We start from the raw sequence: 72,089 nt of genomic DNA, 5'->3' as shown, positions 1-72,089 counted from the left end.
TTCTTGACATTTTGTTCTCCAGATGAATTTTATTATTTTTCCACTCTAAAATAATATTTGGTAGTTTGAGTGATATGGTACTGAATAAGTAAATTAATTTAGGTAGAATTATTATTTTTATTATATTAGCTCAGTCTTACTATGAGCAATTGATATTTTTTCTAATTGTTTAGATTTGATTTGCTTTGTGTGAACACTGTTTTGTAATTGTGTACATACAGTTCCTTGGCAAGTAGTGTCTCAAATATTTTATATTGTCTACAAGTTATTTTAAGTGGGCTTTTTCTTCCTATCTCTTGCTGCTGGGCTATATTAGCAAATTATAGAAATGCTAATGATTTATGTGATTTTATTTTATGTCCTGCAGTTTTTCTTAAGTTGTTGACTCTTTCAAGTTGTTTTATAGTGAATTCTCCATTAATTAATTGACTCTTATGTTCCCCAGAACAACAAGGATAGCCCCATAGATAGTTGGAGCCCAATTCATTTGTATTAACCAATAAATTAGCAGATAGTGGGAAGGACAGTATGTGTTTTCTTCATGCTCTTGAATTTTTTGACACCAAATTTAAAATACTTTTTTTAAAAAACACTTTTAAATTTTGTTCCTTTTGTTAATTTGATTAATCTGTTAGACTTGTCCCTGCATGTTCTCTAGTTTCCTATAATGTTAATAGCTAGCTAAGAACTTTTTGCTCCATATCATTTCATTCAGAGTTTCAAACCTGAACTCCTTTCAAGCTTCTTGTGGGATTTAAAAGACAAAGAAAAACAGATGAAGAAAAAGTAAGAAGAATTCAACGAAGGTTTTTGATTCTGAAAAGTGTCAAGAGACACTTTTCTATGTGTCTATGAGACCAAGAGACAGAAAAGTACTGGAATTAAATGAATGTCAAATGAATATGAGTACTTATACTCATTCCAAACTAAACATGCCCTCTAAGTGTCAATTGGTCTTCAGGCTTAGTGATAAGTGGGTTCTTATCTAAAATCCTTTCTTATTTAAGTATCATGGCAATTATATGATAGTTATGGTTGAATGAGCCACTCTATTTTCCTGTAATGTAGATATCCATGTTTGGATGAACTTCTCTCCTAGATGTTAGCTTGAAGGTGAAATCAGTCTTGCCCTATTTTTCAAGATTAAACAGATGTGGTTTTTTTCCTGTTAAATATTTACTGCCATATATATCTTATACCTTGAATAAAACAAAACCCTTTAAAAACAAGCTTCAGACTTGATATGGATTTTGATCTCCTATTTAAGAAAGTATCCTTTGGACTAATTTACCTGTCAGATCTATGGAAAGGGGAGTCAGTTTATGACTGAGGAATAGATGGAGAACATCACTAAAAAATAAACTAGATGATTTCGATTACATTAAATTAAAAAGCTTTTGCACAGATAAAACTACAGTAACCAATATCAAAAGAAATGTAAACTGGGAAAATTTATTTACAACTAATGTTTCTGACAGAGGACTCATTTCTAAAATATACAGAGAACTGAGTCATAATTTAAAAAAATAGCCAATCTCCAATTGAAAAATGGTCAAAGGATATGCAAAAGCAATTTATAGATGAGGAGATTAAAGCAATCCATAGTCATATGAAAAATTGCTCTAAATCATTACTTATTAGAGAAATGCAAATTAAAGCTTCTCTGAGGTACCACCTCACACCTCTCAGACTGGCCAATATGATCAGAAAGGATAATGGTCATTGTTGGAAGGGTTGTGGGAAATCTGGGACGCTATTACACTGTTGGTGGAGCTGCGAACTCATCCAACCCTTCTGAAGAGAAATTTGGAGCTACGCCCAAAGAGCAACAAAAATGTGCATACCCTTTGACCCAGCAATACCACTACTGGGTCTATACCCTGAAGAGATGATGAAAAAGGGTAAAAACATCACTTGTACAAAAATATTCATAGCAGCCCTGTTTGTGGTGGCAAAGAATTAGAAATCAAGTAAATGTCCTTTAGTTGGGGAATGACTTAGCAAACTGTGGTATATGTATGTCATGGAAAACTATTGTTCTATTAGAAACCAGGAGGGATGGGAATTCAGGGAAGCCTGGAGGGATTTGCATGAACTGATGCTGAGCAAGATGAGTAGAACCAGAAAAACACTGTATACCCTAACAGCAACATGGGGGTGATGTTCAAGCTTGATGGACTTGCTCATTCCATCAGTGCAACAATCAAGGAAAATTTGGGGCTGTCTGCAATTAAGAATACCATCCATATCCAGAGAAAGAAGTGTGGAGTTTGAACAAAGACCAAGGACTATTACCTTTAAATTAGGGAAAAAAACTGATATCTTATTGTCTGATCTTGTTATCTCTTATACTTTATGTTTCTTCCTGAAGGATATGATTTCTTTCTCATCACACTCAATTTGGATCAATGTACAACATGGAAACAACGTAAAGACTGACAAATTGCTTTCTGTGGGGTGTGGTAGGAGCGAAGTAAGATTAGAGGAAACATTGTAAAACTCAAAATAAACAAAATCTTTATTAAAAAAATGAAAGTATCCTTTGCCTTACTTGGGGAAATAAAATAACAAAGTTTGTCAACTAAAGAGCAGATGGCCTAAAAAAATAACAATATGACATATTTAGAAAATGTGGAAAGAGTTGGATGAACTGATGAAAAGTGAAATGAGCAGAACTATGGAATAAGTTCTAGAGTTATCACGTAATGAAAAAATATTTGAAAGACTTCAGAACATTTAGCAGAGAAGTGAGAAATTGTAACACAAGACTAAAGTTGCTCTTAGACTAGAAATGTAGATTGAAATGAGCAGTTTCAGTCATACTAATGTATTGATTTGATTCACTTGGTTATCCTTATTTATTATAAGGGAGGGCTTCTATTGGAAGGTAGTGTGAATTAGTGAGCAGAGATTGAAAATGCAAAAAAAAAAGAGCATCAATAAAAAAATTAAAAATACATAAGAGAAAGCAAAAAGAAGTACAGAGGGGAACCCAAACTAATAAAGCAAATTTTCTTAGTGTCTTGGTAAATTTAATACAGACTTTTAAAATCATGGATCATAGTTCATAGTGTCTCATTTAAAGCTAGCTCTTGTTATTCATTGATTATTCAAATATCTGCATTTGTTGATGATTGATTTCAAATTTAGGAAGAAAAATTTGAAAAGTAATTGAGTTCTAAAATAGAAAAGTGAGTGGTAATAAGATATTTCATAAGATATGACTGAAATTCCTGGATTATGAATTTTCAGCTGTACTGTCTCGAATTGCTAGAGGTTGATTATAAAATGATATCAGCAAAAATGATTTTGATCAGTGAAAACAAAATGTTCTATGCTTTTCCATTTGTATAAAAGCTAGAAGACTAATGTCCTGTTTCCAGGCTGATCTATATCTTGTCATAAATGTTCAGACAGCCTCTCTTGGTTTAAGAATATGGATGAGGCAATGGGTTGAGGCAAGCTTTAAATGACCAAATCAAATTAAGAATTAAACAGTTGAAGGTCTGAAGGTAATAAGCACCCACAATATATTTGAAACAATTCCAAGGAGAGTGAACAAGACCCTACTTTCTTCCAAATGAAATACAATCTGGAGAAGGCAGTAGACAGTCCAGAATCTAACCATGTGGACTAAATGACCATTATTCGTAAGTCACTTAATCTCTCAATTGTACCCAATACAATATTTTCTTTATAAGTTCTCCGTTGTTGTTGTGTCATTTCTGTTGTGTCTGATTTCATGACCAGTGGGCTTTTCTTGGCAATACCACTGGAGTGGTTTGCCATTTACTTCTCCAGCTCATTTTTTTTTTTAGCAGTTGAAGGAACTTAGATAGATAGGGATAAGTGACTTGCCTGAGATCACACAGCTAGTAATTATCTGAGGTCAAATTTGAACTCAGGATGAGTACTGATTCCTGTCCAAGAGTTCTTATTCACTTCCCCACCAAGTTATTCTGTTATCTCTTCTACATATGTTAGAAATGTAAAAGAGTTTTTGAAAGCAGGCCATTCCTAAGCAGTTTTCTATTTAAAGGGGAAAAAAAATAGAATATAATCAACTTCTAAGAAGCTGTTCTTAGTTCCCAAGTTTTAAGTATTACTTGTTGCCATAAAGTCATTTGACTCCTAGGCAAGAAAGAGGGCAATGGCTAGTCCTTGGAGTAGGACAATGAGCACTTTAGCAAGAATCGAGACTATCACATAGTGATAGCAGATCAAACAAGAAACCAGTTTCCCTCTGAGATGAAAATGAAAACTGAAATTTCTCCATCGATGACCAAATTTTAGATTTGTGCATGCCATTTAACTGACATGACTCCTGGTGAATGTGACATGTATTGCCATTTTGAAAACTGCTCTGAGAAAATATATAATATAATTAAGTAGTTGCAATGTTGATGGGACAGACATACTTTGAATTAAAGTGATTTAGATGGAGAAATTGTCATGTTTTGTCACAGTTAAGTGCTCAAGAAATATTTATTGAATGAATGAATGAAAATTTTAATTGGTGAGATTTCCTCCCCCCTTTGTTATGACATTTTTGGCCACCTGATGAATTTTGAACTGGTTTGGGTAACTTAATACTATTCTTTGTACTGATATTTGTTGATGTTTACATAAAAACAAATTTTCTGTGACAATACTAATTTTTAAAGTCATCAAGATATTGGACTTCTTTGTGTGCCCTTCCTTTGACTTAGTCTTGTCCTGAAGATAAGAAAGGACTGCTATGGCAAACATCCTTCTGCTAAGGATTCAAATGCTTTGGTACCACCAGTACCAGCAACATCACCACCAACACCACCACCACCATCATTCATACAGAGAGAAGGAAGTATAAAAACACACCACATTTGTAGAATTAATGAGTGAAGCAAGTTGAAAAAATTCATTAAGCTTGATACTTCTTTGTTTGCATCAGAATGTCTCCTTCTAACTCAAACCTCAATATGTTGCCTCTTCCTAATATAAATTGATCTTAGCTAGACTCATTGGATGAGTCAGAAACTTCCTGAATTCCCATTGTGCCCTTCCAAAATCAATACCAATCTCCCACTCCTCAAATCTGGAAAGGGAAGAAGGGAAAAGAATTTATATAGTGCCTGCCATATGCTAAACACTTAAAAATATTATTTCATTTGATCCTTGCAACAACCTTGCAAGGTAGGTGCTTTTATAGTTGAGGAAAGTGAGGGAAATAGAGGTCAAATGACTTAGCCACAACTAGTAAGGTCAATTTTGAACTCAAGTCCTGATTCCTGACCCAACTCTCTATTTAAAGCAAAATCTAGTTGCCTAAGAAGACATTAATTGGAGAAAAGAATCCCTTGGCTAAAACCTAATCCAAATCCTTGTAGAGATAGGATCAAGGAGGACAAAACAGTCTTGCTACATTCCAGGCAAACTGCCCACTCAGATTCTTGGGGGACCAACCAGTGATCACAGTGGATGACCTCCAACAGAAGCTGTCAGCACACAGTCCCATAAAGCCACATTGCAACAAGAACCAAGGGGTGGGGTGCTTCCCTCTCTGAAGTGAATGCCATTCATTGAGCCTAATCAGACACATATTTGGGATTATTTAGGACCTCAGATAGTCCTTTCAAGATTTTTTTTTGATTCACACAAAAATCTTTCTGATTTCTTTGGCTAAATATAATTAGTTTTTGGACTATCATTCTACCATGCTCAACAGATTGATGTCAAAATGACTTTCTCATCTCCCAAGTAACAGGTCTATGGGCTACCTTAATGGTCAATATCCACAATAGGCTCTGAAAATTTCCTTAAAAAAATAAAAATTAAAAAAATAAACTCTATGAGATATTTGATTACCTTCTTTGCTCCAAATCTGCCAATCAATGACCTTTCCAGCTTCTTTGAGGACAAACTTAATTGTAGAATAATCTTCCACTTTCCACATGTTAATCTAGGAGCTTCCATGGAGCCAGGTGGACATATAGAGAGATTATCAGACTGGATCCATGATAAACAAGTAAGAGTGGGACAGAAGATTCTGCTATATCCTATCAAACATGAGTATAAACAGATTCACATTTCAATGCAAAACTGAGTCATCAGAATCATAACTAGAGCTAAAATGGACCATGGAAGTTACCTGATCTATCTTTCAATCTTGCAAATAAAAAAAAATGACAACTGAAAACTGATTTGCTCAAGGTAAAATAAGTAGTAAAGGTCAGATCTAGGATTTATGCCCAGGTCTTTTGGTTTCTTAAAGACTGATTATTCATGACTACCATCCAAGTGTCCCTACAGACCTTTTCACATTATAACTTTATTTAGAAATTCCATAACACTCATAGGAACCTGTTCTCAAATTGGAAATTGCAGGAATGTCAGTCAACTGGGGAATGCCTGAACAAGTTGTGTTATATGATTGTGATGGACTGCAACTTTGCTATAGGAAATGATGATCTTGATGATTTTAGAAAAACGTGGTTAGAATTGACCAAAATAATAAAGAGAATGTTGTATACAGTAGCAGCAATATTGTTTTAAGAGTAACTTTGAGTGACTAAGAAACTCAAATGACTTTGATTGTTATAAGTATCCAAATTAATTACAAAGGATATATGAAGGAAGATACAATTTGCATCCAGAAAAGAACTGATAAATAGAAGTATGTAAAGAATAGTTTTCATATATGTATATATTTGTCACTACAGGCCATCATCTCTAGGGTGAGGGAGGGTTTGAGAGGGAAGAAAAAAGGGAAGAAAAGAAAGTTTTATTATATATTTAAAAGGAATAGAAAGTTGTACATAATATATGTGCAGTTTCATGTACAATCTATTCTACTATCATGGAAATGCTTGCTTTATTAAATTGAAAATAAATCTTAAAAAATTTTAAATTGGGGAGCTGAGATCACAAGGATATTAAGTCTATAGACCAATTAAATCTACTGTTTCTATTTGCCCTTGGAAGTGAGTGACCAATTTGACCACAAAAAAGGAGACTTATTTGGATGAAGGGATGATTTTTTTCCCTATTCTGCTTATGACCAATGGAATGTCAACTGGTTGCCTCTAAGCATATCTCATTACCACTTCAGTACCTGCAATTCTAGAATATCACAGCTTCCGCCAAGGTATGGAAGCATTATTTAGGGACTGGATGAAAAAATTCACCATTCAGACCCTTTGGATGTGATTTCTTACAAAGACAAATACCTTTGATTTGGCATTGAGGTATATTCCATCCTAAGCCAGTTCCATCCTGGTCTCTGTAACCACCCTTCTTCCAGTCACTTTGACTTTGTTCATTTTTTTCACTAAAAGTAGAATCCCCCCCCCCAAAAAAAATTATACATCTGGGGGAAAGAGCTACTAACAGTTAAAGTACCATGTGAAACTTGGCATCATCACTCGGAGAAGGCTCAGTACCCCTTTTTCATCCAGTTAGACCACAGTGGTCTGGAGTATTTCCAGCCCTCTAAAAAATTAAACTAGCAACAGATAAGATGGACACTTTCCACCTTGTCCCTCATTCCCCATTTTATTCAACTATTCCATTGTGTATGTTCCAAACGGCCCAGAGTCAAGAAATAGTAGTCTTTTTTTTTTGGAACTGGAGCACACCCTACCCTCTCTTCCCATTTGTGGAAGCATGGGGGAAGAATTTCACAGCCACTTAACCCTTTCTCCATTATAATTAGTTTTCCTAACAACAGGCAAAAGAGTCATATACCCATACTCAATTCACTATTTTCTAAACAGGAGGAGGAATAGTGTCAGATGAACTTCTCCATCTCTTACTAATGGTATACATTTACAAACCCTATCAGCAGAGAAAACTGATGGAAAGTTTAATTTTTCCCAGCTGGAAAAAAGGAACTATAGGAATGTGGGATACAGGAGCTTTGCAGAGTTGGGGGAAGTCTGGGAACTTTAGATCCCAGTAGAGAGGCAAGAATCCCTGGGGTGAACATTGGCCAGCAGAAAGTTGATTGTAAGTGAGGCTACTCTGGATTGAATATAATCATGACCAGTTGGAGTTTCATCTGGCTCACAGATCCTCTGACAGTTATCTGTCTGGGGAAAACATGATGTTGGCCAGACAGTGGTTGCTGCATTATGCTGGGGAACTTAATAAGTGTATCCACTCTGCTTTACCTACTTCTCCACCTCATCGGTGCTGAGTGAAATACTATCAGTCATCTATTAGTTATCCATTTTTTTCAAAATCTCTTGAAATTTCAAAATTTTTTCCCCTATCTGATGACTTGAGCTATATCTAGGCTGCTACCCTGCCTATCACTACAATGAATAGTTTGCCTTTCCATGCTCATGAAAATTCTCATATGTTTTACCTCTACCTTGAACACGATGGTTCTTACCACCACCCCCATTTTCTTGCACCTAATTGCTCTATCACCATAACATCAGCAGATTACTACCAGAGGGAGATGGAGTTGTTACAAAGCAATCCTGATAAAACATTGAAAACTTTAGCACAAGCATATGGGAGCAAAAGCAGCCTTGACAACAGGTCAACTAGATAACTAGTAATTGCATTGCCAGAAATTGAAGTGACATGATGTAGCTGGACTATATAAAGAGGAAGACTATTGGCCACAATTCCACTGCCTTTGAGTAGATAGGGTTAATTGTAGAGGAAAGATCAAATTTTTGGTCTGAAACCTCAGTATTCAGAAAAAAATATAGCTGCATTGTCATTCACCTAAAGAGTTCCCCTTGTAAGAACATTTCTCCTGTGACTGGATCAGCAGGAAGATAGATGGTGGAGGGCAAATATAGAGAGTACATTTTATTTTCATTATTCTTTACCAATTATCTGTGGTTATGTCTGGCACCTTCCCCACTGGTAGGGAGGGGAATGTGGATGGGTTGGGAATGATAGTCAATTTTGCTAGTGTATATATACATATATATGTATATATATATATATATATATATATATATATATGTAATGATAAAAATAAATCAGATTCTATCTAATTAGCTGCAATTCTGATATAGTAGCTATTCTAAAATTCCACCCCATCACCTTAGAACACCTTGAAGAAAGTCAATATAAAAATTAGTAATCATAAAGGTCTATGAAAGGCAAGTGTTTGGTAACTATAGCAACACAGGAAAATCTTTACATGTAAGGGACTATGTTTGGTTACTTGGAATCTCAAAGAAGACAGTACCCTCAAAGAAAGCAGTAGCACTTTTCCCATTACCCTGATAGTTCTATGACTTATCAATTATAACTGTCCACTTTAAAGCTTGTCCACTCTTATTTCACTAGTGTGCATTTTTCTACACACAAACAAACATTTACAGATGCACATATACACATATAGATCTATACTTTCCAGACACATTCACTCTGTCAGAGTTGATAGAAAGGCAAGAAGAATCCTTTGGAAGGAAATTCTTGATTCCCAGAAACATGGGGCTGACTTCAATAATTTGTGGAAAGACAGCTTACTGCCTAAGAGAAAGGACCTAGCAGCCAGGTCATTACCTTCATGCTGAATGCTGTCAACCAACCATACAATACCAAACCCATTCCCTGGGGCCAAAGAAGCAAGCTAGGGAGAAGAATGATTACAAATACTGCTTACATTCCATCATTGCTTTGGAGGCCAATCTGGGATGTCTTGAAAGAACTCTGGCTGAAATAGATTCAGAGAGAGCCGGAGGGCAGAGTTGACTGTTCGCACTCAGTTATACAAATATATCATGTCCCTCAGAACAACCCAGTGCAGCAAAGTGAGATAATCCTTTGTCAAGTTCAATACCTAAAATTGAAGTGATCTAAGGTGGCCCTGCTCTGAGAACTGGTCTCATGCTCTCCCTTTCAGGCATAATATCGATCCCACTTTTTTTTATTCCTAATTCTATGTCAGGCAGCACTTTACCAAATCTGCTCCTTCGATTCCATGATGCATTTGACAAAACAAGGACAGGAACTGGTTTTTCTTCCCAAATGCTGAGTACAGTGTCTATCTGACATGTGGGAATTTAGAAGATAGTTTCCCCATGTGCCATATTGGAAAGCTCTTAATAAACGCTTGTTGATGTGACTTGACCCACATTCCTGATGATTGACCTTTGGCTTGATTTACAGGCTAATTCTGCTCCCTCCTAGTGCAGGAACTCCCAATTTCATCTTCTTCCACTTCCCCCAACCAATTCTCCAATGGAGAGAAATCAACCAATTTATTCAATCACATCCTGTAATGTATCCCAGAGGCAAGACCAAGAGGGAACAGTACAGGAGTGAGTGAAAGAAGGAGATGGCAAAACCATTGAGGAGAGGAAGTAATATTTAGCTGGAACCCAAGGGATATTTCCTCAAGCACAGATCTGATTATGATATTCCTCTATTCAGCATATAGTAGATTCATATTCTCCCTAGAAAAAGAAAAAAATTAAACTCTTCTGTTTAGCTTTTAAAGCTCTGTACAACCCAACCCCAACTTATCACTTGTATAAGATGTGCCATGTATAAGATGCACCTTAATTTTGGGACCCCAAATTTGAATAAAATGTATTACATAAAGTTATTGAGCTCAAGTTTTATTAATCATGAAATTCAAAGACCTTCTGCTCATAACTTTCAGGCATCTTTTAAGCAAGTCTGGTACATGCACAAACTCTTCCATTTCATGAAGCTGAAGCACCCATTGTGTCCTCCTTTGAAATGTTACTTCTTTTTCATCAGCAATTCTTCTGACCTCCTGCTGAACCATTTTTGTGGACACAGGGTCCTTTTCCCTTCAATCCATCTCTTCAATTCCCTCTCTAGATCCAGCCATTTGGCTGACTTGCTTCTCATGACCTTCCTCTGCCATGCATTTTCATTGGCTTTTCTTCTTCCCATAGTCAGTCTAGAATTGTTTTCTCAGTTGGAGGAGGACTAAACTTATGTTCAGCAGCACAATTTCAATTCACTGCAGACTGGATCACTTTGAACTTGAATTCAGCACTGTATGAAAATCTTTTCCAGCCATTTCTGGGCAGAATGTGGCAAAATTTCACCTAATGTACCATTAACAAATGCAAAACTATAAGCGCAAAGACAACAAACATGGAAAAGGCAGGAAATGCATGTAAAAAACTACAACCACTATAGAAGACACTCCCTGTTTTTAGATCCTAAATTTTTTGAAAAAAGGGGTATATCTTATAAATGTGGAAATATAGTATCTTTCCAACATCATTATACATTGTTCCCCCCAATGTATTTTTGATTCAGCCAAACTGGCCTTTTCTCATTCCTCACAAAAGCCATTTGCTTCTATTTCAGGATCTTCCCTGTGATTGTCTCCCTTGCCTGGACTATGTATCTGTTTCACTTCTGCCTCTTTGAAAGACTCTCTCCCTTCAAAGCACAGATCAGGCTCACCCTTTTATCATGAAATTTCCTGATTCTCATGTTAGTACCTTTCCTCTATACTACCTTGAATTTATTTGTATATAGAATTCTGAATAAACTTACATATGTTGTTTTCTTATTCAATCATTTATTCTTGTCCAGTTCTTCATGAGGTTTTCTTGACAAAAATACTGGAATGGTTTGCCATTTCCGTTTCCTTTTTTAAAACTTTTTTGGGGGGTAAGGCAGTGGGGTTAAGTGACTTGCCCAAGGTCACACAGCTAAGTAATTATTATGTGTCTGAGACTGGATTTGAACTCAGGACATCCTGACTCCAAGGTCAGTGCTCTATTCATTGTACCACCCATTTCATTTTGTTAGGGCAAGTGGAACTTGAGTGATTTGCCCAGGGTCATGCAGCAAATAAGTATCTGATGCTAAATTTGAACTCAAGTCTTCTTGACTCCTAGGTCCAGAATTCTATGCATTGTGCCACCTACCTGCCAGCCTTATATAGGTGTCCCAAAAATCTCAGTGCAGTTTTTACTAAAGTTTAAAACTACAATAAGACCGGAGAACCTTGTATATGATACTTATACATATATTTGTTGTTTCCCCATTAGAATGTAATTTTCTTGTGAGTAGAGACAATCATTCTTTCTATTTCAATTCCCAGAACCTAAAGCAATTCTTGGCACATATCTAATGTTTAGTAAATGCTGGTTAATTAATTGATTTGACACCAGACTCACTGGAGCATTGGCTTCTTGTCTTGCTCTTGACCCACCTCATTTATGATGGTCGTGGGATCATTCAGGTGTTGAAGGTGCTGGGAGTAGCTACTGATTTGGTTTCCCCAACCAAGAGTGAGTCCACTTTGACTAGGTAGCCAGAATATTTAGCACCCACTTGAGCCACATATGATTTCTTGGAAGTTATTGGAAAGCCTAGATAAGGAATAAATAAAAGCTTCCTTGTGAGAGTAGAAAATGTCTATGTCACAGAAGAGAGAGAGAAATATGGCAATCCTCTTCATATTTGGGTCATATTTAATTTGAAATACAGGTGATATCATTAGAAATATATAGCAGGTTAGGCAATCAGGGTTTTTACCCAAGGATGCCAACATGAGAGGGGGCAGTCTATCCTATAAGATAGGTTGATATTTTGTTTCTTTGGTCTATAAATAATCTTCTGTCAACCTATGTCACTTGGAATGCCAGATCCATGGTCTGATTGCCATGGTACCCCTTTCCCTATGCCTATCTCCTTTCAACTAACTCCTTCTACTATTCCCTTCAATGTATTTTGGTCAGGTAAAATAATCTTATTTATAGCTGTGTATATGTATTTTAAATGGGGGTGAGGTGGGGTGGGAGGTAAGCAGGTAGGTTAAGAATGCATTTGTATTTAGATCAGAGGCTGGAGCTAAGGAAGACCAGAGCCCTGAGGGATGTCTTTTGCTAACTAGTTCTAAGCAACCTTGGGTTATTTGGAAAATGATTCACACACTTTATTTTACAATTGAATTTTGGTGGGGGGGTTTTTTATACAGAACTCATTCTTTCCCTGTATCACCTGCTGAACATTTTCTAGTATTTATTATTCCCCAAACCAGGAATTGATTTACCAGCTTTAGCAAAGGAGGAAAAAAGGCATCTTTTGCTTTGTTTAATCATCTAAATGCTTCTTTCTGGTTTGCAGCCAATACTGATATCATGTTGTTCTACAGGAGGTATTTTGCAAAACCCTAGGACTATGTACAAAGAAGAGGCAGCAGGAAGAGTAAGAGCCACCAGAACAGATGTTTCTGGGCTAACCCTTAAACCATGGGACTTCATTCAAGCTTACTTGATTCAGAAACAAACCACCTCATCTGCATAAATGTTCAACAGAATTTTTCTTTAAACTGGGACTAAAATTGTTGTGATTCATCCCAGGTGAATTTTTGAAATAAAGTATCACGAAATAGGAAGACAGGTTTTGAAATGTACTGTCTTTTTCCTACCATTTGATTTTACCACAAGAATTATAAAAAAAAGTCGAACCCTAATTATATCTATATTTTAAAATTATTTCGACCTTTAGTTCATTCTGTAATCTATCTCTTTTTCATCTTTGTCCATCTACCAACATCACAAAATCACAGAATTTCAGAGTTGTAAAAGACCTCAGAGTCTCAGCTCTTACCCCATCACCACTTCTCTTCACTTTTCTTTGCTAGGAAATGTGTAAAGAGTATAGCAACAAATCTCTTGTTTGGTTTTTGGTTTTTGCCATAACTGACACTTTGAAAACAGGACCTTTGGTTAAACTGAAAAAAAAAAGATTTTCTTTATTATGAAGTGCTCCTGGAATATATATATATATATATATATATATATCATGCATCTTCAGTAATTTTAGTGGGTGAAATATGAGTTTAGCCACCACTGACAGCTCTTTGATCTCCTCCCCCCCATAGATATTCTTAGCAGCTGCATCTCTTTCTAGTTCTCCGAAGGTGCTGGGAGGAAGCCACAAGACCTGCTTTCTCTGTCATAAAGAATAAGTATTTCTAAGTCTAGTATTTAAGAATAAGTGTTTGAAGTGATCTTTCTGCCTGGGAGGCTGGAGTGTCTATAAGCTCCTTTTTTTCACTTAGATCTAAATATTGACCTGTGGTCAGTTTGAAATAGTCTGCATCGATGGATGGATGGATGGATGGATGGATGGATGGATAAAGCATTCGTGAGTCTATTAATCTGGATTTGTTTATTTTTGATCCTTTGGACAAGAGGAAGCAACGTAAGTTTATTGAATAGGGAAGGGACATGGAAAGATGAGTCCTTAAGGAATATCACTTTTGACAGCTGCATGGACAATGGAATGGAGTGATATAGACCCAGGAAACAAGAGGTTACTTCCGTAGTTCAGCAAAAGGATCATAAGAGCCTAAACAAAGGCTATTGATTATTTTTGACAAACGAGGAGATGGATAGGAGAAATAGGACCATGAAAAGAAAACTTTTAAAGCTGCTTAGATATGAGAAGAGAATAAAAAGGTGAGAATGATGCCACCAATGCATTGTTATTTTGAATGTTCCTTCTCTTTTAACTTCTTATCTGTGAATTTTGTTACTAAAACTCCAATGATTTCTACAAAAAAAAATTCCAATGATTTCTATATGTTCCTTTACATGCCAATACTAGTTGCTTTACTTCTGAATTTGTTCAAGTAAACCAAGAAAACTAGAGATTCTAATGTAAAAATGCAAATTTGACTTCACAACAATTGCTGTAACTTGGTAGTATATGTTCCTTCATGGTCACATTTCACTCATGGATCAGAGTTAAATAAGACAGGAAAACAAAAAAGACAATAAAGTATCAATTAGAGCCTGTACCTTTGAGTAGGGTGTAAGTAAACTATTTTTCCATAAATATTTTCAAGAGGTCAAACATGCAGCTGCTACAAGTGGGAATGAGATTAAAGTGTAATTGAGAACTATTTGACAAAATTAATAAAACAATAGAATATATTATCATAATATGAGGTTTTCTAAGTTGAGAGAGATACATATATACATCCACACATATATCTGCATATAGATATATATATATATATACATTCACACATTCATAACAACATATGACTTATGCTTGTATATACATTTATTGCTTAAAAGAAATATATGTGTACATGATATACATGCCTGTGTATAATACACATATTAATAATAATACATACCTATATACACATGCAAATACTATATGTGTGTATGCATACATAGTTTAAAGGCAGTACAAAATATAAACTTCTTTGAAGAAATTCATGGACTGAAAGGAGAAAACATGGCAGAGAAACAGATCAGTAGAAGGAAAGAAAGAAGTGATGTTGTTTTGGGAACAAATTACACAAAAGAGAAAGAAGTTAAATGATGAGTTAGGGAGAGTGATTGCAATCTTAGTCCAGAGACAAAATAGATTTATAATGTTGGACTTCCAATTTTCAAACATTTGGTGGAACTATCCACTAAATGCTGAATAAATAATCTTTGATATACCAATAATTTCATCCTTCAGAAGGTGGTTGAAGCCATGAGAAGAACTGCTTTTTGGGATCCTAATGGATAAGGTAGAATTGATTGACAAAATTGAAATGATAGGAACCCTGGCAGAAAGTTAATATATTATGATGGAGTTGCATTGGATAAAGAGGGAAATTAAGAGTATAATCCAATCTACATCCTAAATGGTGGGGAACAGATAAAGAGCTAACAAAAATGATAACTTAGATATCATGGCCTAGGATGATTCAGAGGAAGCCAAAGAGGATTAATTCTGAGGAAACATATTTAAAAAGTACCTTTTTTAATCCTTATTTGGGACAGGATAAAAATCAACTAAGGGTGGGGTACAAAAGATGATAATGCTTGATGGAGAAAAATGCTTTATAATTTTTATGTACCATACAAATATAGGCTTCAAAATACTAAATAAATATTATATTACTCAACTATTATTTTGCTTCTTCTGCCACTGATGAGAATAATTTTCAAACTGGGGGGTATAAAATAAAATTATTTGCATGGAATTGACACCCAAGACCAATTAAGAGATAAAAAAATGTTACCTATCTGTACTCAATAGTCCAGTTTTATGAAACTCAGATACACTACATCATAGGTTACTTAAAGAACTTGAAAATGTAATTACTGAGTTACTGACTGACAGTGATAGTTAAAATATCATGGAGAATGCAAGAGATGCCATAGATTGGAGTTTGTCAGATGTCATCCCAGTTTAGGGGCAACTAGATGGAGCAGTGGATAGAGCACCAGCCCTGGAGTCAGGAGGATCTGAGTTCAAATGTGAACTCAGACACTTAATAATTACCTAGCTGTGTGGCATTGAGGATGTCACGTAACCCGTTACCTTAAATAATTTTTTTTTAAATGTCATCCCATTTTAGTGACCTTAATTAGTATGGTGCTACAGATACTTTGTCCAAGATGCCAAAAGTTAGATAGGCATGCTTCCTTCCTCAGGAATCCTCCAATGTACTATCCATTAATTTTTCCTAACTGCCCTTTAAGCCAATTAGAACATGAGTTCCCTAAAAGCAGGGACTCAGTTTCTCTATTTGTATCTACAGTGTTTAGTAAAGCACTTAGTACAAAATAAATGCTTTTCATTCATTCCAATACTTTTCAAAATGGTGTCTATGATGAAACCAACTCAGTTCTCTTGCCCAGGGTCCAAGTGCTGACCCTTGGGGTCAGGATAAATGATGTTCACCACATCTTACCCAAATATCATACCAGAAGTGTCTGAAAGTAGTGACTATATCATTGGAAATGAGAGAGATTTTCTAGGGAAGAAGTCATTTCCATTTGGGGTAATGTAGTAAAATTTAAATATTATGATTCCATTGTCACCATTGAAATGCTGGCAAACCTGTCCATTTCTTACTGATTTATTTTCCTCCTTCCAGCTTCATCAACAAATACCCTCAAGAGATTTTAACTAAGCTGGATCTCATAACAGAATCTTACAGGTTTATTTTCCTTTCAGCTATTCCCCCCCTACTTTGTAAAGCATTAGTATTCACAATTTTCCAAATTCCTCATCTGGAATATTTTTAAAATGGATATATGATTTATAACAACACGGCCATTAGCTAATTTATCTCACCACTTGGCAAAGAGATCAAGTCTTTGCTGATTGAGGTAATTAACACTTGAAAGTTTTGAAACTTCACTGTGGCAACTATATTATATCAATTTAAATTAGAACACATAATAGAATCAATATTACTTCCTTTTCTGCATTTTTCATTGAGAAAAGTTGGAGTTTAAATATGTAATGTTGGAGTTTCTTTAATCATCTCCAATGATTCCCTTTCATGCTTGGGATATGTTTATTCTAACTACATTATGATTTAGTTGCAAATTTAAAATTGATACTAAGGTAATTTTTGTCTATATTAAGGCAGCTGAATTTAGCAATGGATGTAAATTCAGGAAAACCTGAATTTGAATATTGCCTCAGATATTTACTAGTTAAAAAAACTTAACTTTTTTGTGCCTCAGTTTCTTCATCTGTAAAAAAAGGAACAATAAGAAGCAGCTAGGTGGTACAGTAGATAGAGCACTGACCCTGGAGTCAGAAAGACTTGAGTTTAAATCTAGCCTCAGACACTTAATAATTGCCTAGTTGTGTGACCTTGGGCAAGTCACTTATCCCCATTACCTTAAATAAATTAAATTTTTTAAAAAAGAAACAATGATAATAATACTAACTTCATAGTAATGCTGTGAGGCTCAAATGACCACAACTTTAAGACTATAAACCTTAATTACAAATGATAGTTATTACAATTAAAATACAAATGTTAAGTTAGATTAAATTAAAATAAAATGACCATAAATTTAAAACTATAAACATTAATTACAAATGTTAGTGATTAAAAATTAAAATACAAATGTTAGTTATTATTGTAGCTAGGATTTCCTATCAATTTCAATTTTGTGATGTTATATTCGCCATCCAACACCTTTTTATCACCTTCTTAAAGAAAAATATTCAGAATGTACAATTGTGGGAATTATAAGTATACTCCAAATCTTTAGATTCTTCATTCCTTGGCCCTAAACTATATATTTCAACAGAAATGTCTATGTGTTTCCCCATGTCTACCTTTTTTCAAGTGTGAAAGGCTATGTTGAATAAATTTTGAAGTTTATAAAATTTTTTACTTAAATACTCTATTTCTTCATTCTCTGCAATAGATGAAGATGATATTTTTATGGGGTGGTTTGTTTACAGTCATTGCAATAATTTCAAGGTATGATAACAAAGTGTTTGATGCGATATTCTTTAGGAGCATAATGAAACCACTCAAATACATTATTTACCTCACCAAGGAGCATCTAAGTGACATTCTTATATTTATCTATACCTCCTTTATGTCTTCTACTTTCATATATTATTAGACTATCATAATGATGTGGTTCAATTATTTAAAAAGTGTGTGTCAGCTTACTGGTCATTATGCAAAAAAAATACTCATTAAGAATACCAACAATTAATTTGTTTTTTGTTCAGTCATTTCAGTCCTATTTAACTCTTCATGACTCTATTTGAGCTTTCCTTGGTAGACTTACTGGAGTAGTTTGCCATTTCCTTTTCCAACTCCATTTAGAGATGAGGAAACTGAGACAAACAGGACTTGCTTATAGCCATACAGCTAGTAAGTATCTGAAGCTGAATTTCAATTCAGAGTCTTTCTGACTTCAGATCTAGTACTGTAGCTACAGTACCACTTACCTACCTCACACACACAGTTAACTTAATACTTTAAATAGTCTGAAAATTGTGTCACACCTAGCATCCTTTTGTTTGTTTCCTACCTCCCCACCACCATTATTTAAATCAAAGGTAATCTTGTCCCTATCCAAGTTCTATGAATGATTCCTAGTTTACACTCCAGGATAACAGGACAAGAATCATGCCTTTCCTATATGATAATCTTTTAAATATGTTCTTTTTCCCCCAACTACTTTTTCAAAGCTAAGCAATCCCCAATTCCTTCAACTGTTGCTCATGTGGCATTATATCCAGGCCTCCAACCAACCTAGTTGCCTTTTTATGTATGTGTTCCAACAGGTCTAAGTTCTTCCTCAAATGTGGTACTCAGATATGGAGATATGATAGCTATGGATATATGATAGATGTGACTTAGAATAAATTATAGTAAAACTAAACAATAATCTCCCCTTTTCAAGACAGTAAACTCCTCTTAATGAAACTTTATATAGTATTAGTTTTTGTAATGCCATATCACATTGAATTAAACCTCAACTAGAACTTCCTTCATTCAATCCTTCTGAAGTTAATTTTTTTGAATCCAAGTATGACTTGATATTTATTCATATAGTTTTTTTCCTAATACATTTAGAAAATCAGCCTACCCTACTGAGAACTCTTTGAATCCCAATGTGCTAAATAGCACTCAAAGTTTTACATCATAAACAAATTTGACAAGTATATCTTCTATGATTTCATTCAAGCAATTAATAAACAAAATATCTCAAAGACACCAGTGGTACTGGGAGAAAGCAACCCTCCTTGGAAAATTCATGATTCTTGGTGGAAAAGGGTTTCATATTAACTGAAAGGCTTCTCATGAGTCTATCTCCTAGCAATTAAGCTTTATACCTCATTGTTGCTCAACTGAACCACTCATGGCTTTCTACTCTCCTTTAGCCTTTGAATATGCTTATTGCTTCCTCTCTATTCTGCTTTAGGAGTGGTCATGCACTGCTAATCATCTACTTGGTCTCCAAATACCACTGTACTTTTGAACTTGCCCTTCATCCTTTTCAACCTATTATAGTCATCTGCTGTTACCCCTTGTGATTTCTTCTTCCTTAAGGGAAATATTATTACTTTATTGTCAAATTATCCTGTAGTTAATAAGTCAAGGAGTTACTCATTGTATTTTCAGAATTTGTGTTAATTCATAGTCATGGTCTCTAAGACCATTCCTCTTTCCTCTCTCAAAGTGCACTAGTTCTCATAGTTAGTGCCCCATATTGCTATCAGTTCCCACCGAATCTTTCTAAGGCTGGCGAGAAACATAAAATTATTCTTTCAACCCTCATCATGATCCAACATCTAGCACCCAGGTTATATAAATTATCTTTTAAAAAGCTTCAAAAAGAGGTAAAGGTAAAGAGAGTTCCTGTTAAGATAGTAATGTGAAAGGGCAAAAAGTAACCCAGTTCTTCTAGTAATGATTATAAAAGTTCTTTAACTGAAAAAAAAATGAGTATCTAGGCTAAAAAAAAATGAATCCAAGCAGAAACATTACTAAATACTCTTATCTAAAGAGGGATTATGGGGAGAGGGGGAAGAGGATTTTTAGTTCTGGAAGAGGAGTCTCATTAGGATACCCAAGACAAAGTACATAAATCAGAAGACCATATCATGGAAAAACCATGGAAGCCCCAAAAGCAATGAAAGGCTGCCAAAGTGGCCTAACTTACAATAGTTAATCATGGAACTCTGACCATGTACACTGAAGCCTACCATCATTCTGAGCCAAGATATAGCAAAGGAAGTCAAAACCAGTAGAAGAAAGCTAGGATATGGACAACAGAGATAAATAGGGTCTTACTACTTCATCTAAGAATGTGAATAAAAAGAGAAACTGGCCCTGGAGAAACTTGGACTGGTGATATGAATAATCAGAAAAATACACTAAACACTACAAAGAAACATTATGTGTCATTCAAAAGGAAAAAACATTCAAAGGAAAACCCAAAAGAAGAAAGTAATTCCACAAAAGTACAAGATGAGCTTCAAAAAATAATAATATTTTATTTTCTTTTGTTCACAAGGACTACAAAAGAATTTAGAAGGAAAGAAAAAAGAAAAATATTGTAAGCAACAAAAAAAAATTTAAATATTATGGGGAAAACAATCAGGATTTCACAAGATCTAGCAGCTTCTGCACTAAAAGATCTCAGCTCTTGGAACATTATTTTTTTAAAGAGCAAAGAAATTGGGAGTTGCATGCAAGAGCAACTTATCCAGAAAAATTTAGTATAACCCTGAGTGAAAAAAAGTAGACATTTGATTAACTTAATTTATTTAAAAGATTCAGATAAAATAAGGAAATTATTAAAGACTAATTGTAAGGCACCGATAAAATTTAAACTGTTCACTTACAATATATGAAAATATCTATCACTAAAGTAGTTTGAAAAAAGATTGTAGTTAGTTGTATATAATGGAGTGATTCTAAAAAAAGCAAACTTGAGTAGGAAAAGGTAAAAATCAATAATTATCTCATAAAAATCGTACATGGAAAGAACTAATTCAAGGGAAACAGTTAAGGCTAGAGAGTTGGTAATGCTAGAACCTTACTTTTATGTGGGTTGAAGAAGAAACAAAGTGTACAATCTGAAGAGGTAAGTCTCCTGAACTTCTCTAGAAGTGAGAAAATGGGGGGATTGAATAAGGAGTAACTTTAAAAGGGTATATAGAATAAGATTAAGAGGATTGGTAGAAAAGATGAGGGAGGGAATTTTAGATGAGTGGATAAAATAAGAAATATGAGAGTAAAGGGTGAAGATAAGGTAATGGGGATAGGGTAAAAAGAGTCTGAGAAGAAAAATAGTGAGTAAAAAAGATGGAGGAAAATTTACAAATAGTAATTAAAACTTTATCAAATGGAAACACAGGAGTCATTTTTAATTTGGTAAATGGTCAACATGAACAGGCAGTTCTCCAGTGAAGAAAACAAAGCAATTTATAATCACATAAAAATGTTCTAAATCATCATTGATTAGAGAAATGCAGACCAAAAAACAATCTTAAGCTATCCCTTTACACCTACCATATTGGGTAAAATGACAAAAAAAAAAGGGAAAGTGACAAATATTAGAGAGAATGTGGGAAAATTAAGACACTAATTCATTGTTTGTAAAATTGTAAAATGATCCAACCATTTTGGAGAACAATCTGGAATTATGCCCAAAGAGTTATTAAACTATCTATACCCTTTGGGCATAATAAGAGTACATTGTATATAGTAATAGTAATGTTTTTTAAATGACTTTGAATGTATAAGTGATTTTGTCTATTCTAAATACCCAAATGAACCAAGAAGAAAGATGCTAACTAAATTCAGAGAAAAAAGCTGATACACACATATTACAAATTTTTGTATGAATGTAAGTATGGGTATGTTTATGTATATCTCTGAGGCAGGGTTGGGGGGATGGAAAAGAAAGGGAAAACACATAATTTTGTTGTATATTTAAAAGGAATAGCAAGTTGCACTTGGTAGATTTGAACTTTCTTGTACCATCATCTTTCTACTGTACTGTATAGAAATATTAAATTATAGCTTGGACTAGTATGAGAAAAGGAGAATGACTAGCTTAGAATGATGAAGTTAGAAAACCTTACTCAAGTAGCAGACTCTGAAAATTAGAATAAACCAAATGGAACTCAATGAGACAACTAACCTAGAAAGCTAGTCAAGTGGAGAAAAACTAAAGATCATTAGACTTCCTGAATACCAAAACAATAACGACAACAACAGCAACAACAACAACAAAACCTGGGTATCATATTTCAAAAAATCATAAATGAGAACTTCTTTAATCTAATAGAACCAGAGGGCAACATAAAAAATACAAATGAAAACTTCTAGCAATGTCACAGCCAAAATCTAGAGCTTTCATGATAAAGAAAAAATATCACAATCAGCTAGACAGGAGAAATACAAGAAACAAGGGACTACCATCAGGTTTTTGGCAGTGACCGACTACTCTAAAGAAAAAAAAATCTCATAATATAATATTCAAAAAATAAGTTAAGATTTACAACCAAGTATAATTTACTCTGAAAAAAAACTGTTATAAACCTATAGGGGGAAATGTATCACTAATAGAAGAGAATATTCCTAATGAAAAAAAATCAGAGTGCATTAGATACTTTGAATGGAAACACAGGATTCAAGAAAAACCTAGAAAGATAAATATAGGGGCGGCTAGGTAGCACAGTGGATAAAGCACCAGCCCTGGAGTCAGGAGTATCTGGGTTCAAATCCAGTCTCAGACACTTAATAATGACCTAGCTGTGTGGCCTTGGGCAAGCCACTTAATCCCATTTGCCTTGCAAAAAAACTAAAAAAAAAGATAAATATATTTGAGCTTTCATAAAGGAATAAATAATGATGAAGCCCTTAATTATAAAAAGTATAAAAAAGATAGGTGCTCCTTCAGAATCTTAATAACTTCAAGTATCACAAAGGGAATTAAATAAGAAACATAGAGAAAATTAGGAGCTTTTGTTTCATATTCATGGATCAAAAATTTTTCATCTGCTCTTCTTTTAGTAAAGAAGGAATTAGAAATATATATATGTATATATATATATATATATATATATATATATATATATAGAGAGAGAGAGAGAGAGAGAGAGAGAGAGAGAGAGAGATCCCCAAATGGGATCACAAGTCAGATATGACTAATCAACTAAACTACAACAACAGGTACAGGATTGAGCAATGTTTTAAATTTGTGTCTCTTTTGAGACTACTGCATACAAATTTTTGAGTTAGTATTACTTTCTAAAATGTATCCCTTCTTTATTTAGCTAAATTGGTCCTTCAGAGCAGACACAGTCAATAGTTACACATACTCAAATCCCACTACGTCTACTGCCTTAGCCTTTCAAAATTCAGTCATCTCCACCTGTGATAGACTATAGGAATAATACTTTTGAGGAGGTTAAATAAATCAGCATACCTTAATAGAGAGTTATCATATATTATTGTCACAATTTTCAAAGGACTAGAATTCAATAAATATTATCAACAACAAAACTACTCAATACAATTCAACCTTTTTTTGGATAATTCAGAAGGCATATTCAGATTTTAAGTGGCTTTGAATCCATCATTATGAACATTAAATATATATCTTGGGAGGGGGGAGGGTAACATATGTGAAAAGAAAGAGGGGTAAGGGGAGGGAACTGGATATCCAGTAGACATCTTAAAGCTCAACATGTCCAAAACTGAACTCATTATCTTTTCTACAGAAACGTACATAAAGTGAGAGACAGAAAGAAACAGAGATAGATGCAGATAGAGAGTGAGAGACAAGGACAGAACAAAAGAGAAAGCAAGAGAGAGAGAAAGGTGGTGAGGGATCGGATATCTTAAACTCAACATGTCCAAAATTAAACTCTTTTCTCCTAAATTCTCTCCTCTTTTCCATTATTATCCAGGATGTCACTATCCTTTCAAGTCCTCTCCCTTCCCCACTCCCCAAGTTAGGCAGACCAGATGTCATCCCATATTATTCCTATCTCTTACCCCTATATCCAGTCTCTTGTCAAGACCTGTCAATTCTACCTTTGTATCATATCTCAAATACTCCCTTTCCTCTCCTCTGATACTGCCACCATCTTGATACTGGCCTCCATTACCTCATACTTAACTATTACAATAAGATGGGTCTTCTGATCACAAATTTATCTATACTCCAATCCATTCTCCATTCAGATGCCAAAGTGATTTTCCTAAAGCATAGGTCTGAGCAGGGCACCCTTCTGAGCCATATTTGCTAATGACTCCCTACCACTTCCAGAATCAAATTCAAAACACAGCACATCTTTCTTATTCCCTATCACACACTCTCTGATCCAGGGCACTGGCCTTTTTTAAAGCTCCATGAGCAAAATACTCCATCTTGAGGGTTCTTCATATTTTCTCTAGTTGTACCCCATCCCTGAAATTCTCTTTTCTCATCTCTATCCCCTGTATTTCCTGACTTCCTTGAAGTGACAACTAAAATTCCACCTCCTACAAAAAGCCTTTTCCAATGCCTTACTGTCTTGTTTCTTTTTGTTATTTCTGTTTTATCCTATATATAGCTTCTGTGTACATATTTGTTTGCATGTTGTCTTCCCCATTAGAATGTAAGCTCTAAAGGAGCTTTTTGCCTCTTTCAATATGTTTAGTGCTTAGTACACACACACACACACACACACACACACACACACACATAATGGGCACTTCATAAATGCCTATTGAGAGAAAGAGAAAGATTTCTCATTAATAGACTGATGGATTTAAGGTTTTACTGTTTTTTGTTAACCAACCATCCTGCATGTGGATAAAGTTAATGTAAAAATGGTTGGTTCCTTTTCCTTCAGTACTTGTGTACTTCACTCTGAATATGCTTATCCTTGATCAAGTCAAGATGTGCTTCTTCACCAAGTATATTGTCAAGTGATGCTTTGCAGAATAGGGCAAGATAGCATATGTTCCAATAAATAGGATATAACCATCTGTGCCACTACCTTATTCAGGTGATATTTCTCAAATAACTTAAAACGTGCATTAAATATATCCTATCTGGCTCAATACCAGCATTGAATGAAATAGCAGCATGATAATGATTCATTGAACCTTCTGATAGTCTGTATACCAGCTGTTTGTTATTTTTCTTTCCTTTATTTTGTCCATTGTTTTCTAAAGTAGAAAACTTCAGGACTTCTGGAGATTTTCTTTGTGCTTCATAATTTTAACTTTCAAAGGAGAGAGAGAGAGAGAGAGAGAGAGAGAGAGAGAGAGAAAATATCATTATTAATAAATAAGCACATGATGATTTCATCTTTGTAAAGATATTATTTGGGGGGTATTTTTATTTACTATTTATTCTCATTTTGTAAAAATAATTTTTTTATACATTAATAAAATATTCTTAAGAGTAAAAGAAATACCCCCTCCCCCATATATATAGACTTGCTTGAGTGATAAAGTAAAGGGGAGAGAAAAAATTAAAATTAAAAAAATAATAGTAATAATTGTAGGTATGGCCAGGTGGCACCATGGACAAAGCTCCAGCCCTAGAGCCATGAGTAACCGAGCCCACATCCGGCCCTGCACACCCAACAATCACCCAGCTGTGTGACATGCAAGCCACCGGAACCCCATTGCCCTGAAAAAAAACCAAAAAGAAAAAAAAAGAAAAAAAAGAAAATTAAATTAAATAGTAATAATAGTAGGGCTGGCTGGGTGGCGGACAGAGCATTGGACCTTGAGCCAGGAGCACCTGGGTCCAAATCCAGCCTCAGACACCCAACTATCACTCTGCTATGCAGCCCCAGGCAGGCCACCCAGCCCCATTTGCCCTGCACACCCCCAAAATAATAATAATAAAAAATGTGCTTGAGTCTTTGTTCAACCACCAACAACTCTGTCACGGGTGGATCACATTCTTTATGATAAGTCCATCACAAAAGTTACTTCCATATTTTTCCAACGTTGCCATTGCTGATCACAACTCCCTCCTTTCGCATTTCTCCACTACCGTGTACTATATCTCTCTCCTTTAACTCTGACTCTGCTGTAGGGTTGCTGAGTGGCACAGCAGACAGATCCCTGGTCCTGGGGCCAAGAAGCCCTGAGCCCCCATACCACCCCTTAGGCCCAGAATCCACCTGGCCCTATGGTCCCAGACAGGCCATCCAATCCCAGCCTCTTGAAAGAGGTAAAAAAGAAAATGTGCTGTATCTGACCACTCTCCCCCCCACGGTCCAACCTCTCCTTCATCACTCACATCACCCCTCTTCCCCCCTGTCCTCCCCTCCTTCTTACTCCAGATGTCTATACCCCATTGAGTACATACACTGTTTCCTCTCCTAGCCTCTGATGACAGCAAAGATTCCCTCATTCCCTTGTCTTCCCCCCTTCCATATCATTGCAATAGCTCATTGTAATAAAGAAAAATCTTATTATATGAAATATCTTGGCCTATTCCCCCCCTCTCCTTTTTCTTTCTCCCATTACATTTCCCTTTTTTCTATTGTTTGTAAAGATATTATTGATAAAACAAAGTTGAATTTAATTATTCCTGTTTTCCTATTAAATTCCATAGCAAATATTAGAAGTATGTTCTTACACAATATGATCTTGTCCAAGACAAATATTTTTCCTCATAGAAACATAGTTCTTAAATGGAAGCCACACTATTAACCTCTCCCATCAAAAGAAACCACAAACCACTAGGCCCTCTCATCCAGCCACTTTTCTCAATGCTGGTCAACCTGTGAAGTTCTTTCTTCAGTACCTGAACTAATACTCCAGTTCAGTCAGTACTCACCTCTGCTAGTAGAATAGGTTACCTTTTCCCCTGATGACCTTAAGTCAAGGATTTGACAGGTTAGACTTAGTTCCTTGTATACACTTTCCTAATTTTAAAAACATGTATTATAAAGAATCTTGTTTCAATTTTCCTACCATTTTCCTATGAGAAGATGAAAGGACAGGGCAGGGCTAGGTTGGGGAGACATTTTCCCTCAACTCCCTTGGACTGCTAAAACCCTAGTTATATCTTGGAGATGAAGAAGATAATGGAAGCCATTTTTCCTGACCTATAACCAAACAAGAATCCTCTTCCTATAATGTTTCTTTCTTTCTTTTTTTTTTTTGCTAGAAAATGGGGTTAAGTAGCTTGCCCAAGGCCACACAGCTAGGTAATTATTAAGTGTCTGAGGTCAGATTTGAACTCAGGTACTTCTGACTTCAGGGCCGGTGCTTTATCCACTGTACCACCTAACCGCCCCTCCTATAATGTTTCTAATTAAAGGTCATCCAGTCTTAGCTTCAAGATCACCAGTGAGTATAGACCCAGTTTGCTCCATTTGGTATAGCTCTAATTATTAGGAATGTTTTTGTTCTTAAACTGAATTGAAATCTCTCTATAATTTCTATTACTTCCAATTCTGCCTTTTGGGGTCAAATAGAACAGATCTAAACTCATTTCCAAGTGATGTTCCTTTAATACTTAGTAACACATATGTAAAATAGAAAGGTTCTGTAGTCAAATCCTATTTCACTCAAATTTCTGATGCTTATTACCTGTGTAAGTGGAGACCTGGGCCTCAGTTTCCTTGATGTAAAATGATAAGGGTGAACTACATGATCTATGAAGACTCTTACTTCCCTAAGTCTATGATGCTCTAAATTATGATCCTTTGATTCTAGGTGTTCTCTTCGCCATGTTAAACATTTCCAGGTTCTCAACCAAGTCTCTTGCACTTGATAACCCTCTTAATTGTAGTTGCCCTTTTCTTGAAGCTTAAAGTTCATTACTATTATTTTTAATTAATTTATTCTTATTTTTTCCCATCCATATGCACATGTATATTTTTAAGTTACAAAATTTCCTTCCACCCTCCCTTCCCACCTACCCCCCAGTGGCAAACCATCAGTTTAACACCGTGTATACATATTTTTGATAAACACATTTGCAAATCAGTCATATTCAGTATGAGGAATTAGGATTAAGAGAAAGAGATACATAAGAGATAATTTTTATAAAGTGTTCATCAGATTCTGAAGGGTTGTTTTGTTTTGTTTTGTTTCTCTTCTCTGGATGAGAGTAACATTGTCTGTATCCAGTCTAATAGGGTTGTCCTAGCTCTCTGAACAGCTGAGAGGAGGAAATGCTTCCATCAAGGTGTACCATCTCATAATGTTGTTATTAATGTCTATATATTGTTCTCTTGGCTCTGCTCCCTTCACTCAACATCAGATCCTGTAAGTCATTCCATACTTCTCTAGAGTCTGACCATTTATGGATTCTTATAGACCAATAATATTCCATAGTATTCATGTACCATTATTTATTTAGCCATGCCCCAATTGATGGGCATCCCCTCAATTTCCAATTCTTTGCCACTGTCAAAAAGAACTGCTATGAATGGGATATGCAGGACTTTTCCAATTTTTTACAATTTCTTCTGGATATAGACCTAGAATTAGAATTGCTAGGTCAAAGGGAATGAACATTTTTATTCTTCTTTAGGCATAGTTCCAAATTGCTCTCCAGAATGGTTGGATCTGTTCACAACTCCACCAGCAATGCATTAATGTCCCAATCCATCCACAACCTCTCCAACATTGATCATTTTCCCTTTTTCTCATCTTGGCCAATCTTATAGGTGTGAAGTAATACCTCATATTTGTTTTAATTTGCATTTCTCTAATCAACAATGATTTGGAGCATTTTTTCATATGATTAATGTCTTAATGTCTTAATTTGAAAACTGTCTATTCATATCCTTTGATCATTTATCAGTTGGGGAATGACTTGTAATCTTATAATTTTGATGCAATTCTCTCTCTATATTTTTTTTAGGTTTTTACAAGGCAAATGGGGTTAAGTGACTTGCCCAAAGCCACACAGCTAAATAATTATTAAGTGTCTGAGACCAGATTTGAACCCAAGTACTCCTGACTCCAAGGCCGGTGCTTTATCCACTATGCCACCTAGCCGCCCTCTATATATTTTTTTAATGAAACCTTTATCAGAAGTCCTAACTGTGAAGATTGATCCCTAACTTTCTGCTTTCCTTCTAATTTTGGCAGCATTGATTTTATTAGTGCAAAATCTTTTTAATTTAATATAATCAAAATAATTCATTTTGCAATTTATAATATGCTCTAATTCTAAAATTCATAAATTTATCCACTTTCCATAGATCTGATAGATAATCTCCTGTACCCATTTTGACCTTATTTTGCTATAGGGTGCATCACTATTCTTTTAAAGGGTGATATTGAATAATCTTTCAAATGTGTTTCCAGAATAACTTGAGAACATTTTTTATCTTCCAAGGCAATTTTTGGCCTCCTTGAAATGAATTATTAAAATGGCATTGGTTTTATAATAGCCAAGAAGAAATGATGACCCTAGGGAGGTAATGTGGAATAATGGGAAATGGACATAGAGGAAAGAAACTGAGTTTTAAATCCTCACAGTGGCGCTCATTGGTTGTGTGCCCATGAATGAGTGATTTAAATTCATTGAAACTCAATTCTTCATCTATAAAATGAGAAAGAGGGGAATAATCCTTGTATTACCTATTTGTCAGTATTTGTTGTAAGGAAAGTAATTTGGAAATCTTGAAATATTATATACATGGGAAGTTATTTCAGGAATAAGAAGGTAAAATATTTGTTCAGAAACTTGTATTCATGTTATCATTAATAATGTTCATATACTTATAGTCATACTTAAATATAACTAATGAACATGAGTATGCAAAGGCAAATGATGGCTCCCATCTAGGATTCACCTTTCTGCTGCCTTACACTTATACATCTCTTCTTTCCATGGCTATTGCCACTAAGATGCAGGTGATTCCCAAATGGGAAACACTGATAATAATGGCCCTGAAACTCATACAGCTGAAGATTCTTTGGAATGGCAAGGAGGGTCGAGGAAGAACACTTGTTCTTAGATGGACAAAGTCTAATCCTTTCATGGGACAAGAAAAATTATGGATGAGCTAAGACCTTACTGGACATACTGTTTCTTTGAATTCATGCTTGATATTGGACTGTTTCCTGCTTGCCCTTGTTAACCTCACTTACTTCTCCTTGCTGACTATTTATTCAGTTACCTGGACATACCGCCTGTTTTGAACTCTATATGTTTTATACTTCATCTTCTGTGATGCAGAGATCTAGCTGGTCCATAGCAATTCAGTTCAACTCAGTCACAAACATTTATTGCATGGTTGTCATAAGCTAAGCCTAGACATGCAAAGACAAAAACCAAAAGTCTTTGACTTTTAGGAGCTTAGTCTCAGATGAAACTGATGTAATCATTACACAGATAATAATGCTAAATGTGGAATCTTTGAATCAGGGAGTAACATGGTCAGATCTTTACTTTAATAGCAATTTCATATCCACATTAGATAATTAATTATTTTGGGGGAGAGTCTAGAAGTTTGTTACCCACTACCATTATGTCTGGAAGCCAGTACCTTGGAAAATTCTCATCCTGGAGCAAGACTAGGCAAGACCTAGTTCCAGTATTCCTTTCTCTTCCCCATCTTTGTGACTATTATAACATCCGTGGATTCTAACTCCCACCCCCCACTCTCTGGTATTGCACTCTCATCTGGCACTGTTGCTAGAAAGGATCTAGGTTCCTTGCTAGCCAGTGCTACCCCATTTAGCCTCTGTTTGATGCTCTGACCAAGTATTTGCTTAATCACTGAGGCTCTCTATTATTCTTATTGCTTTAGAAGAGAGGAGTAGCACTCGGGCTCTACTGAGACACAGAGAAATAGAGACCTGAATTTCCTCCTCTGGTTGAGGGCAACTGTTCACCTTCCCAATTATAGTGACCCTTCCCTATAGTGACCCTTGTTCTCTTTTCCTTTCCAAGTTCTGGCGGTATATATTAGAAATAATGATCAAATGAACAGTAACAGAGTAAACAATTGGCTTGACTTCATATATCTGTGCCCAGTCGTGATAAAGACTACTGTATTCAACTGTTTCAAAAGTATTGATATGTTTAAATACATTTTATGATATTTTATTGTAAGAAAGGGAAATTATGCTATGAGTTTTTATTTTAGACAGTAATTTTATAGCACATCAATTATATTAAAGTTTGTGAATCAATCTGAGACCATAATCAACATTTATAAGTTTCTTTGGAGAAAAATGTGTTCTGAGTTCCAAGACAAATTTTTGGAATAAATCATGTTTGAAAAATGGGAATTATCCATATTTGTCTTTGTGAATTTGCTGTTTCTCATTCGATTTATTCATACCACATGGGGGCAGAGAGAAACTGGTAAAAATTCTAGTGAGTGATTGACTTTTTAGAAATTATTCAAAAGATAATAGATATTTCAGACAATGTTTGGTTTAATTTTGAGAGCTACTAGAAAATAAATGAGTTACATATATATATTATTCTGTCACACATGCAGCTGATGTTACTATTTAACCAAAAACAAACTTAGTGTCCAAAAGGCAACATGGTGTGACAGTTGACTTGAAGTCAAAAGATCCAACTTTGAGTTTCTGTCTACTTTTTACTAGATAGGCAAACATGGAGAAAACCCTGAAATTCTGGGAGCCTCAGCTTCCTCATCTGAGAAACAGAGATAATTCCACCTGTCTCACAGGGTGGATGTAAAGAAAGTTCTTTGAAAATTGTAAATCATGAGTTAATTCAATCAAGGAAGCATTTATTAAGTTTCTACTATATGTTAGGTCTTGGGATACAGGACAAAAAATAATAGTCATATAAATTTATGGTATCATTCTTGCAAGGCATCCTTGAAGGCAGAGAAACCTAGATTCAAGACTTATCTCTGACTTGTTCTTGCTGTGGGACCCTAGTAAAGTCACTTACCCTCTCAGGTCTATGGGCAATGATCTAAGATAAGTGGCTGACTTGAATTGGTAGGTGTTTCCCTCCTCCTGGTGCTCCTCATACCAAGGAAATCACACGTCCAGTCCCTGTATCCTCATTATTATTTCATCCAAGGCCTTATATCATAAAGAGAGAGAGTAAGAGATTACTAATCCAGGATTTGGGTTACATTCTGCAGCCAGAGAAATAAGCACAGCTAACTGGAGTACCTAGGGATCAAATCTGAGCTTCTGGCCTCATTAACACTGTGTTCTAACCAGCTCTGCTAAGTAGTCCAGATGTTGTAATACATAAATCCCTGCTCACACACAAACCTAACCAACACTAGCAAAGCACATCTGTGATGAATCAGAATCAATCAGTCTGCTGGCCTCCTAGGCAAATGATAACATTTCTGTTGGTTGATAGTATCAATTTATAATTTAATTTCAGGTCTCAGATTTTAGAAGATAGCATGATTTTAGGGAAAAAAATCTAATTCTGTAGAAAGGGAAAAGAACATAGCTCCACACCTCTAATGAACACAAGACATAACTTTCCCTGTCTCTGAGTTAATGGGGTGCTTTTGTTATGCAATTGGAACCTGGGTTTCTAAAACTGAAGAATGATGAAAATGGAGCTAGGTGATTTAAAAAGGGAGACAGCAAAGTGACATTTGCTTGTGCATTTGCTCAGATGCATACACTGCTAAATCTAACTGCCCTTGGTGAGTCCACTTGTATCCTTTTCAAAAGCAAAAACAAAAATATGCTATTCTTCTAGTGGTGTCCATGCCCAAAGGATGTACTGACTCTACTGTTCATTTCCAAAACAAACACAAATTCAAAGGTAGTAGAAGAAGGTATGAAGCAGCATGCACTAGGATGAATCTGATACAACTCCATTTCGGCGAGCACTATGCCAAAGGCTACAATAGTATGAGCTCTAGTTCAGGGCATTGTGATGCATCTCACAAAATTTCTTGCCTATGTCCTCTTTTCTCTAGTCACCTCCATCACATAATCCCCATCCAAGGTTAGGTACTCCTCACCTCTTGCTTGAACTATTGTAATGGTCACCTAACTGACTTCTAGGTCCCATATTTCTCTATACTAGTATATCCACCACATACTGAAACAATGACCAAGGTACAGAACTGACCACTTCAATCTTCTACTCAGTAAATTCCAGTGCCTCTGGGATTAAACAAAAACTACTCTATTTATACCTTGACCTATCCCTAATTTGATAGTCTTTTTATATATTACTTCACTCCACATCTTCATATAGTCTGTGGTCTAGCTATACCTGTCCACTTGCTATTCCTTACACTTGCCAATCTATCTCTCATCTTGTATTTTTGTTTCACTTGGTCCAAAATGCCCATCAATTAGGAAATGATTAAACAATCTATTATATATGACTGTGATGGAATAGATGGTGTTACAAGAAATGATAAATAAGATGATTTCAGAAAAACATGGAAAGATTTACATTAACTGAGTGAATATGAAATGAGCAGAACCAAGACAACATTGTACACAGTAATGACAATATTGTAATAATGATCAAGTAAGGATGATTTATGTATTCTCAGCAATACAATGATCCAAGACAATCCCAAAGGACTCATGAAACATGCTATCCACCTCCAGAGGAAAAAAAACTGATAGTATTTAAAAACAAACTGAAGCATACTATTTTAATTTTCTTTCTTTCTCTATCCTTCTTTCTTTTAAATTTGTCAATTCTAGTATGAAAATCACTAAAATGGAAATGTTTTACATTATTACATTTGTATAACATCTACCTTCTTTCCCACTTTTTTAGCTTAAGCAGGCTAATTAGGTAAGAAAAAGTCCATCAATACTCTCCTTGATGGGGGAATTTATTCTTTGACCTCCAGTTCTGCATTGTCTTGTACCATTTTCTTCATTGTTGAGTCCAGTTGGAATTTCTAGAAAAGAACAAATAAATAAGCATCAATTCTTGAAAAAAATCATTAGAAAATGGCAAAAATGAAATTCAAGGAGGAAGGGACAGAATTTGGAATTCAAAACTTTAGAAAAAAAATGTTAAAACCTTGTTTTGACATGAAATGGGGAAAAATAAAATAGATTAAAAAAATAAATATAATCCTCTCCCTCCTCATCTTTGCCTCCTTAGAATTCTTGTCTCCCTTCAGTACTCACCTCAAATGCTTTTCAAGAGGCCTTCCTTTGCTACCTCCACAAAAAACCTAATTTCCTAATATCTACTCTGTATGTCTCAGATGTATCTAGTTATTTATATGCCATCTCTCCCACTGGAATCTAAAGGGGTTTTTTTTTGGGGGGGGGTTGCAAGGCAAATGGGGTTAAGTGGCTTGCCCAAGGCCACACAGCTAGGTAATTATTAAGTGTCTGAGGCAGGATTTGAACTCAGTTACTACTGATTCCAGGGCCACTGTGCCACCTAGCCACCCTGGATTGTAAAGTTTTAAAATGAAGGAATTGTTTTGACCTTTCTTCATATGCCTAGCTCTACATAGAGTAAACTTAGTAAAATTCTTGTTGTGTTGTATTTCATTGTGAGTGGCTGGCTGACACAGAGCATTGGACATAGAGTCAGGAAGACCAGAGTTTAAATGAGGATTCAGACAATGATTAGCTGTGTTATCCTGAGCAAATCACTTAAATTGTTTCTCTCAAGATCCTCATGTTGATATATAAGGTTAATAATATCAACTATTTGGTGGTAGCTAGGTAGTGCAGTGGATAGAGCACCAGAGTCAGGAGGACCTGAGTTCAAATCCTGCCTCAGATAATAATTACTTAGCTGTGTGACCTTGGGCAAATCACTTAACTCCACCTTAAATTAAAAATAATAATAATACTATAACCTGCTCAAATGAGAAATATTTTTTACAGTCCTTAGCACAAAGCCTCCCATATAAATGCTAGACAAAGGCCACATAAATATTTATTCCTTTTTCCTTCTTCTCTATATGATATTCAACATATAGTACCTCTGAAGCCTGTACATCATTCCTTGGAAATAAAACAGCTGCTTTCTTTTAAGAATGTCTAGTTGATTGTTTGATCAAAGGTCTGAATTGAGGGTCTTTTATTGAGAAGAAGGATGGTAAAGAAGAAAGAGGTTTAGGATTTGGCACAAGAAGAATGTGGTTCAAATCTCAGCTCTGCTGTTCGCTCTCTTCATAACTTTGGGAAAGTCATTTAATATCTCCAGTCCTCCACAGGCTCCTTATCTAGAAAATGTGTGGTTTGTACTAAATGAGCTCTAAGTTCCCTTTAAGCATAAACGTGTCATCCTGTGAGGCTAAGGCAAAATGAGCTCCAAGTTCCCTGCCACAATTAACTGTGTCATCCTGTGAGACGCAAGATGTTTGTTAGCCCCATATCTTCATTTGAAAGGGAGGAGCTGCTGTATCAGCCACACCAGCTTCCCCTCTCTTTGCCTTCTCCTGATTCATGCCAAATGATGGTCAGCATCTGGGAAGGCACCATCAAAAATAAATAAAAAAAAACAAAACAAAACCAACAAACTAAAGCCAATTGCCTTTGTCAGCCCTTGCCCATGGTCATCTGAACAGGGAACTTTTCACCCCAATGAGTTTTTAGTCTTTACCTGTTCTCTTTAAATGAAGTTACCAGATAAGCCTATAAGTCAAAGAATATTTAAAAAGAAAGAAAGAAAGAAAGAAAGAAAGAAAGAAAGAAAGAAAGAAAGAAAGAAAGAAAGAAAGAAAGAAAGAAAGATTCTCTCTGTAGCTGGGAGGGTGGGAGCTGGGCCAGATTTTTTTTTTCTTGATTGAAGTCATTCTCTGCCTAATCTCACTTGCTCCTGCAATCTTTCATACTGAGGCCCTGTTCTTTGATTAGAGGAGAATTAGAGGAAATGTATAGGCACTGAGGGCTTGATTGCCCGTTGTTTTCTCTTTTTTTTTCTGGTTTCCCTATTATGAGTTGATGATCCCCTTCTTCCCCTCCCTCTTTTTGCTGTTTCCCCTTTGTGTCTCTGTGTGAAGGAACTCTCCCAAACAAGAAGAAAACCATAAACAGTAAGTGTTGTTCCCCTCTGTCACTGCCTTCAACTGCACCACACCCTCCTCCTCACTTCACAAAGAAAGAACTTTTGGAATCTGCTTTTTTTTTTTCATTTTTTCCCAGCACAGAACAAAACCACTAAATAAAAATTATAGGGTGGTTTAGCCAATTTCTCCAATACGCTGTGAATCCTTTAGCACAATTCTTCAAAGCTGTTATCCCAGAATGCTGGCTTAAGCCCCTACCCTCTTTCAGGCTTTTTTCCCACTGGAAGCCTAAGCATGCTGATTAGGTAAGAAAAGTTCACCAAAACTCTCCTTGCTGGAAGAATTTAATCTTTGACCTCCAGTTCTGCCTTCTACTGGAACAGTTTCCTCATTGTTGAGTCCAGTTGGAATTTCTAGAAAAGAACAAATAAATAAGCATCAATTCTTGAAAAAAATATAAAGCTTCACAAGGATGAAATTCATGTTTAAAGGTTATCCATAAGTATGAGGAAAAGTCAATTATCAATGTATAAGAATTTATTAGGTGCTTACAATGTTCAGGAACTGTACATAGTATTGGGGTTGTAAACACAAAACTGGAGCAGTCCCTTCTCTCAAGGCGTTTATATTCTGTTGGGGCAACAAGTACATAAGAATATACAAGGTAGGTTTATTTTTAAAGATTTCTGTGGGCCTGAATGTAGGGCAATTTTCAAGTGCAGATCTAATCTTGGCTGGTGCCATCAACATGTACACAAAGTGTCATACCTTGTGAGGATTTACTAAATTTTAATTAGATAATGAATGAAGGCAGGCACTCTACCAACAAAGAACACAGTCAATTATTTGATCCACTATAATTTTACATGAAGGATGATTGAAATGGGAACCCTGATGATTATCCAGTATAGGATAAGCTTCTTGAGGGCAGGAGCCATCTATCTATATGAATCCCTTCAGAATGAATATTGACTCAGAAAACCACATATTAACATTATATTTAATTGCCTATATATTTTGATCAATATTTCCCAGTTACATTTTAATCTGGTTCCTGATACACTCAGGTGACTGTGTGTGTGTTTGAAACCTCTGATCTAGGAATCAGAGATTAAGAGAGGTGACATTATTTAACTAAAGTCACACAGCTGGTAGCAATGCCAAGATTCAAACCCTGTATCTCTCGTTTCTAAGCCCAGAGTATTTTTCCACTGCACTAGTGGGGCTCTAGTTCAGTTGAATTCGTTATTACTCTGCCTAGGGTATGATTCAATATGAGGTGTCAGTGGTAGCATAATACATATTACTGTGATTCTGATTAGCAACCCCACCGAATGAATTGAGTGCTCACTTAGGTGCAGGACAACCGTTTATTCTGACCTCTGAATGTGGAGTTCAAAGGAAGTCTCTCATACAGGGGCACAAAAAGAGACCAGTGTTTGATTGTATTTATTTTATGAATGAAAGCCCCCCAAATTAGATTTTAATGAACCATTTTAACTTGGCTTTTCCTGCTAAAAATCTCCCGCTTCCAAAAGAAAATTAAACCCTAAAGCAAGGGGCCAATGTCAAAAGAAAATGCCAAAGAGCATCTGCATGGAGCTTGGATTACCAGGCAAGACTAGGGCTGCCATAGTGAAGGACAGAGACTATATTAACAATCTTGAAGCCTCCTATCAATTCTCTTTGAATGTCAAGAGCCTTACAGGACCCTCTCCAAGAGAGAGAGCTAGATAAGATATCAGCCGTTCCAGCAAGTGTTCTATATGGGAATGGTTCACAAGACAAGCCATTGCTCTAACGAACTGCCTGGGTCTCTGGAGGGAATCGTGTCAGCTGCATTGTCTGACAGGGAACAGGTGTTTTAGGGCAAGGATTCAGAGTCAAACCTCTGCTTAGTGATTGGTGTCCAATGGCAAATGGCAGTGGGAACATTGCCTTTCTTTATGGAACAGATGAGACTTTATGGTTGCTGGAGGTTGTAAATGTTTGTGAATATGGCCAGGCATGCATATGCTCTCTCATCAGTATCAATTGGAACATAGAAGTTAAAGTGTTTATGAAAATGTCTCTATCTGGGAGTAGTTTCTGGTCTATAATTTGAAATGAGAGGAGAGAGCTGCATATAATTAGCTGAAGATTTCTATGGTGTGCATTTCCATTGTACCTGGGCACTCAAAGATATTAAGCAAAAACAAAAGAGGCAAAGGAAGGGAGAGGGACCTCTCCCCTAGCCTCTTGGCCATTGTAGCACATATTCTTCAGAGTAGAAAAGGGAGGGGAATGTCCATGGCTGAGCAATTCCAGGGAATGCAGGCTAAAAATAGTCACGTGGGACCTGTCATTTATCCTTCAAAAAATGCTCAAGTAACTTTTCCTATGCATAGCCTTATTTAGGGGAATTTCCACCTAATACTTAAAAATGTAATCTAATCCTGATTAAAGAGTCATGTGCCTACTTCAAATTTTTTCAGCCAGAGCTGCTTCCTAATTGTTCACTCTAAGGGTGGAGTATCTAATTTTTCACAGAGGCCTAGATCACTCACCCCGAGGGTTGTACTTTTGTAGGCTATAGAATCTAGAGATGGAAGGGACCGTGAAAATCATCTATTCTAGTCCCCTTGTTTTACAATCAAGATCTTCAGAAATGAGTCATAATTTATTTTTATTTTTTGGTTTGTCAATTTTTATTGAGTTCCTACTATGTGACTACAGTCACTTTGCCAAAAGCTGGGAGATACAAAGATAAAATTGATTTAAAAGAATTTATTTAGCAGCTATTATATGCTAGGGAGCTATTTTTGATGCCTTCCTCAGCAAAAACACATTTTCCCCCCCCTACCTGTTTCTTGTCTACTACCTGGAATGAAAAATTGAATTTACAGAGTTTATAAAGGAAAAAAAAGAATGCTACATAGGAAAATAATTAGATAGATGAGTGGTACAGTGGATAGCATGCTGGACTTGAAGTTGGGAAGACCATCTTCCTAAATTCAAATCTGGCTTCTAAATAGCTGTATGACCCTGGACAAGTCACTTAGCCCTGTTTCCTTAAGTTCCTCATCTGTAAAATGAGCTTGAAATGGAAATGGCAAACCACTCCAGTATTTTGTCAAGAAAACTGTATATGGGGGTCACAAGGAGTTGGGGGGGGGGAAGTAAACAACAATAGCAACATTAACAATAATTACTTGAACATTCTATGATCTTTTAGAGGAAAATAGAATAACATGGTCTGATATAGCAAGGAAGGTCTTCCAATATCCCCTAACCCTAAAATGAGGTATTGCTAGAAATATATCAACTATTAGATTATGGAACCTGGGATCACCAGACTGCCTTTAATGGAAATTGGGTCGGAGAGGAGTTGTTTTTTGCTTTTTTACTTTTGACTAGAACAAGATATATATGTATATAGTTCATCCTTCTAAAAGGGGATATTTCAGAAAAAAGGAATTGTCCATCAATTTTTTTATCTTCTGTTGTCATCTTATCTTGCTCTTTAATCTTTAAGTCATAAAATTTTTTACAAAATCATTTTGTTTTGTATTCAGTAAAATCACAGATTTAGGTTCCCATATTTCTGCAAGGTCCAGAGAATAACATTGGGTTTGCAATATTTGATGAATAGGATGTAAAGATCATGAAATCATAGACTCTAAAAGTTAGAAAGGATCTCAAAGATGACCTAAATCTAACTTGTTCCTGAGCAAGCATTCTCTCTACAATAGGTAGACAGCTTGCCTTCACTTAAAGTAGGTCAGAAATGGCAATCTTACCTCCTGGTGCAACAAATTCTATTTTTAGACAGACAAATTAGAAAATTAATTATTGGAAAGATTTTTGGTGGTTCTCCTTTTTGAAATCTACTCTCTCTACTGCTTTCACCTCTAAAAATGGGTATAAACGATGAGGGTATAGTAAAAAAAGATGTTCAATGTTATTCTAACTCTTCCTTCACTTCTATATGAATACAGATCAGTTCTAATTCTGTAACTTGAAGTCTTAAAGAAGTACTTAGAAGCACTGAGAAGTTAAGTGACTTACCTATTTCAAATAAAGAACTTGAACCGAGGTCACAGAGCCAGCTTTCTATTCATCACTTCATACTCCCTGTCCTGTGTGGGCCAAAGTCTATGATATTTTCAAATATAGATGTGAGTTTATTAACAAAAATGATTCTAGAGAATATGTATTAACATCAGCTTTACTGCTGCTCACTATACATCACTAAGATTTTGGTATTTGATGTCTCCCACTCTTATAAAGTGAGCTCCTTGAGAACTGGAACTCTACTTTTCTGTTCATATACCAAGATTTTGGCAAAGGACCTTTCATATAACTCTTTATAACTACTTCTTCATTCATTCATTCATTTATCCACCATGAACCATACAAAATAGAAAAACGTTAAAATAAAAAAAAAATATAAATCTAATAAAGGAACTGCCAAATTTATAATCATTCCTCAAAAATATGGCCGTCAGGAGGTTGTACTAAGTTATGCCTTTAATCTCATCTTTTACTTATATACCATCTATAATATTTAAAAGTCTCCATTGTGGTACCAGTTAAAAATCTTCATTCCAGTCTTTTAACATCCTTTGATTTCTTTCAACATTATTATTTTACAAGGGAAAAAAAGTCTTACCTATTCCTAGTATCTGCTCTTATTATTATCCATATGTTCCTGGAACAAAGAATTAATATAATTACTTAATCTATGTTTTAGTAACTTCAAGACTTTATGCAGTAAAATATTCTCTACTATCTTTTAATTGTCTTACTGCCTTCTTCGGTGACCTGAACTATAAGGTGGGGGGAGAAGAGGGGAAGCAGACCTTCCAGGAGATACAATAGTCTTTTGTCTACTGTTATCATATTTAACTTTCTTCACCTTCTTATCCCCCTTCCCATAACTTTTCCATTCCCAATGTTCCCAGGGCTATTATGTGATTCTTTTAAAAGCCTTGATTACTTTTTATGTTTTCTTATTCGTCTGTATCAGGATTTCATTCCTACAGAATTTATTACTAGAATTCACCCCCTGAAAGGAATTATCTCTTCATCACTAATTATGTCCTCTTTATTACTTCATAATTGAGTACTAGAAGAAGAATTCATGTCTTGTTCTCAATTTTTGCAATTTAGGATAATAATCCTGATTTATTATTTACTTCTCTGTTTCCGAACAAGTGGTAAAGATGTTTTAAGTATATTATCTCCCATACTAGGGAACCAGTGCATAATACAAGATAAAACCATTTGTTTTGATAAAATATGACTCCTCAAAGAAGGATCCTGATCACTTCAATTGTAACTTGCTATGCACATAATTCTGTCTTTTTCCTCATGCACTTGATCTTTAATTATGACTATTGATCAGGATGCTTATGATACATCTAAAGATATATTTAAGTCTTTCACTATGTTGTTATATAATATCTGAATAATAGAAAATACAGATGCAGAAACAATACAATAGATCATGCTCTAGACTTGAGTTCATGGAATTCAAAACCCATCTCTTATAGTTAACATGTTTAATCTTGGACAAATGATTTAATTTCTCTTTAAAGTAAAATTTAAGAACTTAGGACAGCTAGATGGAACAGTGGATAGAGCGCTGGACTAAGAGCCAGGAAGACCTGAGTGCAAATATAGTTTTACATACTGATTATTACATATTGAGAGACCCTGGTTAAGTCACTTAACCTTGTGTGCCTCACTTTCCTCAGCTGTAAAATGAGTTGGAGAAGAAAAAGACAAATAATTCCAGTAAATCTGCAAAGAAAACCCATAATGGGATCATGAAGAATCAGATACAACTTAAACAACTGAACAGCAACAATTTAGGACATACTGCTAAACCACAGAAGGGACAGTCATAGAGAGTTCCCGTCTCAACTTTCATGTTTTCAAATAATAAAGTACATGTTGTCAGAATTAAAAACTTATGTTCTGAATAATACTTCTTTTCTAGTATTTCTAGTATCAGACAAATTCAAACCAGTCAGAGATATGATGGTGAATGAGTCATTCTCCTAACCTAATTTTCAAAGTATAATCTTTCCATTAAACTCAAAATACTCAAAAGATCTGTGATTTCACTAATGTGTATGTTCCCTCCAAGGATGTCTGTTTATTCTTCGTGTTTCTTGCTCATTTTCTCCCATGCTGTGATAACAAGATGGGGGAGGGGCACGTACTGGTTTTATAGATGTAGGCAACTCCTTCATCTCTTTTTGGAGAGGTTCCAACCTCTATTTATTGGGAATTTTCCATAATAGGTAGATCCTTATCCCATGGAACTCAATGCTTCAGTCTCCTACCTTATCTTCTTCATAGTTCCTTGCTAGTTACATTTTGCAGTCTGTTCATATTCACCTTGAACCTCTCTATTGCTTTATAGGTGAGTCTCATTTTTAATTGTTTAGAAACTGCAGATTTCTAGATCTCATAGTCTTATGAGAATACTGGTAGAATATTGGCCTTAAAATGGGTCTTTGGGGGCAGCTAAGTGGCAGTGGATAAAGCATTGGCCCTAGAGTCAGGAGGACCTGAGTTCAAATCTGACCTCATACATTAAATACTTACTTAGCTGTATGACCTTGGGTAAGTCACTTAATCCCATTGCCTTGCAAAAAGCAAAAATAAAATGGACCTTTGTTGCAGTGAAATGTTTGGGGGTTCTTTAAGTAGCCTGACAACTTCCCAAAGGCAAATCAACCTTACACCTCTGTTTAACTCTCAGTCCAAATCGTTGGTCATGTGAGTTATACAAATATACCTTTTGTGCTTTAGTCTGGGTGATCTTCAAATAATATAGTTAATAGAAAAGGTATCAGCCTGTTCTGGTAAAGGAACAGCTGAAAGTTTCTTGTCCTAATGAAGTTCCGAGTACAATCCCCATCCCTGCTGCTTTACTGATGAATACAAGCATACAAGGAGAGATTCTTACCTTCTTTTGCATCATAGACTTCTGTCAGTCTGGCAAAGATTTCTTACCATAATAATGTTTTAAAATGTATAAAATAATAATTAAAAAACCATAGGGTTCCAAAGGAAACCAAGTATATTGAAATATAGTTGTCAAAAATGGTTTTATATATTTTAAAGTAATAAATATGATATTAAATGTTTTTTAAAGTTCATTAACACAAGGTTAGGATCTAAATTTGTGCCATAATCTGAACTCTAAATTATTCATGGTAATAGCAAACAAAGATTAATTGAAAACTATAGATAGGATAAACAGTTCATTTTAGACAATGATTTTGGTCTTCTCTACTGATTTAGCAGAACTGCTAACATGTAACAGATGTGAGTGGTTTGAGTTTCACTGAATTTTATTTCCCATGTCTACTATATGAAGTAGGTAAAATTAAGAGGGTATAAAACCTGCTAAAATGCAGTCATCCACAATGAAGAGATGCAAGAGCTCAGGTTGTGGATAATAAAAATATGCTGGCTAATTCACTCTTGTATAGTGAGGTTGATAAAGAAGTTTAGATACAGAGAGATGGTGTGGTTTACTGGGAAACAAAAGGGACCTGGAGTAAGAACAGATCATGGGTAAATCTCAACTTTGCCAAACTTAATTTTTTTTCATCCAGAAAGTAAGGTTAAAATTAGAATTATTATTAAAATCTTATGACATGACATAAATGAAGGTACTTTACTACATAGTGTCCTATATCAGTGTAAGTAATTGTAGTTGTGATGAAATATAACGGGCTAATATAGCCCCTTATCAACAAGGAAGTTGATGGGATGTGAAGCACTGTTTGGATTCTACTTCTCATAATCTTCATCGTCTCTAGAATAGGAAATATGAGTATTCATTTAGCAAATAGTCTTCACCAGAGCATTAAAGAAGTTCATAAGACAAATAATGTTAAAATATCTCCTATTTATATTCTTTCTTGATGATCTTATAAGTTACTATGCTTTCAACTGTTTGCTGTTTAGTCCTTTTCAGTCATGTCTTTTGGATCCCATTTGAGGTTTTCTTGGCAAAGATGCTGGAATGGTTTGTCATTTCCTTCTTCAGCTCATTTTACAGATGAGAAAATTGAGGCAAACAAGGTTAAATGATTTATGCAGTCACACAGCTATCAAATGTCTGAGGCTGAATTTGAACTCAGGCCACCTAGTTCGCCCAATTCAACTACTTTATCTATGTAAGTGACTCTCAGATAGAGTTTCTTCCTCCTCCAATTGACTGCTGGACATAAATACTTCTATATCCCATAGGCATCTCAAACTCAACATATTCATACAATAAACACTTTAGCTTTTCAACCTTAAATCCACTTTTCATCTCAGTTTCCTTATTTCTATCAAGAGCACCCCCATTCTTCTTATTCAGTTTTATAATATGAGCCATGCTTAACTATTTCAGTGTTCTTCCCCTTCCTCCAACCATGATCCATATGCAATTGATGTCTCTGGCATCTGTTCCCTTATCTAAACTTACTCCAAACCACCCAGTGGCAACCCATATCATTTTCCTTTCATAACTAGCATATTCTCCCTCTTCAATTCCACCTTTTAGAAGCTTTATCTCAAATGCAGTCCTATTCAAGTACTCTGTTCTAATTTCCCTACTTGTTAGGGTCTACTACCTGAATCATTCTATTTAATTGGTATATGTCCTATATTTACTTATTTTTGACTGTGTTGAATTCTCAAAGTTGAATATAAGCTCCTTGAGGACAAGAATTATCTCACTTTTGTATTTGTGTCTCCAGGATCTAATACACAGTTAGATACATAATAGTCACTTGCGATTGCTTGATTTGTAAACTAGAGATATTACTATCTGTACTAATTATCTTATGGATTCATTGCAAAGGTTAAATGAGATAATCTATATAAAACACTGAAAACTTTGAAATATTATATAAATGTCAATTATTATTATTGGTGTTAGTATAACATTAATCTGAGGAGCGATGATCTTGAGACCACAGTGGTGATCTCTACCTTGTTTGTATTCACCAATGTGTTCATTCATCTTCTTTAAAAAAGTTGTGAAATCCAGGCTTTGGTCACTCCCAGAATTCACCCAATTTGAGAGCCTTTCCCTGTCACTACCCTGCCAGTTATCAGGAACTCACAATGAGACTTCTTCCTCTCTAAATTAGTTTCACAGGAGTCAGTAGTCAATCCACCCAACATTCTCATTTCAGGGGATTAGCAGACCTTGATTTTAGTTAGTGATGATCTAGGTGAAATCCAAAGAATCTGATTGGAATATAAGACCTGGATCAAAGGGAGAAACAATTGATAAAATTTGTCTGAAAAAGAATGGTAGACTGAAATTACAAATTCCAGTTTGTTCAGAAACTGGTGTGTGTGTGTGTGTGTGTGTGTGTGTGTGTGTGTGTGTGTGTTTATGTATGTGTTTGTGTTTTCACTTTCCATGCTTTAGAGAGCTCTCCTGTGTACAATCTTAGTTTTCAATTTTGACAATTTTATTTGTTATGCCAAAAGATTTTTAATGCCATCATATTTAATCCTTTCCCTAAAGTGACTTGTTTCTTGGATAATAAAGACATAAATTGTCGTTTCCCTGTTGAACCTTAGAATATAAAACTCTTTCTGGTTAGCTAAACTAATTCAAACATGGAATGTAATGAGTAATATTTATACCTAAAAATGTACCTGACTATAAGCAAAGGGGGGAGGTGAGGAGCTTTTTCATTCCCAGGCAATTTTCATCTAGTTATTAATCACTGAATTATAGGAGCCAGTAGGACATAATGGAAAAGACAATAAGACGTAATGTGTAGGTAACTGGGCTCAAGGTCAAGAAGCCTGGGGTTCATGTATTGGCCCAATATCTGGCACATAGTAGATCCTTAAAATATTTATTGATTGGTTTATTGATACACGTGGTCTATGTGAACCTAGGCAAGTCATTTAACTTCTTATTGCAATAAACAACTCTCAAGATTAAAAGTTGCACAGAAATTACCAGTCTACATCAAGGGAATTTCCTTATCTGGTAACTCCTTATATCATTAATATTTTAGATTCTGCTTCTGTCCCTAACTTTTCATATTCTGCACTGAACCTACCTTGTACACAAATCCCCCTCTTTAAAAAGTAATGAACTAGCTCTTCTGAGAGTTAGTCAGAAGTTTCTTCTAGGGACATGATACCACACAGAAAAGTACTGATACTAAGAGATTCTATCTGCACCAAAGTTTATTTTCTCATGCCATGAGAGTGAACTACAAAAGACTGCATGCATCACACTTCCTGGGTTCTTCATCTAAATACTAATCATAGTAGAAACCATGAGTAAGACATCAGTTGAGAATTGTGTTATATTTCATTTTTTTTTAGGTTTTTGCAAGGCAAACGGGGTTAAGTGACTTGCCCAAGGCCACACAGCTAGGTAATTATTAAGTGTCTGAGACCGGATTTGAACCCAGGTACTCCTGACTCCAGGGCTGGTGCTTTATCCACTATGACACCTAGCCGCCCCATAGAATGGTGTTATATTTCTTATATACTTTTGCTTAATCAAAGAGATATGACAGTGATGGGACTAGATTATAAGTCCTGAATTTGTAGTTATGTCTGTATTTTAGCTTAGAGATGGATCTAGGAGAAGCCATGAATATTCTGCTATACAAAATATTTTCTAATGTTTATTTCTTTTACTGATTTTGTGAAACAACAGTAAAATATTGTATAAAATATTCAAAAATAACTGGGGGAGGGGAGGAGGGGGGGGAAAGAGTAGTTAACTACTTTATTTCTAGGTCACAGGACTAGAATTCAGCAGAACCTGGTAGGATTTTCTGTTATTCGGGTATTCAGAGCTATTCTGAATGAATAAGTCCATTTAAAGGAACACATTAAGCAAAGTTACCCCAAAACAAATGGATGTAAGGAAAAGAAGATCATGAACAACTTTTCCATGTCAGTAGGATGGAGGATAAAAAGCCAGTTAAGAACTACCAAGACAGCCAATGTCAGTGTTGAGCTTCTCAAGGTCAGATTCCAATTTTAGAAAATAAAATCATTAGTGATTGTCAGTACTACTTAGCAGTTAAATTTGCTGCTATTAATATTTTGATAATTTTTTTCCTTTTCTGTCACTGACTTCTATGATATGCTTGATGGTTCAGTTGCTGATTCAAAGTATCTTTTTATGAATAATTCCAAATTGTTTCCAAGACCATTTGGACCAATTCATATCTCCATTAACAGTGAATAACATGTGTGTCTTCCCCTTGCCCCTCAGACTTAAATTTTTTTCAATTTTTATCATCTTTGCCAACTTGCTACATATTCAGTAAAACTTTGGAGCTGTTTGAATTTACATTTCTCTTATCAAGGAACTGGTGAATTTTTATATGATCATTGATCATTTTCATTTTTCTTCTGAATATTTTTATTTAAATTTTGAAAAATCAGCTGAAATATGTGAGAAGTCAATTTCTGGCTAGAAAGATGTCTCCTAGAGGATCTATGAAGAAGAGACAAAGAGGGAAAGGGAAAGCATTCTAGGCTTGGGAAAGAGCCAGTGAAAATTCTTGGAGTTAGGAAATGAAGAACACTTTAAAAACTGCAAGGTGGTCACTGCTACTTGATAATTGAGTACATGAAAGGGTTAGATAGGAGGAAGGAAGGGGTATAAGGTATAAGAAGACTGAAAAAAAGGAGAGAATTATATTCTGTTGTTTAGTTATTCAATCATAGATGATTTTTCATGAATCCATGAACCATAGGACACCAAGTCCTCTATCCTCCACTATATCTTTAAATCTTCCCAAGTTCATGTTCATTGTTTTCATAGCACTATTTTTATCTTCTACCATCCCCTTTTCCTCTGAACTTTAATCTTTCCAAGCATCAAAGTCTTTTCCAATGAATCCTGTCTTATTATGTGGCCAAAGTATTTTAACTTCAGCTTCAATATTTGATATTCCAATGAATAGTCTGTGAATTAATTTCTTTAAATATTGACTAATTTTGATTTTCCTGCTATCCCAGGAACTCTGGGAAGTTTTCTCAGAATCACAATTCAAAAGTGTTTGTAATTGATCAAAATTCTCTGAGCAACTAAACTAGTTATAAGTGCTTTTTATTCATTTAGAAAATGATAATACTTTTGGAACTATAAAAGAATATTATATCAGAGAATATTGTCTTTGTTAAATAAAGATGGTATTTAAGAGTGATTTCTCAATAAATTGTCAGAAAGAGACTATTGTTGGTCACACAATTTTCAGATAGTAAAGAGAAAAAGCAATGAGATTATTCATCAAGTCACTTTATTTGTTGAATTTAGATGCCCCCTAGGACAGTGGCACAGCTTGGAAAAGATTAAGTATTCCTGTCATTCTCATACTATAGTTCCAGGAGATCATTGTGTTCTTGTCTTCTTTTATGGGGAAATCAGCTTGAACTACAAAATAGCAGCAATAACTAATGCTCCTTTGGTCTGCCCCAGACCACTCTACTGAGGTAAAGATATGCTAAGTTGGAAATAACACCTTCAATATCTGCATTTTCATCTCTGTAGAAAAAGACACTGTGAAATGCATGGCGCACACATAAACAAACAGATTTATGAATATACACATAATATGCACATTGTATGCCTACTGCTGTTTCGCAACTATATTAATATATCATCAAGTAATAAAAGCCTGCTATAAAACTGTTCAATTGATTCTTGTTCAGTTGATTCTCCATCTATAATATTTATAATATTGTTCTGGTAAAACTGACCCTTTTAACACTGTTTCAGCCAATTTGTGTTAGTGTGGAACAATGTCAGGATGCCTATCTGCATACATGGAGATAGACTTATAATCTGCATATATCTGTATAGATATTTAATATAATACTCATTTATTCATTACATCGGCAAGCATTTATTAAGTACCATGTGACAGGCACAATACTACATGCTAGAGAAGCAAACAGAGGCAAAAACACTTTCCCTCCCCTCTAAGAGATCTTTTTCTAGTTCTATTTACAATACAGATAACTAGTAAGTCCAAGGTATATACAAAAACAGTTTGAAGTGAATCTCAGAGGAAAATGCACTAAGTTGGGAGGGGGAAGGACAAGGAAAGAATTCTTACAGAAGTGAAATTTTAGCTATCTTGAAAGAATTCAATGAATTTAAAAACTTGGGATGAGGATACAGAGGTTTAAGAAAAAGCCAGTGCAAAGATACTGAATGTAGAGATGGAGTGTTGTTTCCAAGAAACAGCAGAATGAAGTAAAGTGTAAGAAGACTTGAAAGGCAAGAAGGTGCAAGGCTTTTAAGCAGAGAAATTTAGTTTTGATTCTAGAAGTAATAAGGAGCCATTAGAGTTTATTTGGGTTGGAAGGGGTAGTTGGAAGCAGTGGGACTCGGTCAAGCTTATCTATGCTTTAGGAAAATCTCCTTGGCAACTAAGTGGAGGCTAGATTGGAATGGGGAAAGAATTGAGGCAGGGGGTCCAATTAGAACACTATTGCAATAATTGAGGTGAAAAGTGATGAGGGTCTATACAAAGACTGTTGGCTATGTGAACGGAGAGAGGGGACTTAGATAAAAAATGCTGTAAAGGTAAAAACAAGACTTGACAAGAGATTGGTATTTGCAGTGAGTGTGAGGAAGAAGTCAAGAATGACTTTGAGGTTTTGAGCCTAGATGACTAGGAAGATGGGAGTATACAATGCTTTTCCTAAGCGTGTGTGTGTGTGTGTGTGTGTGTGTGTGTGTGTGTGTGTGTGAGAGAGAGAGAGAGAGAGAGAGAGAGCGCCGCACATATACACACTTGAAAGGCAAAATAATGAAAAAATAAAACTGGATTTGAAATCAGGAAGATTTAGATTCAAGTTCTGCTCCACCCTGATTGTGTAACATTGGGCAAGACATTTAATCTCTCAATTTTAGGTAACTAACTCTCTCAGGCTTAAAATAGAAGAAAAGGTACCAATTTGGATTAGTAAAGGTATTTTCCTGATTAGGTGTTCCATCTATCAATGAAACATGCACATACACACGTTTCCACCCATTGCTCCAAAATCATTTAAACTTTGGGAAATGATACAGTACCTTTAATAATACAGCACATCCAAGACCATGATTATCTTTTAGACTGGAAAACAAACAATCTCCACAACATCTTTTCCTGGGATAGAGAGTCCTTGGGTCAGAATGTTTGTAGACTTTCAGGAGATCACATTTTGTTTTAAGGTTTCATCAAGTCTTGAGGAAAGGACGTTTTCCCGTGATTAGAGGAAATATGAGGAGAAGTGGAGAGTCAAGAATGAGGTAAAAGCAGACAATCAGACAGACTAGATAGTGAAGGGAAAGAAGGTATATATATGAATGAATGGCAGAAGAGTGGGCTGGAACTAAGAACAGAACAAACCAGCAGTAGTGAATTTGATGGAAATAGGTGAAAGCAAAAACTAGCTGCCTTCCCAGAAAATGGGAAATATTTCAGTCCCCTATACATTGCTTATTTGCTCATTTATATTTCTTTTACTTGATACTGCTAACAAATTAGATAGTCAATAATAGTGATTTCTGGCTAAGCAAGGAAGTTTATGGTAAGAAGTTGAGAGGAGAGAAGCTAACCACAGGAGGTAATATTTCTTTGGTCTTATTCTCAGGTAGGAGCTAGACTGGTTATAGAGTTTCTGTCATATTTGTAATTTCTTATTGCATTTTATAGCATACGCACCTTTGAGGCAATAGTCAATTAAAGGGCAGCTTTAGGTACAGTTATTCTAAGAAGCTCTGAGAGACATTTCTTATACCATGCATCCTATACCCACACCCTACAAAAGAAATCATTATTAAATAACTGATTGTTAATATTGAGGAGACCTAGATTGTTTTCCATTCCAAGATCCTCGTTCTCTACTAGGTCAAGGCAGAATCTGAAGGATATTGTTGATGGATAAAATTATCAAAATCCCTGGGTATATGCCTTTTGATCTTAGATGGGAGTTATTGCTCTACCTAACTAGAGGACTTTACTAAGAACTTTATCTAAGTGAATTTCCATTCTATGTTACAGTCAGATCTGGGAAGAGATGGACACTCTCTCTAGATTGCCCTAGGCAGGGGTAATCTGAATAAGAGATGTCTCTTTGTCCAAGACTAAGTGATCAGAGTACCCAGTAGTGATGGCTCACCTAAGAAATTCCTTCTCCAATAATTACAATAATAAGCCCACCTCTGATTATAACATTCATTCTTTTATTACTTGTTAACCAATCAAAGTTGTTTGCCACCCTCAGAATACCCACTCTTGCAAGGCACATAGTAGCACTGAATGGGTTCCATGTAGCATTCAAGAGTGCCCCTGAGCCCTTTTATTGATTACTGATCACATGCTTAATAAAGTGATTAACTACAAACAATGTCTCTCAAACTTTTTATATGTCCCAGTAGATAGACAGACAATGGGGTGATGAATCCAGACTTGCAATTTCAATTGTCTAGGAAATTCTTTTTAAGTAGAATCTTTACACTGATGAAGATTAGTAATTCATCTATAATTTCCATTTTGGAGAGTGGCCTGGGGAATTTTGAGGTTTGCTGATTTATCCAGGGTATCAGATCTAGTATATGCCATATACAGGTCTTGAAGCTGGATCTTCTTGATTCCAAGGTCTGTCCTCTATCTGTCATGCTATTTTTACTCTCACATAAATCAAATTTGTCTGTATACAGTTTTTCTATCTTTTTTTCTCTCAAACGTAATTCCTATAAAATCTGAATTGTCATTTTTAAGAACATGATCACTTCTACTAAAATTCTACTTCAGCTCAACCGATGATGAGGGATAGGTAACCTTGAGTTTTTGAAGGCTATAGCAGCACAATGCAAGTTTTAGTGGATTCCATGGAACTAGTTTTCTACTCTGGTTCCTCTGACTCCATGCTGCCTCTCTAAAACATGTATTTGCTAAATTGTGTGTATATATATATATATATATATATATACATATATATATATATATATATATATATATCCAATGCTTAAAACAAAACTGGGCAGCATTCCATAATATCCTTTACTACTCAATGTCACTTCTCACCCCCATCCCAGGTGGGAAACTCTATACCCAGGCTTTATATTTCTCCTAGGGCAGAGAGGAAGGAATCAAGAAACTGCAATAGTAACAAAAGAATGTCTGGAACATAGAGAAATAAATGGTAGGTCTCACTTTTCCAGTTATGTCTGAGTGAAAGGAATATCTTTGATGGGGTTAAGGCAGAGTATGCTTGATAACAATGAGATCACAGGGAAAAGGAATCTTTAGAATTATTTTCAATTGCCCTACTACAAGCAAATTCTGGGGGGGTCTTGCTAAGAACTCAGCGGAGAGGTAATTTGTAAGTTTTCCTCTCATTTCTCATTTTAACTCAGAGATGTCCTAGAACTATATATCTCCTAGAAAAAGTCAAAATTTTGAATAAAATAATTTATACCTCACATGCAACAATTAGGGCTTGATTTATTATCTTGTTAATTTTTCCAGACTTAAGAAAGAGATAGAAAAAGCATTAATAATGCAGATTAAACTTTAAAGTGTTTTTTTTCCTGAATATTTACTTTGTTAAAGGTTTACCAGTACTTTACTACTTTACCTCCCACTCTTGCCCAAGTTCTTCATATTCTCTGGCTATGTGATTCCATCTACATGCAAAAAAAGAAAATTAATAGTCTGTTCTTATCTCAATAGAAACTGGGGGAAAAGTCATTAGGGAACTGAAATATAGAGAATTATGTTCAAATCCAGGTGGTCTTCTTTGCTGATTATCACCACTGTATTATGTATTTATTACTAAGTTGCTGACAAATGTATATTCTATGGAAACATAAGATTCTTTTTCATTAACAATGATGGTGTTGACAATGAGGACAACAATGATGATAATGATGATGATGGTGATGAGGATGATGATAAGACAAAAAGTAATTTAAATTGTGGCAGCTGTTGAACATCTGGATCTATTTCTCAAGGATGAAGAAACACTTTGAAATCTTCTTGTATAGGGGCATTATACTTTAAAAGTGAAAAAACCCCTCTAAATTATCCCTCAGTGTGTCAATATTCCATTTCTGTATAAAGGTGGGAAGAAATCATTATTTGTAAACAATTAGAAAAAATTGTAGCATAAAGACAATGTGTTTTTTTATAAAATCCTTTTCAATCAATATAATTTCTTTTTAAAAGAGTTAGTCTTTTGAGATAGAAAGGAAGCCATAGAATTAATAACTGACAGAGGGCTTATGACTGTAGCATGCTTAACATATTCATGAACCAATTAGGAAAACATGGCTGGCATGCCATCATTAATGGTTGGAGGGTTCAGTTCAAAAAGTAATTGGTCTGCTGGTGCATGAGATTATTTGCTGCATTCTGAAGCACTTATTACCTTCAGGTGACCGTCATTTGTTCTCTAGTGGCTATATCTACACGGAACCACTGCCTCAGATGGATTTTATCAAAAATGGCTTTTGTTGCATGTGCAGGCATCAACCTAATGGCGCCAGGGAAAATGACCTTTTTTTTTAATGGGCGGAGTCTTCAACAGGAGTAAGCACTTACTGTTAGTCTTGTATTTCATCAATTCCCATTATAAAGTGGTGCCCCAGTGTGAATATCCACCATTTGCATCTGTATCACCACACTTGTCAATCAATAACTGAGTCTAAAGATGGAACAAACCCAGAATCCTAACCAGTAGGAAATGGGTAAAAACCCATTCAGTTGCTGGAACAAAACTGCATCTTTTGTTTGAAATGAAAAAAAAAATTCTGTGATCATTCATAACCTCCAAATCACAAGGTTTTTTTTGCTTTTACCTTTAATTTTTTTTCAAATTTCTAGACAGAAATTGTCACTTTTTCTTGACATACAGTCTTAACAAAATATTGCTTCTATGAAGTAGGAATGAAATTAATAGCTGCTGTAATTATGTCAGAACTTAGACATCATCTCTCTTTGGGGGGGCTCAGGTTCCCCAGTTGTAAAATCAGGGGTTGGGAATGCATGAGTTCTAAAGTCCTCCTTCTGACACCAACATTCTATGTTTCTGAGTAGGCAAATCAATATATATAGATCAATTTCCAAAAGGAGGAACTCTATTTAATTTACCTTTAATGAAATAGAAAGTGGGATTAATGTCTGGACAAAAAGGGAAAAAGATGACCAGAAGCATCAAATTCCCTAATGGAGGAAAGTTCAGAGTCTGGTTCAGAGGCACTTGCATTCAAGAGAAACCAAATACTCAAATCTATTCTCCATTATCTCTCCATATCAGTTCAGCTAACTCCAACTACTTCCCAATCCATCAAGAGGCAAAATTATTAAAGGATTTATGATTTTTGTGATCTATCCAGATCTTTTTTATTTATTCATTCATTCATTTATTTATTTATTCTTATTTTTGTACAAATGATGTTTTTATATACATTACTAAAATATTCTTGTTTCAGAGTAAACATAATACCACCTCCCCAAAAAAACTATAGAGCTGCATAAGTGATAAAGTAAAAGAAAGAGAAAAAAATTAAAATAATAATAATAATAATAATAATAATAATAATAATAATAATAATGATAGGTGCAGCCAGGTGGCACAGTGGATGGAGCACTGGCCCTGGAACCAGGAGCACCTGAGTCCAAATCCAACCCCAGACACCTAATAATCACCCAACTGTGTGATCCTGGGCAAGTCACCCCAACCCCATTTCCCTGAAAAAACAAAAAAGACCCAAAATAATAAAAAATAATAATAATGATAATAATAAGGGCGGCCAGAATATGCAGCAGACAGAGCACCAGCCCTGGAGCCACGAGCACCAAGTGTAAATCTGGGGCCTCAGACACCCAACAATCACCAGCTGTGTGGCTCTAGGCAAGCCACCCAGCCCCACCTGCCCTGAACCCCCATAATAATAATAATAATAATAATAATAATAATAATAATAATAATAATAATAATAAATATGCTTCATTATGTGTTCCAACACCTCCATCTCTGTCACGAGTGGATCACATTCTTTATGATAAGTCCATCACAAAAGCTACTTCCATATTTTTCCACTGTTGCCATTGCTGATTGCAACTCCCTCCATTCGTACTTCCCCATTACCATATACTATATTTTCTCTCTCCTTTCACTCTGTCTCTGCTGCAGCAGACAGATCCCCAGCCCTGGGGCCAAGAGGCCCTGAGCCCCCATACCACCCCTTAGGCCTAGCATCCAGCAGGCCCTATGGTCCTGGACAGGCCATCCAATCCCAGCCCCTTGCAAGAAGTAAAAAAGAAAATGTGTTAGATCTGACCACTCTACCCCCATAGTCCATGCTCTCCTCCATCACTCACATCCCCCTTTCCCCCTGCCTCCCCTTCTCTCTTCTTACTCTAGAGGTCTATACCCCATTGAGTATCTATGCTGTTTCCTCTCCTAACCACCTCTGATGAGAATGAAGATTCCCTCATCCCCCTTGCCTATCTCCCTTCCATATCATTGCAATAGCTCATTATAATAAAAAGAATCTTATTATATGAAATATTTTAGCCTATTCCACCTTTCCTTTTTCTTTCTCCTATTACATTTCCCTTTTAGCCACTGATCCCATTTTTACATTATATCTTCAAATTCAGCTCTCTCCTGTGCATCATCTATAAAAGCTCCTTCTGCCTGCTCTATTAAATGAGAAGGTTCATATGAGTATTATCAGTATCATTTTCTATGCAGGAAGAGATGTAGTTCATCATCATCATTAAGTCCCTCATATTTTACCCTTTTCCTCCACTCTCTATGTTTCACCTGAGTCTTGTACCTGAAGATCAAACTTTCTGTTCAGCTCTGGCCATTCCAACAGAAACATTTGAAATTCCCCTGGTTCATTGAAAGTTCATCTTTTTCCCTGAAAGAGGATGTTCAGTTTTGCTGGGTAGTTGATTCTCAGTTGCACTCTAGGCTCTTTTGCCTTCCAGAATATGGTATTACAAGCCCTATGAGCTTTTAATGTATTTTCTGCTAAGTCCTTTGTGATCCTGACTGCAGCTCCATGATATTTGAATTGTGTCCTGGTTGCTTGTAATATTTTCTCTTTGACTTGGGAGTTCTAGAACTTGTCTATAATATTCTTAGGGGTTGGTTTTTTTTGGATCTCTTTCTCAGGGATATTGGTGGATTCTCTCAATTTCTATTTTTCCCTCTGCTTCTAGGATATCTGGGCAATTTTCCTGTAGTAATTCTTTAAAAATGATGTCAAGGCTCTTTTCCTGATCATGACTTTAAGGTATTCCATTAATTTTTAAATTTTCTTTCCTGAGCCCCCATACCACCCCTCTTTTTCATATCAGTTGTTTTTTTTCAATTAGATGTTTCACATTTTCTTCTAATTTTTCATTCTTTTGGTTTTGAAGTATTCTGTCTTGATTTCTTGTAAAATCAGCAGCTTCCCTCAGTTCCATTCTACATCTGAAAGATTTGTTTTACTCAGAGAGCTTTTTTTATCTCTTATTCCATCTGGCCAATTCTCTTCAATAACTTTTTGAACAGTTTTATCCATTTGATCTATGCTGGTTTTTAACATGTTATTTTCTTTAGCATTTGTTTTGGATCTCCTTGACTAAGCTGCCGACTTCTTTTTCATGTTTTTCCTGCATCTCTCTCATTCTTTTCTCAATTTTTCTTTTCTCCTTCATTTGATTTTCATAGTATTTTCTGAGCTCTGTCATAGCCTGAGCCCAATTTATGTTTTTCTTGGAGTCTTTAGATGAGGGAGCTTGTACTTTCTCATCTTCAGATTGAGTTTTTTGATCCTTCTTGAGATCATAGACAAAGTATTTCTCAATGCTGTTCCTCTTTTTTCTCTGCTTACTCATTTCTCCAGCCTATGCCGGATTTTGGGGTGCTTCCTGAGCTTTTGAGTATTATTGGGACACCCCCCACAAGGATCTCTGTGCATGAGGCTCTGTCTTCCTTCCTGGTCTGTGAATGACCACAAGTGTACCCCTCTGCCATGGGGCTGAGGTGGGGGATGGGGCTGCTGTTCTAGACTGCCATCAGTATCTGAATGTAGTCAGAGACACAGAGTCCTATTCCAGGGACAGAGGACAGACCTTGGCAATCTCTCTCTACTCCCCTACCTAGGCTCGGCATTCACACCTGGGGGCTCCTGCTTACTGGCTCCACCTGCTTCTGATTCCTGAATCTGGGCTACCATTGCCATGCTTCTTGCTGAGTGCCCTGAGGGCTGGGCTTCACGTTTGCTCTAGCACAGGTCCCCCCGCTGATCCCCCAAGTTGGGTCTGGTGCTCCCCAGGGTGTAGATGAGGAAATTGCCCCCACTGCTGTGAACCTCAGCTCCTAGTGCCCTGGGGCTGCCTCCAAGAGGCTGAAGTTCCTTCACCCTGGTGGGCAGCCCCTCTAACCCCAAGAGCCTTTCCACTCTTTTCCAGGTTACCTTGGGCTGGAGAATTGCCTCACTGGATCCCTCTGTGGGTTCTGTCTCTCAAAAATTCAGTTAGAATCCTTATTTTATAAGCTTGGAAATATCAGAGAGAGAGCACCTAAGAGAGGATCCTCTCCTGTCACCATCTTGACCCTGCCCCCCCATCCAGATCTTAATCTGAAAATTTTGCTGTGAAAAGTTTTTGTTCCAAAGTAATTATTTCCTTTCTGTTTCTAAATACATTAGTTCTAAATGTTTTGAAATAATCAAAATGGTTCATTTTGTCTTCTGTGATCACCTCTATCCCCCCTTGCTCTTGTCACACCTATGCAAAAACATCTCCATTTTCCTCCAATTTTTTTTATGTTATGGCCTTTTAAATTTAGGTTATGTATATGTAAAATTTTTAACAGACAGCTTTAAAGTTTTTCCAGTAAATTTTAATCAAATAGTGAATTCTTACCCAGCAATTAGTGTCCCATTGTTTATCAAATAGTGTACTATTAAGTGAGAAGAGGGAGAAGGAAGGAGAGAATATATAACCCTTCTGTGCCAACCACTGTCTTAAGGGTTTTGCTAATTTAAAAAAAATTCTCATTTGATTTATCTCAGCAACTCTGAAAGGTAGGTATTATTATTATCTTCATTTTACAATTTAAGAAATTGAGACAATCAGAGGTTAAATGACTTGCTCAGGGTGATAGAGCAAATAAGTGTCAAATATGAACTCATGCTTTTCTGACTGCAGAAACAATACTTTATCAACTGTGCCACTAATTTTATTGTTTCCAAGTCTTGTTTACTTAATTTGTCCTATCAGTCATTTCATTCCTTTTTCTAAAACTCATTTCAATTTTTATTTAAAGTAATTATCACTTTAATATAATTTCCTGACACCATTAGGCCACCTTCATTTTTATTTTTTTATCACATCCCTTGAGACTTTTGATTTTTTCTTTTAGAGTTGGGAAGAGTTTGGAAACTCTTGAGAGTTTCCAAAAGTCCCTCTTCAAGTTATCTTAAAATTAAAACTATTTTTATAACAATCCTAAGACATTTTAATTTCTAACATGTTAAATATATCAGATATAGCTCACATGATGATGATGATGATGATTATGACTTTCACATAAATACAATCTCTTTAAGGATCCTCATCAATTTTCAAAAATATAATGGGATAATAAGACAAATAGTTTCAAAATTGCTGCTCTAGTTACATAAATTTTGTTAAGATCTGGCAATTTATTTGGCAAGGAACCAAATCAGTAAATGAATTTATGTGGCAACTTTGAAAAAGCATCCATTTAATCTGAATTAATATGTGACCTATTCTGAAATCTATTCTATTCGTGAACAATATCCTAATGTGATCCTTTTATGTTCTCTCTATGACCCATAAGAAGGTAAATTTCTAAAATATTAAATTTGTATTTACTCCTACTTACATTTGTAGATCTCATCCCAGCCTCCTTCATTTGTCTCTTTTCCAGATGGGAATGCATCATCCTTCCCTCTTCTTCTTCTAGTGGGTTCTCCCTACTTGGAAATATTTTAAGCAGAGGCTGGATAAAGACATGAAGGATATGTTCAAGTGAAGTTTTCTTTAATGTTGGGTTAGTTGACTACTAGTGCCTCTTTAAACTCTCAAATTCTGTGATTCTTGCTTCTTTTCTGGCTTAAGCAACTTTTTATGTTATTGTCACCTTCTCACAAAATATTGGTTCACTAAAATCTCTTACATTTTTCCTTTTTAAAGAAATTTTATTGATAATTTTGTATATATATTGCCTAAATTTCTCCCTATATTCCTTTTCCTACCACTACTAGAAATCCATCCCATGTAACAAAGAGTATTTTTTAAAGCAAGTAGAAAACAATGAGTCATGCAAATCAATATGCTGAAAAAAATTTTTTTTAATGTTGACAAAGTTCTACAAAAGAGAGGGGAGAGGTTTTCTCATCTCTATTCTTTGGGACAATACTTGCTCTTTGAAATTTTGCAACATTAATTTTCAACAACTTCTTAAAGTTATATCTAAGTTTAGTATTAGAATCTCTGAGTATGGACATTTTTGTCACTTTTTTTGCATAAATCCAAATTGCTTTCCAAAATGATTATACTGAATCCCAACTCCATCAAGAAAGCACTGGTGTTTCTATCATCCCACAATCCATCTATCTATTCCTGTCTTTTGTCACCTTTGCCATTTTTCTGACTATGAGATGAAATCTTGGTTTTATTTTAATTTTAATTTTTCTCATTGTTAGTAATGTGAAGTATTTTTGATGTAGCTATTAATACTTTGTAATTTTTGTTCTGAAAACTATTTATTCATTTTAATTTGACAACTTAATAATTGAGGAATATATTCCCTTGGTCTTGTAGATGCATTAATTTTATTTATGCAGAAGCTTTTCAATTTCATGTAATCAAAATCTTCTATTGTATCTTTGTAATGGACTCAAATGGATTAAGAATAAATCTCCTACTCAAAACTTTTGCAAATATGTGATCTGCTTCTCTTCTAAAATTTTTATAGTATAATCTTAAATATTAAGGGCAGGACATATATCCATTTTGAATTTATTATGGAATAAAGCATAAGATGTTGCTTTAAAGATAATTTGTTCTATATTGATTTCCATATAAAATTGGAAGGTTTTTCTAAGTATCTTATGTTTTCTATTTTCTCAAACACTGAGTTATTGAGATCCATTATTTTTGTTTCTCCTTTATTTAGTTCCTACATCTCTGTTTTTTAATTGATATTATGTGATTTTGATGATCATCACTTTATAATATACTGCAGGGACTAGAAAATGCTATCCCCTCCTCCTTCCTATCTTTTTCATGGTTTCCTTAGATGTTCTAGACATTTTTTGTTTCTCTAAATGAATTTGAGTATTATATTGTCAAGTTAGATAAAGTATCCCTTTGATAATTTGGTTAGTATAACATTGCAACTGTAAATTAACTTCAGTGACACTATTTTTTTTAGGTTTTTGCAAGGCAGTGGGGTTAAGTGGCTTGCCCAAGGCCACACAGCTAGGTAATTATTAAGTGTCTGAGGCTGGATTTGAACTCAGGTACTCCTGACTCCAGGGCCGGTGCTCTATCCACTGCATCACCTAGCCGCCCCAACACTATTATTTTTAATTATGTTCACATGGCCCAGTCATAAGCACTGACTATTCCTCCAGTAATTTAAATTGTTCTTTATTTTTAAGAAGCACTTTGTAATTGAATTTATATAAGCATTTTATGTACTCGAGCAGGTGGATTCTCAAATATTTATACATTTTGTAGTTATCTTAGTTGAATTTCTCTCTCAATTATTATGTCTTAGATTTTTGCTATCATTATAAAGATGCTACTGATTTAGGGAAGTTGATTTTGTAGCTTCCAAATTGCTAAAACTCTTGTGTCTAAATTAGTATCTGTGCTATTTTTCTAGAATATACAAGTATATCATCAAGGCATTAGCAAATAATAATTTTATCTCTTATTTACTTGTCTTAATATCTTTAATTTCTTTCACCTCTCTTATTGCTATACTTGCATTTGTAGGACTATGTCATTTCAGTGGGAAAAATGAACAACTTTATTTTATTCTTGTATTTATTGGGAAAGTTTCTAGCATATCCACATTACATATGACATTTGCTCTTTGTTTTATATAGAATACATTCTATGATGTTAAAAGGCATCCTACTACAATTATATTTTGTTAGACTTTTTCATTTTTTTAAGCACAAATCAATTGTACTTTGTATAAGGCATTTTTAAACTAATTATTTGGTGTGGAATGCTTTAGTTGTAATATAAATAATTATGTTGACTATTTCCCTATGGTTGAATCATTTTTACATTAATTTCTTGGACAAATTATTGCAGTCTGTTTGACAGGATTTTACTTAAGATATTTGAATTTATATTCCTTAATGTGTTTTCTCTTTCCCTGGTTTAAGTATTAGGACTGTATTGGTTTCATAAAAGGGGTAAAATAGAGTGTTCTCTTTTTCAATTTTAAAAAATTTTGAAGCAATGCTTCTGCAAATTCACCAGAACCAGGAGTTTTTTCAGTTGCTTTGAGATTAATTCTATTTCCATTTCTGAAATAGGATTATTTAATATCTCTATTTAGTCTTTTTTACATGATTTTTTTTTATTTTTGAAGGTAATCTTCTGTCTTGTGGTTTCAATTTAACTGGCATATATTACTGTACAAAGTCAGTTCTGTTAGTTCTTTTCATTTATTCTGATTTTGTAATGGTTTCATTTTTTGCTATTTTCTTGAACTAGTTTTCTGCCTCCTTTTTTAATCAGTTGACTTATTTCATTACATTTGGTAATTTAAAAAAACAGATTTAGATGTTTATCAGTTTTACAATCTTTTCCCTTGCAAGTTAATCCATTTCTCTTCTAATTTTCAATATTTCCTTCTTCCATGCTTATTATTTTTGTAAATTTCTAAATAATTTGAATATTCAGTCTATCAATCCTTTCTTTTATCCTTTCATTAATATATGTTTTAGGGATATAATTTTTTTTCCCTGAGACTAGTTTGAACCATTATATTTTTTTTTAAAATATGTGCCCTGCTTAATATGAACTGCTTAAAATCAGAGACTATTTCACTTTTTCCCCTGTATTCCTTACTTATAGCATCATTCTTTAAATACAATATGTACTTAATAAATACTTTAACCACCTTTAACCACATAGTTCAGATAATATATCTTTATGCTTTCTTTTACCTCTCAGTTCAAATTCTCTTTTTATTAAATATTAAATATTTACTTAGATTTTCCTTTAATAATTACACTAATTTACCTTCTCAGATTTCTCTTGCTCAGATTATTGACATTAAATATTCTGATCATTTCTGAAGTTGTATGTGTGTGTGTATGTGTGCATGTGTGTTTTGCAGGAATCCCTCAAATCTTGATTGTTAGAGATGTTTTTGTCATTGATGATTTGAAACCCTTTTGCAAGACATCATTTTTGGTTTCTTTTCTCTTTCTCAATTTTTTCATGACTATGGAATAATTCTAAATTATTCGAATTTATATTCCTTCATAGCTGAAGGTCTTTCTTCTGGTTCCTTGCAACATTTGTTGCTTGGTATTAAAATTTTGAAATTTAACCACAATATTGCTTGAAGTTTCTAGTGTGGGATTTTTCTTTTGCAGAAATATATGTACTCGATCAAACAACTTTTTATCTTAAAAAAATTTGGGCAGTTTTCATAAATTATTTCTATAGCATTCAAGTGTTTTTTTTTAAATTAATCACATCTTTCTGGGAGACTAAATTATCTCAGCAAAACTTGTCCTATGTAGACTTCAGTAACTTGCCATATGTAGAAGTCATATATTCTTTCAAAAATTTTTCAGAATTAATTTTCTTTTACTTTTTAAGTTCTGAATCTGTTATCCCCTTTTTTTTTAATTTGAAAAATCTAGTCTCTGACCTAATATCTATTCTCAAATTCTTTTTCAAAATTTTCTTTTTTCTTTTAACCATTCTGGATTTTCTTAATACCATTCTATGATCTCTGGGGAGGCTATATAATTCACTTTTTTATTAGTCAATTTGGATTAATTTTTCTTCATAGCATAATACTTGTTCAATGTGTATGTCATTTCTTTGAATCACTTGTGTTTTTTACTATTTTTATGAATCACTTAATTTTTGCGAAGCTCAAGTTCTGTACATATTTTCTCTTTTGAATTTTTTTGTCTTTTAGTCTTTGTTTTTTATTCTCTAGATTTTATTCTCTTGATCCCTCTTCCCTCTTTGCCCTTTCTCCATTTCACTCCACCTACTTCTAAGCCTAGGCAACCTCAGCCTCCTAATATTGAAGAATATATGAGTCTGACTAAGTGTCTGCCCAAAGTAACAACCAAAAGAAGATGACTTATCCTAATGTGGTTCATAGTTTTCTTTTACTGAAGTAGAAAAATACTTAGGGTTTTACTTCAAGTTATTTGTACTGCCATCTCTACCCTACTGCCCCATCCTTTACAGTTGTACTCCCATTTCTTCATGACTGAACAGAATCAGTGATTTTTGCCTAATGTTGATTGGAGATGGAAGTTCAGACTGAGATATTACCATAACTAAACCCCAAAGCACAAATCTTCAATGTTGTTTCTACTAACTCTTCCCAGTGCTCAGCTGAGTTGAAGGTACTGAAAGAAAGCTCTAAATATTTTAGTTGTCTATTGTTATGTCTTATGACTTTTATCCTGTAGGATGTTTTTTGCCTTCCTATTTTGTGTATTTCATTTTAACTTCTCTATATTTTAGCATTTTTTTGAGGTTGTAACATTAGAGAGGTATGTGGAAAACAGTTCTTTATCATCCTGATGACCACTGTGAAGGCTTGCTGTGATGGAAAAAAATACTTCCCTGTTGGAAAATGAGCCTATTTGCCCATAAGTAGTTCTCACTTCTTGCTCCCCCAAATTGTAGCACATGTCGTGGCCACTTTCTGGTAAAACCATTTTGACAGATAGGCTAAACTAGATTGAAGTTAACTAACAAGTCTCAAACCTATGCATGAATTAGGAGGATATCTATCCCAAGCATGTGGAGACATCCCCCAGCAGAATAAACAAATGAGAACAATTTCTTCCAAGGTGACTGAAGCAAGCACGATGGAGGGCTTGGAGTTTGATTAAACCAAGATGCCAAAATCATCTGCTGCATCAGAGATCATTGTCAGTGTCTCAAATTTTGTCCTACCACTAGAAGAGAGAGGTTGAACCCTTTGTGCAATTATGCCTCATATCCATTTCACATGCAAGTCAAGCCTTAACCCTAGGATGTCATTGGCTCTCTTTGAAAATGAAGAATGAACAACAATAACACTGGTACTCTGATAAGCATGCAAGCTTACACAAAGTTTTTCTAGCTTGGAAGGACCTGCCAGAGTTGCTGCTTTACTGGCAAGGAATCAAGGCAAAGGTCAATGATGTAGAGTCTGCTGTCTATTCTCTTTCAACTTTTTTAGAAAATTGGAATTGCATTTATTCTTTTCCAGTCTACGATGTCATCCTTGAAGTAATGGGGTAGGGACTCGCCACTGGTCACTTAACTAGTGTCACTGGAACAACTCAAATATAGGTCTTATTATTTGGAATTCTTAAAAATAAAAAGTGCCCTGTGAGCTGTGCCAAGCTATTTGTAACTAATAAATGATAAAGATGGAACTTCTGGATCTGGAATCTACTGGTCCCAAGTTCAGTGAAATTTCTACCACTGTGCACTTGAAGTAAAAAGGCAAAAATGTGTTGCATCAAATTATACTTGTATAAGTTTTTGGACTAACACAAAAGAAGAAAAAGTTTTTCCCTCAGTTTGGTTTGAAGAAACCAATTTCAGTAATATAACTATGAGTAAATTTAGCAGCTATAGCTTATATCTCATTTGATATAGAAAATCTGGCATTGTGATACCTCTAGTATTACTACCCAAAAGAGTCTACAGTCTTTCAAAGATTGATGACAATGACTCAAATGACACATGAATGGATGAATGAGCTAATGAATGAAAAAAATCACATTGACTATTTGTTTATTATTTGAAAGGCATTGTACTAAGCATGAAAAATGAATAGAAAAGTAATTCAACTCTTGCTCTCAAGAAGCCCACATTCTAAAAGGAGAGACATCTTTGTAATGTTCAGCTGCATGTCAAATGGAAAAGGTCTTTAGAGTGCAGCAGCAAAGCAGATGTCTATTCTTTCATGTCATTTCCACTGATAAAATAATTTAGCTTGATATTGAATCATTTGACAATTCCAAGGATTTTTTAGGAAAAAAAAATTCTTTCCTGTGTCTTTATTAGCTGAGTCTGTTGTACCTACAGGAAAAGTTACTGAGCTTATCCCCACAAAGGTTGATTTCCAGGATGATGATTATAGCCTCTGGGTGAAGTAATGCCATTCTCAGGAATCTTGAATTCAAAGTCCTAGACTATGTCTTTTGGGATTTGATGGTAGTAGTTAAAGCAGGGCAAGTCATTTGACTTGTCTGGCACATGCTGCCTCCTATATCATCCTCAGAGTGCCTTCAATTAAGCTGGGTTGACTGCCCTGGATATGGCAGATGGTTTGTAACTGATGGAGTTAGTCCCTTCTACACAGAAGTGGCTTTCCTTGATGATGGCTCTAAGGTTGGGTGGTTGGAAGAGTTCTGACACTCCCTGTGCCTGTGTACTTATTGGTGGCAGTTGATCAGCTGTTGTTACCAGTGTTAATGAGGAAGGGGAACTACTTTTCCACAATTATTGTTCTTTGCATTGATGGGTTTGGAGCTGAGATGGTAGCAGAACCATTAGTTTGGGGGACACTGTGATCTCCAAGATGCCTGGGTTCTGGGTCTAGTGCCATCTCTATTGGGATCAGGAGGGGGTGGTGATGAACATCCAAATTCTTTTGGTAAGTTGGGCTATTGTTGAGCTGAACATGGTAATTTGAACTGATCAGGAGATGCTAGATGTCCCTTTACTTATCCCTCTTGTAATATATTGTACATTTTGAGTAGGAAGGACCTCAGAAGTCATTTAGTCCAACTTCATCATTTTACAGACGAGAAAACTGGGGAAAAAGAAAATTAAGTGACTTGCTCAGTCACACAAGTTAGTGGCAGGATAACTTCAAACACAGGTTCTCTCATTCCAAATCTTGTGCTCTTTCCAACATACTGACTCCTTGCTATATTGATAACCAGGAGAATTAGTGGTTAGAGTGTCAGCCCTGGAGTCAGGAAGACCTAAGTTCAAATATAGCCTCAGATAATTACTAGTTGAATGAAGATGAACAAGTCACTTATTCACTGGATCTACTCACTTTCTTCACCTGTCAATAGGGATAATAATAGTACCAACCTCCCAGGCTTGCTGTGAGGATAAAATATTATGCAAACCTTAAAGTACCATATAAAACGCTAGCTATTAGTCCCTTTTTTCCTCTTCAAGGCAAAGGTCATTTTCCTTTACAAAGAAAACAAGCAAAATAGGAGTTGAACAACTTCTTTCTCATTTTTTTCCACTTCTCATTTTCCTATGTACTTTATCAGCAATCTGATCCTTTTCTTTTTGATGCTCATCTTTCTCTCAATCAAGTAAGCATTTTTAAGCACATACTACATAATAGGCACTGCTTTAAAGGCTGGGAATACATACAAAAATCAAGAACCATCCCTCCTTAAGGAATTTGAATTATATATTATACAATCTATAAACTTTGTTTTTCTTATCTTTTCTCACCAATCTTAGTTTATTTTGAGATTGAACATTTTCACACTGTTCTTAAAAGACTGTGTCACCATTTCTGTCAATCATCCATCACCTTCCTTTGCTTTTATACAGAAGGTATACAGAAGATACCTTTTTAAACTTTAACTTACTTTCCCCCTCAACATCTACACCAATCTTTTTGACCATTGTCACATTCTTCCTCTACAGAAGTGTCTCTCTCCAAATCTTCAGTATTTTATTCTTCAATATTTTCCATCCATCATTGGCTTCCTTCTTTCCCTCTATAGAATTTTAGCCCAGTGGATCACAGATTTAATGTAAGCTGGTATTGATCCAGTGATATTATGAGACATGATTCACCAGGAAGCTTCTGAGAAACTAGTCTTTGACTTCCAGCGGGGGAGTATGGTTGCAGACCTGGGAGGAAAACATCATCCTGATGATTAGACCATCCTGGGACAGGTTTGGATTTACCATGTTGTTACCAAATTATTGCCAAAATCATTTGCTGGTGCTTTTGCCTGGCATTGTTGCACCATGGTACCTCGCTGATATGGGAGGAAACCATATCCATAAGGCCAAGGACTCCCACAGCATCCAGACCTTCACCTGTTTCCTATCATATACAGGCATGGGGTAAAACAATTCTGGAAAAATCATTGAGATGGATAGCTCTAAACAACATTGCCCTCACGATAATAAACATAATGTACAAGTCATGCCATCATTCACTTGATGTCATTGTCTTCAAGTACAAAGGACAACCACACCATTGAGTCCAATGTCTTAATTTTACAGGCAAAGGAACTAAAGTTAAAAAAATGTCAAATGATTTATCCAGTCACACAATTACTAAGTGTCTGAAGCAATACTCAAACTCGAACTCAAATTGATTCTGATTCTCACACCAAACCATGTCATCTAGCTACCTCTATATATCCTTTGAATACTCTGAAGCACATCAAACTAACCAGTTTTCTCCTTTTCTTTATTATAAATTCTAAGGTATAAGTGAACTTTCTATTTGTCTCTGTACTAGTCTTCTTACATGGTAGCTTTTTGGTTATTTAGAGAGTTTTTTTCTCCCCTCTGTTTTTTCCAAATGTCCTTTGACTTAGATTTGCAAAACTCCTAGAAAACACTCTTACTAGTCTTTTCTTAAGACCCTGTCTTTAGCCAGAAGCTTGTCATTCTTATATTTTAATCATGGTTAAAAAATACAGTCTCATTCTCAGAAATCATCTACTGATTACTTCCCTTCCATATTTGCCTTTCTCTTCTGAAACCTTTGCCTTTGATTTATAGCAATGATAAAAAATAAAAAACAAAATTTAAAAACACCACCTGTGCCTCAGAGTATCTAGTTCCCCCCCCCAAGACTTTATAATTTTTTAACATTTCTTTCTAATTCCTTTTATCAGTATCATTTGTGTCTGAGTCACTAGAAGTAGGTAGGAGGTAATCACCCACTTTGATGTTTTGGCAGGTTCTCTATCCCACAGATGTCAGGAGTGGCAGCAGATCTGCATTATCATCAAACAAATTCCCGTCAGACCCTATTAGTTTGAGTCACCAGTCACCACAACTCATAGATCTGCCCCTGTCTCTGATTGGTTGATCTCTCAACTAACAACCCCAATCAAACCAAATCATTATTCCTTGGAGAACAAGCAACTTCTTCCTCAGGTCTAGCCCTTTGCTCATTTAAGATCCTCAGATCTATTTTTTTAGCTCTGAGTGTTCTGTTGTTTTTGTTGTAAGTTTCTGACCTTTTCATTAAAAGGTAGGATTCCCTCTACTTCATATTCTTTGTTTTTTTCCATAATAAAGCTTTTCTTGCTTTCAATGGTATCCTTCATTTTCCTATTAAACTGGTGGGTGCCTTGTTACCTTTTATTCTAGGAGGAATATCAGCCTGCATTTTTGAGCACAAAAAGAATCAATTTGGCTATGTAGAAATATAAATATCACATACTTTATTTCATCCAATGCAAAATTTTCCCTTTTCTCCAGACTTGCTAATTAAATCTTTAGTTAAAAGTAAAACTCAGTTTTTGGATGTTTTTCTAAGGGCTCCTCCTAAGGAAATTTTTTTTGTAAACTCTTCCTGGGGGAAATAGTATTAACTGTTACTATTCACTTTTCCATCTTGTTAATACCTTATTACTTAACATTTTTTATTTACTTGACAACCACACCCAGCTTTTTTGTCCCATCTTCCTAACTTCTTATCTTCTCTTACCCTTTTCCTTCTACTCCTTGATTCTTTCCTTTTTCTTCAGTCTTCTTCCTTGAATCTTAATTTTCCAACTTATTCACTTCTAGTTCTCTTATATTGTCCTCTTCATTTACTTGCTCCTGAGCTCTTCTCCTCTGGCTATTTCTTCTCCTTTTGCTTTTCTGATTGAGAACTTCATCTTTGGTACTTATTGAACTTCACTTTAGGTCCTCCCTCTCTTTCTCTTTAAATTTGTCAACTTATCCCAAATTTTCCTTTCCCATAATCAATTTCCTACTTTGCTCATAATTCTAAAACATTTCAACTATTTCTCCTAAAATACCTTTACAACCCCAGCTCCTTCCCTTCCTGATCTTAATAAACCCTTCTTTCTTTATACTGGTGGACAAAAGTCCAGACTGAACCTGAAAATGGTTGTATACCTTTCTAAGTAACTTGAGCCAATGTCCCAGGGCTGGCCAACTTGTTTGCATTCCCTGATTGTTACTATCCTTGTGATCGAAGAAGTCCAAGAGTTAACATATTCTCAGCTCATGAGTGTGTATGCCTCCCACTCCTTAGCAGACCCTATTAATAACCAAGCTGAGCACTTTCTTCACCCCTTCCATCTATAGCTTGCCCACCTGACCCTCCTAAACAGCCCTCATATGTCTCTGGATAGAACTACAGCTCTTAATCCTGCCATTCTTTTCCCACTCCCCTCTGATTCCTCCCCCTCATTTTCCTGTCCTGAAGTCCTCTCTGATCTTGTCATGCCCTTCCTTCACATTTCTGACACCCCCTTCCCAGACCCTTCATTGATATGAGTTCCTCAGTGGTAAATGGGAAGCAGACATCTGGGTATGCCATTGTATCCTCCAGATTTCTCATTAAGTTCAACCTTCTTTCTCCACAGACTTCCTCATTGCCTTAATTTGAACTCTCACTCTAGCAAAAGGGAAACGTGTTAACATCTACACAGATTCCCAATATGCTTCCATAGTTTACAGTCTCATACCTCTACTGGGCAGAAAGAGGTTTCCTTACTTTTTTCTTTACTTCTAAAGGCTCTCCTATAACTAATGCTGACCTAATCCTTAAACTCCTCTCTGCTGCATCTTCCTCCTCTCCTTTGGCAGTGATCCACTGTAAGGGCCATCAGGGCATGTCCATCTCTGTGGGCAACTAGGAATGAGAAAGCTGACCTGGCACTCCAGCCCTATACACACCTTCAATTAGTTACCTTGCCTTCCCTGAATCCAGAATTTACAATGGCTGAAAAACAAGCCCACCTCTCTAAAGGGGCAATATGGCAAGGTCCCTGGCTAACTTGGAACTGCCCCCTTCTCTTTCCTCTTTCTTACTCACTTTCATGATTCCCTCCATCAACCCCCTCCTACAGTTTCTGTCCCCACTGTTTAGTACTCCTACTCTCTCTGACACCCTCCTGAACCTTACCAAAGACTGCTATATCTATAACCATACCTCCCCTCAAGGGGGCCTTTGCATCCCCCCTTCTTTCCCAACCCATCAAGCCATGGCAGGTCTATCCCTTGCAGGTTCTCTCTCACTTTGGCACAGAGACAAGAATGAGTTTTCTCACTTCTCTCTCTTATCTTGGTGTATGCTTGAGAGGAGATGGGATTTTCTGTCGGAATTCTTCACACCTATGTCTAACCACCAACTGGACAAGTATTTGTTCCCTCATCTACCTTTTGCCGCACATTGAGGTAGTCCCTGACAGCCAGTCCAAGCCACAGGCAAGATACCGAAGAGCTCCTGCTCTCATTCCTTTCTTAATGGCTATAGGCATCCTTTCTGGCATGGACACAGGAGTAAGAAGCATTATAACTTCTCTGTATTACTTTCAGCAACTATCACAAGACCTTCAGGAAAGTCTTGATGAAATAGCCAAAAGCCTTCTACAAATTCAAGATCAACTGGATTACCTAGCTGCTGTAACCTTGCAAAACAGATGGGGCCTGGACCTCCTGACAGCTGAGAAGAATGCTGTTTCTATGTTAATCAGTCTAGTTTTGTTTGGGATGCTGCTAAAACATTTGGCTGATAGAGTCTCATGTATTGGGAAAAAATCACCTGACAGTTGATCCAATTCTCACATATTCCCTTGGCTCCTTCCCATATTAACCCCACTAATCAAGGTCTCGTTGGTACTCTTTTTGGGTCCTTCTTTGTTTTGGATGCTTACATCCTTCATCCACAAAAATAATGAACACTGCAACATCTCAGATGGCCAAATCCATGATGCTACTTCAGGCCCAAGGATGCCAACAGTTCCATCCTTTACTCTTTGCTGTACCTGATGACATCATTGCCCCCACTCAGCTAGAAGTAACTCCCCCTTGGTAAAATTAAAATAAAAATGTTGGATGGTTGGATCCAGACCTGATTTTTATTGTTGCCTAGTAAAGCTCCTTGATTAACTTTTCCTAATGACATAAACCCCAACCACTAGAGAAACTTCAAACAATGCACAATCTCACCTTGGTGAACCCCAAACAAAACATATCCTCTATGGAGACCCCAACGGCTCCCAGTCCCTATAGAAACCATATCACTCAACCCCCTATATCCCATACCCTATAAAAAGACTTGCTTTCCCCACTACCCACTGTTGGAGTTTGCTTGGACCCAGACACTGTTCCTTCTTTCAATAAACAGCTTCACATTTAATTCCATTTATAGCTCCATCTTCCTTTTTACTGAGGCTTCACCTTTTGACCTTTTGCCCTCCTATCCCTTCTACTTCTTCTGTATCTCAAGTTCTCCTGCTGCTTCTCCTAGACAACCTTCTCCCATTAAGTCATAATTTAACGTCCTAAAAAGAGACATTTGACTAGAGGCTTAAAATGTTCAGAATTCTCTCCTTCTATCAAGAACTTTATTAGTTACCACAGATATTGTCTTGCATTTTAAAGATGAGGAAACTAAGACTCAAAAAGTTGATATCCATGGTGTGATTTTAATAA

The 72,089-nt window shown here is 35.5% G+C and overlaps 1 long non-coding RNA gene across 1 annotated transcript; it reads right to left on the bottom strand.

The window, feature by feature from the left end:
• Window positions 1–40,243: 40,243 nt before the first annotated feature.
• LOC141491820 (uncharacterized) lies at window positions 40,244–59,168 on the bottom strand. Its single transcript, XR_012469779.1, has 4 exons — window positions 59,059–59,168; window positions 52,780–52,828; window positions 40,799–40,837; window positions 40,244–40,281 (listed from the first exon to the last, which is right to left on the bottom strand). It is a non-coding gene; the product is annotated as an uncharacterized LOC141491820 (long non-coding RNA).
• Between the last annotated feature and the right edge of the window lie 12,921 nt (window positions 59,169–72,089).

The sequence above is a fragment of the Macrotis lagotis genome, chromosome 6 (assembly GCF_037893015.1).
Source record: "Macrotis lagotis isolate mMagLag1 chromosome 6, bilby.v1.9.chrom.fasta, whole genome shotgun sequence".
NCBI classification, from domain to species: domain Eukaryota; kingdom Metazoa; phylum Chordata; class Mammalia; order Peramelemorphia; family Peramelidae; genus Macrotis; species Macrotis lagotis.
The sequence above is the reverse complement of the archived record's forward strand: the minus strand, read 5'-3'. Positions and strand labels throughout refer to the sequence as shown.